This window comes from Misgurnus anguillicaudatus, chromosome 22, assembly GCF_027580225.2.
Source record: "Misgurnus anguillicaudatus chromosome 22, ASM2758022v2, whole genome shotgun sequence".
In the NCBI taxonomy this organism is placed as follows: domain Eukaryota; kingdom Metazoa; phylum Chordata; class Actinopteri; order Cypriniformes; family Cobitidae; genus Misgurnus; species Misgurnus anguillicaudatus.
The window spans coordinates 9,797,705-9,857,906 of NC_073358.2; the positions used below are offsets into that span (position 1 = coordinate 9,797,705).

A 60,202-nucleotide genomic window follows, 5' to 3' on the forward strand; every position below is an offset into this window, starting at 1 on the left:
TTAGTTTACAACATTATCTTGTTTTCTTTTCAAATTACAGATATTACCTGGCAACTAGAGTTGCCAGGTAATATCTGTAAATTCCTCACAATACAATATGTTATTGTAGAATCTTTTTTACAACAATATAATGTGTTTTGAAATAATTACATCTTTTTGCTGCCAACTCAAGTTGCCAGCAAAAATCTGTTAATATTTTACAATACATTGTGTTGTTGTAAAAAATAAATAGTTAATCTTTGCTGATGCCTATTGTAAAGTGTTTTAAATAAGACCAGGCTTGCTTTAAATCCAAACATCATTGGATAAGATTCTCTTCAACTGTTAAATAAAACCATACTCCAAGATGCAAAATCATGAAATTTTATTATTAAAACAAAATACAGTGTTACAATACTGTACATTTTCAGAATGTCTTTTTCTTAACAGCATATTCTATTCATTTTCTTAACATTCAGTGAAATTCAGAAAAGATTTAGAACAATGTCCATTCATATTGTGAGGAAGTCGCTTGAGACTTACAATTGAAGCCATTCAAAATCTATCAGCCGCTTAAGAAGAGAGGAGACGTGAGGGTTAATGCAGTTCTTCTTTTTCTCCTGTACCTTCCCTCTTCTTGGTCCCACTGGAGGGGTTCAGTCCAATGAAGCATCTGAAATCACAAAATCACATGAAAATAAACTTTATGAAAAAGTACCTTAACTGCTCTACAAGAGAGTGCAAAATACATCAGACTGTGCAAATCAAGCTGATTTGCCCTTTTCAGCTTAAGTGCAGAAAAACTGCAACAGAAAAATTCAGCGGGTAATTATTATTAATTTAATTTCAGTTGTGCTGTCCAGGCAAGCTAAACCAGGAAGTGTCTCTCCAATGCAATGACTATAGTGAAATATAGAGTCATAGCAGTTGAAGGGATGATTTGGATTTCTAGTCACAAAATTGCATGAGTTATGGTTAGGTTAGTTGCATTAACATAACCTCAAGCAGCAGGTCCTCTGGTTGAAAATTTCCCGACTATCCCCTGCTTCAAAGGACAACAAAACATAAAACCACAACAATATAACATTTTAGTATTCATAGCATAATACACCATATTAAGTGTATTAAGCGACTTTATAGTGCTTTCAGACTTGAAAAACATTCTAGATACGTAGATGCGAGGCTCCACTGCGTAGTTATACTGTCAGTCTGTAATGAACAAAATTGTTCCAATGTAGGGAGTGGTCAGAGGGCACCCTAAAGCAGGAAAATAAATGTATTCTGTTGAGGAACACAAGACATGTCTTTGGTAAAATGTTCTTTGGTTGTCTAAGTTTGCTGCTGTTGGGCTGGTCCATCCAAAGATCTACAATTAAAGGACTCATAGTACAGGGCTATGTCCATGCAACTACATCACTACAGTTGATAACATGTAGGCCTACAGCCTTGTGAAAAAACTCCAAAAGAACTACTCCTATGACTCCGAATCCTATGGTTTTCATAAGTCTCATTCATACCCCAATGAAACCATGAATAAATGAATGATCGTCAAAGGTCATGCAAATCTCATTTTTTTGTTAAAAAACATCTAGGTAGATTTGTAAGATATGTTTATGTATCAGTATATATATGTGGGTGTGTGTATACAGTATATGCATACAGATCCTTTTTTGTGTGTTTGCCTTGAGCATCACTGCCATAGTGGGGAGGGTGAGGGCTGGGTGGGCATATGAAATTATGCATAACTGTAAAATTAATGTTCATCTGGGATTTCTTGTGAATGCCATAAAAAAAACAAAGCAAGTTTGCAGTTTATTTACCTAAATGCTCAGTTACCCCAATGCAGAACTACTTTTCAAAATATATAATCAAATAAATCTTTATTGTCAATGTTTGAATGTTACAATGAATTTGTTCTGCAATGATAAAGCATTTGGGTAAATAACTTAACCCAATTTATCAACTAAAAACAATCATGTTAAAGGGATTTCCTGTAAGCACACTTAAAGCAAAATAAAATCTCTGTTACTCATAATAGCACACTTTACAAAATAATGATAAACTGCATTGTACTTCAAGCACATAGTTACCTTTGAATGAACTCCAGTGTGCAAGATGCTTGATACTGTTACACAAGATTGTGGTAGCCTTAAAACAAAGCTGCCATTCCAGCCACGAAGTTGGGATGTGGAGGCACAACCACCCGATGCTCAGCATCCAAACGCTGATTCGCCTAAGCATAAACAAATGGTTTACATGCAAAAAAATCTGTTGCTTTCCACATAAACATATTCACGTTAAACTAATTTGTGTCCTTCATAGCCCGTCTTTGCAATGCTTACAACTCATTACAAAAAATAGACTACCTAAGACAATTAGAGTCAGGAAACTGTAGTCTTTTTTCAATGTATGTTGCTGTTGCCAACACCTAAAAAACAAAGAAAAATAGATTCAAATGTACAGTAATTTTTCATAGCAATATCATTTTTGAAAGCGTGACTATTATTCATTGTTGATCATAAATTGTTGTAATATGCTTGACTTGCAAATGTATGAAAATAATAAACCAGGCTTGATGACATACAGCATGCGACCTCCGGAGACTGAAGCCTTCGGTTGAGGACGTTCTCTCTCATTCAAAGTTGCGAAAATATATCAATCTGCGCTACCAGTACACCATCAGAACGCGTTTTCAGCGCATGTGGAAACATTATAACCCCAAAAAGGTTTCTCACTTGTTGTTTTATGAGTGGAAGTGCTACAATAAACACGCAGATATGCCCTGATCCCCTGGGTCCTCCGGGGCTCGGCTCGAGCAGCCACCGAAATGGCCAACACATACGCACAGTTGCTTTACATTTACTTTACATGTCGCGTCTGAAACCACGCGGAAAACGTGACCGCGCCGCTTTTCTCCTCTTCAAATCGCGTGGGCACTTCAGAGCTTCTTTCGTTGCTAAGCAGCATTGCTTGACGCTGCCACCGGCGGAGAAAGAATTTGGCGCCTAACACGCACGTTTGTTAAAAACTCTCTATCTCATCCTATCAATATTTTAATATTTAAAAATATATGTATGCATGTATAAGACCTATGCATCAATGTGGACGTGCACATACGCGCATGCACGCACCCTTGCATGCCTGAGTGACGTTAAGCATTGAAGTCCAATATAAATATGAAAAGGGTTAACATGAAAGTTATACCATTTACTTTATTTTAACCACTAAACTGCTTCACCTGGGATTGCTTGTTCAAAATTTCTTTATTAACTTTATTGTGGGGCTTGACTGATACACGATAAACTTTATTTCAACCAACATTAACAATTATAATAGCTATTTATAATAGTACTTACATATTGTGGATGAGTGGCGTGGCAATGTCCCTGCTCCTCTGCAATCCGACATAAAATGGCGTCAAGCTGCCTCGTGCAACGCATTCAACAGTGAATAACTGTAATAATGCATCAGTTACAGGCAAGCGCAAATATACCTGTAATTTATTGTGGGGGAAAAGCTGTCAACTTCTGTAATAGTTTTTTGACCCACAATGCATTGCAATGTACAGCTAAACTTTGTAAAATGACAGAACAAGAAGTAACTGTAAAATTTTGCTGTAGAAATTACAGAAATTTGTTACAGTGCAGGTTGTAATAAAGAACAGGCTCAGACATGGGGTTTGTTTTAAACATCTTACCTTTTATTGCACTGTTCAGATGTTTTAAATAAATATATGCCTCATTTTGACATTTCAGACTGATCTCATGGAAAGTCGCGTTATAGTCACGAAAAATTTGATTAATATATCTGTGTCCATGGCACGAAATTCAGCCTTTTTTCGTGCTTTGAGCACAAATGTTTTTTTCGTGTCACTTTTCATCACAAATTTCTATAAATAGTTTTTCATGTCCGTTGCACGACTTTCTTTTTCGTGTCATTTTATGTATTGTTTTCTCGTTGTTTTTTCTTATTTTCTTACCATTGTCGGTTGGGGTTAGAATCACTGTTACATTTTTAGACATCCTAACCCCAACTCCAGGCAAGAATAGTTTTAAAAGTGGAAGAAAAACATGAAACCAATACAAAAAGTAGATCCTAACCCAAACCCCAAATCTAACACCAACCCCAAGCAACAATGATTTAAAAATAGGGGAAATAATGAGAAAACAATACATAAAGTGACACGAAAAATAAAGTCGTGCCACCGACATGAAAAACTATTTATAGAAATTCGTATAAAAAGCAAAATTTCATGCCATGGACACAAATGAATTAATTGATTATTTTGTGACTATAACACGAGTTTCCATAAGATCATGTTGCGTCATTTTTATGTTTCATGTGGCTGTATCATAGTGCAGTGATGATATCAAATATTAATACAGTAGTACATTGATATATTTTATTTTTAATTTAATTTTTATTTATTTATTTGGAATTTATGCAAAAAACATCCAACAAGAAAATAAATTCAAGTATACAAATCACACAAAACATAAAATCATAATAATTAACAGATGATTTACCATGGTACTGCAATCCATGTTTGTATTACTCCAATGTGGTTTTGTTTTTTATAATGCTCCAGAATACTAAAAATACATAGTTACAATACCATATCCAAACAAAATACGGTAGTACCATGATATTTTTAATAGTGTTATATATACAGCCCCTGGTCCACTATTCACAATCACAGATCCTTAATAGACTCCTACACAACACCATTTCCCATTACGTTTCATAATGTTCTTATCAAAATCCTCTCCGACACATCAGTGATCTGTTTTGTACCGTCATGGAAAATCATTATCCCCACCGGAAAATATTCACACACATAACTTTAGATTTTTCACACTTAATAGTATCACCCTGATCTGCATGGAAAGACGTGTTAAACATAAAATACATGTCACGGCGTGATTCCGCTTCTCTTTTTCCAATGGCTCATCTCTCAAAGGCCCTCACACCCTCAGCCTGCAAGCATTTCAGCTCTCACACTTCTCCTTCACGTCCTTCCTGCAGCAGCTAATGGTTTACAGTAAGAAGACAAGTGCTTGAATTAGCATGACAAGAATCCCAGTGAATGTGCAACTCTCGAGCCAAATAACACGGCAATCCACATAGGTGCGATGAAGGGGGCTCCAGAGATGCATTAGCATTGGAATTAAAGGGGGTGAAAAGCTCCCCATGTGTGGTTTCATCTTACTTTTTAAAGAAAAAGGGGGTTTTGACAGGCTATTTGAAGCTCTTGTCCACGGTTTTAAAGAAAGCGGTTGCTTTGCTCGAGATTTCAAGAGAAAATGCTGATGAAAGCGATGATAAGTCACCACTCCCTAACCAAAAAATACCATGGTGGTACAGCAATAGTATTATAGTACTACTATCTGACTTGTTATGTTGCAACCTGAGTAGATATGGATCAGATGAAGAAAAAAATTATATTTTACAATTTACTATTCTTCGCAAAAGCTTTAGATATGATGCACTTGCATTTTGTCCAGATAAAAAAAGTGCTGTTAATAGTTGAAATAAAGTGTTCACCAATCATTTAAGACACAGTAAACAATATAATATTCAGGGGTGGGAGTAAGTCACACATGTGCAAGTCACAAGTTAGTCACAAGTCAATTTTTAGTGAGAATCAAGTCAAGTCACTGCTTTATGTCAAACAATTAAAGTCAAGTCATAGCTTGGGTCAACCAAGTCAAGTCATACAAATGCTTGATGATTTAACTGAATTTATATATTAAAAAAAGTTCAATCTACAGTAGTTACGGACTATGGAAGTTTTATTTGCAACCAAAAAATGGCAATATGCATTTCTATTTACATACAGCTGAGGTAAATGAGGTGATCCATTCATATCTAAGCAATGATAGAAGCCAGAGCTGCTAGTTCAACCCAATTCAGCAATAGTAGAATATAACTGTGGGTTCACACCAGATGTGACTTCAACGATTTGCGTGGGTAGATTACATACAAAGTCAATGCAAAGACGCGATCAGACTCGTTCTCGCGTGGGGCGATGCGAATGACGCGTTATGGGCGGCGCGTTTGCCGCGAAAGCAAACGCTATTCGCCTTAAACGCGTCTGCGCCCAAGTTGAAAATATTCAACTACAGCGAAAATTTGCAAGACACGAAGTTAAATTCCACGAGTAATCTAGAGCGAGTAACGCGATGCCCTGAATTTGGTGTGTACGTAGCATAACCCCTCGTTCATACAGCCAGCGACAGTATCGCTGTGTGTCGCCCGTCTCTTTCAATGAGGCCTTTCTAAATCTGCTTGTCATAAACAAATGAGTACCATCCGCGCCAGTAACTGACAAGAGAAGGAGGATGTGAACTCCACTGCTTCGTTCTTATTAGTAGTCGCTCCCGAAATTCGCTTGAATTTTGCATAAAGTTAAAGTTTTCTTAACTTTCTCGCTTCACTGGACACGCCCATACGGTCGCCAATGGTCACTTTCGCTCAATACTAACCAACTGCAGAACCACACGTCATGACAGTCTGAGACTGACAGCCCCAGCCTGACAGTCTGAGGCCGGAAGTGGGCCTTATAAGGCATTCCGCTACTTCTGTGTCGTTGTAAATAATACGGTGATATGATTATGCAGGCATGGGGGTTTTCTGTCTTTTATGCTCCGTACGGACGCTAACTTTGTTAGAAAACCATACCCATTATGATCAAGACCCACGTCGATAAAAAAAATGCAGGGCTTGCACAGAGCGATTCACTCGACATCAAAGTACCGTGAGATCAGAGTGCGTGATGTGCTTGTTTTAAGAAATGTATTAAAAATATTTCATTTAAAAATATATATTTACGATATTTGAGATGCAACTGTATATTATTTATAAATATATAGGGCGATTTCAGAATGACTGAGGCACTTGCCATTTGAGATGAATTATATTTTATATATACACACACACATGTGTTTATGTATTTGTGTAAAATAAAATAAAACGTAAGAATTGTTATTTGCTACAGACAATTGTTAATAGTTTTTTTTTAAGTTAAATATATTTTTTAATGCATTTTTTATGTGTAATAAATGTATAAAAATAAATTAAACACAAATCTTAAAAAATAAAGCTTGAGCATTTGATTTGAATGAAAAAGCATTTTAATAGATTTTAACGTTTAAAAATTCTCCGTCCACATCCGGTCTGAGATTACACCTCCGCCACTTGGTTCTGCGCTTCTGCAGTTGGTCCTATCTCCTTTCGCTTGTGCCGCCGGAAGTCGCCCGGTTTTCATTGAAATGAATGAAATCGCATCGCTCTGCTACTGCTGGTCGCTGGCTGTCTGAATGGGGCGTAAGGGCTTCATACACTCTGGGTTACTTTCAACAATGTGTTAAAACAACCCAGCATTTTGGGTTAAAACAGCCCAGCATAGATTAAATTACAACCCAGCGGGTTTAACTTTATTACATATAATTTATTTGTTAAATATATTATCAGATCGCGCAAAGGATTAGGATCTTAACATAAACTTTTTGGAGCTGGTTCCAGGAAAGGGATTAGACTAGTCCTAGACTAAAATAAATGTAAGAGCTGTCCAAACTGAAAACATCTTGCACTGACATATCTTAAAATACATCAGTGCCCTTTGTTTTGCCTCAAATTGCACACATGTAAAGTTTTAATAAGGCATGTCTGTTAAAACTAGTTATATTTCATAATGAATGCAGAAGAAATAGTTTAGATGAGGGGATGACTAAGGTGACAGATGATGTTTATGACCTTGTACATCAGCTACCAAACACTGATAAATTTATATTTCATTTGATTTTAAACAACTTTGCTGTTTGTTAACTGTCAATGAACACTGCTGATATGTTGTTTTCAATTCATTGAATGTTTTATCAAATAAAAAGTTAATATTTGTTTTTTTTTATCATTTAAAGCAACACTATGAAGTTTTTTTACCTTTAAATAATGTCTCTAAAATTATTTCAGTGATAGAACAACTTTTAACTGTACAAATTGTACTGTTGCTGCAACCTGAGCAGCCTCCTAGCTGCTACAAGCACACTCTGAAAGTGGCGGTGGAGGGTAGAGCACACAGCCCAGTCCCTCCCCCTGCCTGCAGAAGAGTGTCTGATACCAGGCACTGTTGCGCTTTTCAACCACATGGGGGAGCTGTAAGTCATTTTTACATGGAAACTACATAGTGTTGCTTTAATTATTAAACATTAAAATATGTTGCATGTAAAATGTGTGGTTGAGGCACACTATGTGTGCATCAGGATAGTACCATCTTCACCTCATTTTAAGCCAGGATAAGAGCGCCACCTACTGCATAATAGTGGAAATATGGATTGACATATAATTTGGCTTCCTCGAAATTGCCATGACACCACTGATCAAATAAACGTATGAAAATTCCAGTTAACCGAGAACAGAGATATACAAATCAAGATCCACACATCAAAAATGCAAATAATATTGGGTGAGATACGTTCTCTTTGTATTATTTGAATACAGCATGACTAGGTTGCTCACACCCTGTACATGTTCAGTGAGTCATGACTGTTGATGCTTATTAGTTATCGCTCTACATCTGCTTGCCTGCTGTGTCACGTGGTTAGGTTGCGCCGTTGAGGTGCGTTCATAAACAAATAAAAAACAAATTGTTTTGAGTCAATTCAAGTCAGAGTAAAGTCTCAAGTCATAAATGTCAAGTTGAGTTTTTGATCAATATTTATATCTCAAGTCGTAAAATTTACAACTTAAGGGGACATATCATGAAAATCAGATTTTTTTTCCATGTTAAAGTGCTATAATTGGGTCCCCAGTGCTTCTATCAACATAGAAAACGTGATAAAGAACAACCCAGTAACTTAGTTTTGGTAAACCATTCTCTGCAAGCATGTGGAAAATAGGTCATTAAAATTTGGCTCCCCTTATGATGTCAAAAGGGGATTAATACCGCCCCTAATCTGCACTATCCAACCACAGCACTGAAATTTAATGCAGAGATTAGCTCATTTGCATTTTAAAGGACACACCCAAAACGGCACATTTTTGCACACACCTACAAAGTTGCACTTTTAAAATGCTATAATAAATGATCTATAATATATTTTGAGCTAGAACTTCACATACGTACTCTGGGGACAACAAAGACTTATTTTACAGCTTTAAAAAGTCTTGTTAAATGTCCTCTTTAAGACTGACTCGATTTAAGTCATATGACTCAAGTCCCCATTTCTGTAAATGACAGTAAGCACACGGTACCCAATTTCAAAGTATTTGTTTTTTCTACTATGGAAGTCAATGGGTACAATCAACCTCGTGTTTACCATAATTTATTAAAATATCTTTGTGTTCAACAAAATAAAGAAACTCGTCATGAGGTTTAAAAAATATGAGGATGAGTAAACGATGACATCATTTAAATTTTTATGTTAACCATCCCTTTAACTGCAGTTTCCTATATTTAATAAACTACAACCGTATTTTTTTGATCCATCTAAATGGAATCAAATACCGCGACAAAACATTCGCCGCGATTATCGCGAACACGGCGACCATGCAGTTAAATCAGATATTGTGTCAGACCTATTTAATCGCAATAGTTTTGTGGTGTTTTTTGATGAGCAGGCTGAATTGGCCTATAGTAAAGGGGCTATCTGTGGAGGAGGTGCTCCAGAGAGGAGGAGACTGACTGACTGCTCCTCAGCTCCTTCACATTACAGCGACCGGCTGCTGGGAGACTCAACGCCTCGTATATTAACTTCCAGGATTTCCCGAGATTTGTTTCATCTCGATGCGGTTTTCGTTCATATCCACACGAACGACTGCGCGATCTGCCGTCACCGGAGCAACACACGGGAACGCGTTGAGTTGACTGAAGATCGCGTTCACGCCTCGGCGTTATTTTGCAGGACATTCACATGTTTAAAGATACAAAGGACGAGGTGGATACACGGACTGAGATCAGACTTCAGTCGCTGGACGTCGATGTCATTTAAACCACCAGCCGAATAAAATCGGACGTCTCCGATGGGTCTCTAAACGAAGTGGCCTGCGGGACTTGTTTTAGTAGGTGGATTTTAAAAAGCATACGGTTTGGGAGTGTGAAAAATTGGGACAAGTCGACCTACTCCCCTCACAAAGAGGGTCCACGCAGCGGAGCTGAACAGCATGCTGTTGCACTGTGTGCTTTTGGCAAAACTGGCACATTTTTGCGGGTAGATAAAAGGCGAAGGATCGCGTGCTTGTTTTTTATAACGATACAGACCGCAATTAAATCAGCGCAGAAAGTTTAAAATAATTAACCCTAAACTTTTTTTATCAGACATTTATCTATATATGCTAACATATTGAAGCCTCGTTTCTCAAATAGTTGGTTTTCACCATTTATCACACTTCACTAGACAGTTTTCTTCATCATCCATTGAAAGTTAAGTTTCTGCCATGGCTTGTTAGCTGTTCGCTGTCCTGTGACGACTCCCACCGCGAGATTCTTCATTCCTGATGGGTACAAGTGCCAGCTGACGACTCCCAAACCCTACACAGTTTACCCAAATTTGTAAACATTTATCTAAAGTAAGGATGGAGTTCTTCTCCAGGAATGTGGCCACGCTCTGGATTATCCTACTGGAGTTTCTGTTCAAAACACTGGCGGAGGAAGGTAACTCAATACAGTGTTATTAAACTCAACTACCTGTTTGCTACCCATTTGTTTACATGAACAAATACTGTAGTGCACTTTATTTCTGTACTAAAATTCGTTGAACTTATAGAAGTATACTATTGTACTTACAACAGTTATCAATGCACTAGTCAATACTGCAGTATACATCAAAAGGGTAGTCATTACTATAACACACTACAACAGTATATTACAATACTGCACTATTCGTTCATGAAGATCTTAACTGGACATTAAGATCATCGCTCTTCTGTTTTTACAAGCTTATATGTTTCAATGGCCATTTCCGGTCAATTTCAACAATTTAATGTATTATATTTCATGATAGCAGTACTCAGGCTATGTCAAACCATGACTCAATTTAATACACCAGTTCAAGCCCATTATTTTGTTACCAGAGGCACTGCGAGAATAAGGGATTTAGTTGTTAAAACGCTTTTTCGGGTTCTGTGATGTTACGCCTGGAGTTTTGTTTGACGGAATTTGTTGAATTTTTCTTCACTAAATGTCTTCGTTTTACAGGTGTGCTTGAAAACGATTATCTCTATAAAAGAGGAAACAATGTAGAAATCTTTAAAAGTGCAGTCATTATGGTTGCCTCACCCAATTTAAAGCCTATTTAAAGTGCTCTTCAATAATCGATATAATTACAATGACTCTGAAATGACTATGGACTATACATTTAATAACATCGATTTACTTCGTTCTTAAGCCTCTTTGGTGTTTTCTCCTCTGAAAATCGCCGCTGGGCGGATCAAGCAGAGGCACAATAAGTGCATCTCAAATAACACCAAATGTTAACTTACAAAGAGAACTGCCGATATATGGACCTCTCTGGTCGATCGAAATTTGAGTCGTGTATTGTCACGGGATATTCCGTCCAGTAAGTTCAATAAGTGATCGATAGAATGATGAATGGCCTTGCACTGTGCTTAAGGTTTCCGTCAACTGAGGAAAGGCCAAGAAAAGTATGGATGAGTAAAGGGATGTTGTTACTACATACTTGTGGGTCTGTCGGTTTGCCGCAGGCTGCTTAATCGATGCAGGATTAGTTCTGCATTACATGGCGCGGCTCGCGCACACCTGCTTCCCGAAGACCGAAATCAATTAACCGACCTGTGTGTGACAGACACGCGCAGGTGATGCTCTTCCGACAGCAACACTGTCTCACATTAATGAGTTATTGACGCGTTTCTGTCGCAGTGTTTCGTTGATAAGTGTCCGAAATCTTGTAGCTGGTGTCATCTCAAGGGAGAAGATGATTTAAGCGGATAAATTCGGAACGGAAATGGTGTCTTGCCCCCCTGGTTTGCTGAGGGAACTGTTCGTTGACGTGTTGCACGACGGTTTACCGACGTAAATTTCGCGCCATGAAACAAAATCATTTAGATACTTAATACTTTTCGTCGAGTTTTGTTTTGGTAAACTAAATACGCAATTCTAAAATAATGGCTTTCTAGCTAATTATTTAAAACATTTAGTCGCCCTAGTGAAAAATTCAGCGAAGACCAGGTTTTAGATGGTTTAAGGTGATAGTAGCTGGTTTAAGATGGTCCTGCCAGCCTGGCAAAGCTTCCAGGCTGACCAGCTAAATCCAGCTAGACCAGCTTAAAAAGTGTCCAAAACACAACTAGAACACAGCTGCAAAACCATCTTAAACCAAGCTAGGAGACCAGCTAAAACCAACTTATGCTGGTCTTAAGTAGGGCAAGAAAGTTGTTAAAAGTTGTTTTGTCTGTTGGTATCTCTGTGATTTTGTTTGAGTAAAAATTTTATAGAGTATTTATTGTTTTTCACGACTGCCCAGTAGCCTACGTCTCTTTTTTTAAAGCGTTAATTTTCATCCTGTTTGTGTGGGCCTACATGCGACTTTTATTACCCACATTAAAAAACACATTAGCTTTGTTAATGTATATCCTACTATACTATTCTGTAGTAAACATTGTAGGAAACTTAAAGTTTTACGGTGTTAAGTTTAAAAAATCTATTTTACTACAGTTAACTGTCAAGTTTTCTACAATATTTTCACTTGTTATTTTTTCATAGTCAGATATGAAGCAATGCACATTTTTGTTACTGTATGAAATAGTACACTGGGAACATTGCACTTTGGGAGGAGTTGCGGTACCGGGGGTTTTGGCAGTTGTATCGACTAATATGGTAAAGTCAGAAACAGAAGCGGCAGGGGGGAGATTGGATTTGATTTTATAGTAACTCAAACCCCTGTGTGAGATTAAACTAATGCCAGATCTGTGAGGATCACCGCACTGATCTCTAATTCCCTTTGTGAGGAAATATCAGCTAAAGGAGAGAGAGGTAACAATGGCTTTCATGTGAGGTCAGAGCTCAGGAACTTCTCTGTCTTCCTGCTTCTGTTACCCCGAAGCAAAAAAAGAGCTTAGCTATCCCACCTTCTGTCACTTATTCACTTCTCTTTGCCTTCATCCCCAATCTGTGTCTCTTCTGTTTCATCTTTTCGGTCTTTCTCCTTAATGGACACATTGACCTTTTATAGTTAGGCTTTGTTCAAATTGAAATGCAATCATACTTCACGGCACGTTTTAAAAGTATAACGTTGCATGCTGCACGTTTGCTGTCATGTGATCACTCTGCATGCACATTTGAAATTATCATTCTAAAAAGTAAGTGAAAGCGAAGCGTAAAATTAACATGATGCAAAAGCTCAACCAGGCAATCGAGCATATCGGCAACACGTGTGTATTTTTACATGTGAATTGCATTGTTTGTTAACTTTTTGTCATTTAGCATTTCCTTTTGACTGGGGTGAAGTCTCCAACACTCTTCTCCCACTGCAGAAATGCACAACCCTCCCCAGAAATCCTATTAAATGGAACCGAATTTTATAAGACTGGGATTTGCATTTAAAACAGTCTTCTCTCTCCCACTCACTTCATTCTCTCTCTCTCTCTCTCTCTCTCTCTCTCTCTTTGGTTGTTAATCCTGTGATTAGCCGCTTGAAGATTTAAACTGCAGCTCTGCGTCTCATCTCTAATCATCAGTCCAGCACCTTTACTCTCTCCAGACTTACCACAGTATGCTTGTCTCAAAGGCCGCACGCTGGATCTCAAATGCGAAGAATCGTTTTCCGTGTTTCATGCTTTTATGTGTTTTTGTTGGACTGTGTGGTCTGCACGGCCCCGATTGCTGATCCAAACACTGCAGATTGATGGGATGATAACAGTGCTCGAGCAGCTCTTGTTGGGATTGGACTCTCTCTCTCTCGCTCATGTCTCTTCAGCCAGTGCATTGGTGTCAGTATGGTCCTGATGGATGAGGGGCTGACAGCCAAAGAGTCTTTATCTTTTCTCTTTCTGTCTCCATCGTTCTCTCTCTCTCTCCATCCACCTACACGCCTCTAAAAGCAATTGTGAGGCCCTATTTAGCATGAACCTTTGACCTTATATAGTCGGACACAATCGGTAAAGAGGGGACATGATCAGGATCCTGCAATGCAGTTGTGCGTGTTTACAAAATGGAGTTGCAAAGTTATCACACTTGTGTAATTCAACCAATCACAGAGCAAAGATATATAAACACCTGCATACCTCAGTAGTGTTTACAAAATTGTCGCAGCATTGATCTTGCACACCAATAGAGCAATTTGCCCTTGTATGGTTCAGATATGGTTCTCGTTTTTTTTACAATACTTGTTGATATTAATGTAATCCAAAGTTTATTGCGTCCACAAAGCATGTTATAAGTGAACCGTGGTGGTGCTGCGGTCATCTAAAACATCTGTCGAAGTGCTTAGCGCAGTTTACCATCAATCCGACATGTTCCAACATTCTTGTTGGTTCTGGAACAACATTCCTATTAACCAGAGATTTTGGGTTAGGTTTAAGCTTACTAGCGTTTGGGTTTACGGGGTTAAATTACATCCCAGTAATTTCCTCGTGTCCCACTTGGGCAAATCACATTTTGTCACTTGCCGGAGACAACACACTGTTTGACTTTGTACCAGTTTGGCCTTTCGCCAGCTTACAATAATTCCTCGGCTTCTGCTGTTTTCAGTCTCCTGGGAATACTTCACAGAAATGAATTGCTGGTTTCAGTAGGTTGGTTGGTTAGGTTTGTGCGATGTGCAATAATCTTCACAGTCCAGGGTGTACACCCCACAACATCATTTTATTGAGCACAGTTATAATGCACATAGACAGATTATGTGTTTTTTTTTCACAGAAACTACCGAAATATGTATTGTCCTAAACATTTTACGCTTACTTTAAATCCATAAAAATTTTGGGGTTTCCTAGACTCACTTTTTTCCTAAGATATGGCACACTCGATGTATTGATAAATGCAAAGGCATTTTCATGAGGAGATAAAAAGAGCTCTCTCTTGAATGTTTCATAGTCAAGAAAAAGTGTATGAACCTTCCCACTAATCTAGTTTGATCCCTTATTTTACATTTCAAATGTATTTGTAGGCCCTCCTATCGAAACACTGTGTTAGTTCTCTCATTAGTGCGCAGTGTGAGATTTTGGATAAATATTTTTTTTAATTCGCCTCGTCCAGTGTTCCTTCCAAGCTACCCGCAATACCCCATTTGCCCCCTGTTGGTAAGTGCACATTCGGCAGCATCCGTCTTGTCTGCAGTTCACAGCATGTTCTTGGTGTTCGTACACGGTTTCTTCCTCACCCCGTCCTGTCTACTTTTACAACCCTCTCTTGTTTCATTCCTGGTGAAATTTCGCTGGTCTCTATAGCACGGCTGCAATTACAGACGGATAGCACAAAGTCCAATTGCGGACAGCAAGCGAAGCCAGTTCATTTGTATTACTTTAGTTAAATCTTTTGGGGTTTCCCCAAGTAGGACATGTTCTTGGCTCAGGGCCTTTGTTGGCCCTATACCAACACTGCTATCAAACAATCATAGCCTGAACTTTAACTATTAACTACCATTAGAATTAGAGGAAAATGACTGGTTAATGAGGCTGTTAAAGTGCCACACACCACTCAAACCACAACTCGGATTCAGAGAGAAAAGATCATTTGATAGGAAAATAACTTCAATGCATTCAAGCCCTAAATCAAACCCACAAATCTGATTGGTTGATAGTAATCTTACAGGACCAAGAAGAATGCCGGTTCAGGAATACGTTTCATTTTAGTAAATCATGTTAAGCAGCAACGGGAATGTCCTGATGTGAACTACCATTATTGATTATTGCATTCACAGAAGACGCACTGTTAGAAGAGATAAGAAAAATTGAAAAGAATCAGATGTTACAAATGTGCACGCAGTTGTCTAAGAGCTCTTAAAATGGGTCAGATGTGTGTGGTGGGCCATTGACGAAAACATCAAATCTTGTGTTTCCATACAACTGTGGAGTCTGTGTTTATTACTAAGACGTGACTTAGACACTGGCACATTTAGGGGCCGTTTACGGAAAAACGTTTTCAACCATAAAGCCCGAAATATAGAACGCATGCACACAGTCAAATGCACAGCTTTGCAAAGCATAGTTTATCGTACGTGTACACAGACATTAAACGCTTGCACGTTGCAATGCATCTCCTGGGCTACAAACTACATTTTTCTCCAAGCGCATACGCAACCTGCGAGTACAAAGTATGCGCGGTTACAAACAAACGCACTGTACGCCAACCATCGCATATGTGCAAAACGCAACTATACTTCTAGTTTTATGCGGTTTGGTTGGTCGTTTACATGACAACGGGATTTCTGGGTCCTGGGGTCCATTCTTTGTATGTCACTTAATACATCCGAGATCAAATAACACATCCGAGATGTTCAGATCTGGCTAATTATGATCTCGCTTATTCGGTTCTTTGAACACCCCTGCTGTTGATGATAAGTATGGCAGGTTTGAATTATCTGAGATCATTGCGCGTTCGTGCACCGCATGAAGAGGCAATACATATCGATAGTAGAAACACTGATCAGCAACGCTATGATTGGCCGGCATTTTTTTAACCCCTGCAGTGTGGAAGCTATTGATGGAAGTTTATTGTGAACTTTTTATAATGCAGCATTTGTAAACCCAGCTAAAGCTATTTTTGTACATAACATCACCCTACATATGTAAAATATTATGTGAAAATGTGATGCTCCCAAAGTACTTTAAGTCTCTTTTAAAAACAGTTAAATGTTTTGTCTGTTTATAACAGCAACCCAAAAAGCAGAATATAAAAACAAGTGGTGGTCCTGCAACTTCATGTGATGTCCTGGCAGAAATGAATGATTGTACAGATCATCTCTGAAGGCAGTTGCCCTTTCTTAAACCCACAGCCAATGCAACACTTTCATTGCTGATAAATGAACTTGAAATGATTTACTTCTCTTTTTTTGTTGGTAGTTTATTATAAGATGGTGTTTCCCTTTCTTTTGTGCAGTTGTAGATAAAACACCAACACTTTCAGTAGTTCCCATATATATGAAGTATGCAAGTAACTAAATAAGTTTACTTTGCATTATTCTTGTATAACTGATTTCTGATTGCAGCAATATTAGGCAGGAGTCCACATTAACTGAAAGTCTTAAATCTGCTGAATCTGCACAGAAAAGTGTAGTAAAGCAGATAAAGATATGTGGCAATATGTGCAAAAAGCACATATTGCCACATATCAGTGAAGGGAAAGGGACAGAAAGGGACAGTGAAAAAAACGTCTTTGTAGACAGAGTTTTAAAGATAAAATAGATAAATTACCAAGCAAACCTTTCATGCATGACATTGTACTTAAGTTGGGAATCTAAAGACAAAACTAAAATTGGAGATGAGTTGATTCACGGGAAACTTATTTCACACTGAGCAATATTTTTTATTGTAGATGACATCTAGTATTGCTGGTTTTTATAAAGGAAAATTAAAATGAATATGGTCATAAGCATGTTTGTCTTGTCATAATCAAAATGCCTGCTCCACAAAAACATGTTGCACAAGCACAAAAAAATATATTTTCTATATAATATAATTTTTAAATAACATTGCTAAAAGATTAAATCTAATATTTTTATTACCTGTTGAATTCGAAAAGCTCTTTATATCAATCGTGCATTTTACGCAGATTGCTCTTGTATAGACTGTTTCGGCAGTAACAACATAAACAAGCGGCTGTCGTGGTCAGCACGTAACTTCCGGTAAACTCAGCTAAGAATAAATAACAACAAAGTACTTTAAATGTAGTTTATTTATATAACAAGCAAAAAACAACACATAGATTATTTTCGACGAGGCATTTGTTCAAGAGATCAGTTTAGCAACTAGTCAGACCATTAAAAAAAACGAAACAGGAAGTAATGTTCGGATCCAGACGTGTATCACGTCAGCGCACGTGCGTCCAATGAAACCGTCTATAATGGAGAATACATGACTGCGTCAGACTTTCCGTATCACTTCACTTCCGTTTTAAAAGGTGCGATCTAATCTTGTTTACATGCTCCCAACCAGGTTTAGGCTACAGACCTGTTGCTATGACAACAACTCTAGGATGAGCTTCGAAGAACCAAAAATCCAAGATCAAGCCAAGTCGTCAACAATCAAATCCACTAACTGAGTAATCCACGTACGAAGAACGCACGCCTGAAAATGCATTATTTTTAAAAACAACACCTTGTCGTCTCTGTGTAAGCTACATAAACGCAACTCCGTTATAACGGTGACATCATGCGCATGTGTTAATTCAATCTATAAGCATTTGCGAGTATAACCAAAGCAACAATGGTGATCTACAGGACTCAAGATACTGAGTTTATTAAAGCTTCTCCAACAAAAATTTTATTTTTTATTTAAAATTTGCGCAATTTATACTTACTTGTTGTAATAAACCTCGCTCGTCTTCTGTCTAAACAAAGCTGCGTGGTGTTTGCACCATCTCGATTGTTTGTATTTAACACTATGTAAAAGAATGCATACGTGCGCAGGCATGACATGCATCTTTATAAGTTAACGTCACCATCTACAGACCTGGCATGCGTAATATAGCACCGTTGATGATCTTCGCAGATATTTTTGAAATGCTTTTATGATATTTAACTCACTTCTTAAATAAGTGTGCCTGGGTTTCACTTTGGGTACAAATTGGGTACACACTAACACATGGTTGGGTTCTCACACTCCGATCAGCTGAGTGAAAAACAGAGGCGTAGAGAAAGAAAAGAGGTGGAGGAAACAAAAGATTGAAGGAGGAGAGTCATGCCGTGAGTGTATTATGTATTAGATATCAGCTGGGGTTATGGCGGGCCAGCGTGTATTTGTATGCGTGATGGATAGAAACGGTCTGCTTTCTTTATTCAAACACCAATCAAACCAGTACACCATATCCTTTCACTGACACTTATAAATGTGTGTCTTTGTGTGTGTGCGTCAGAGTGGATATGATTAAGGGTCAGTTATTGTGTGCGTGTGTTTTTTATAATGTAGCCATATGGAGACGTAATGATGACAAAGGCTGTTATGCTTCCTGACGGTCGTCATTCGCACATCAATAGAGCCCCAGAGTTCAACAGATTGCAAAGGCTGACCTTGACTATGTGTGGAATGAAAAATACTGCCTACTAAACTCTGTGCAGTATTTACTATAGTGTGCACTGCATACTCAAAACGGCATGCAACGGTAATCTTTTGCATTTCGACATTTTTTGTCATAAAATGCCATAAACGCATAGCAAATAATGAGTTGAGAGAGAAATTGCGATTGATGTCACTTATGCTACATTCATCTTGCTGAAAATTAAAGGTCAAGTTGAGCGCATTGCATTGTGGGGCCTTCGCACGGTGTGGTCTGATTTGTTTACTTCATGTATTGACTAATGTCTTTGGTCATTAGGACTTTTCATGCATACAGGTTGTCTGTATACTGTGTGCAATGAAATAGTGTGAACGGTATGTCTTTGTAGACGTGTGCTAGTTTGGATTAGGAAAAAAAGAGCATGAGAATAGTGGAAACTAGAAAGCAGTGGCGTGTGAAATGTGTTTTATTTGTAGATGTGCTACAAATCTGACAGCTATGGTGTGTGTGTGTTTGTTTTGTAAAGGGCCCGGCAGCATAAAAAATAGTCTGTGTGTGTGTAATATAAATGTCATATTAGAGTATTCTGAGCACAAGGCCAAGTCGACATGACTGAGCAAATTAAATCTGTGCCCACGATAGCAAGAAAAAGCCACACACATTGAGATTGAAATTCAATATTAGACAGGTAACTGCACGCTCGGTATAGACTATTGCTCATGGTGAGAAATTATTGCTCACTGTCTCTCTTTCTCTGTAGACTTCAAAAATTTTATCAGCATACGTAAATGTAATTTCTTGGACAAAATGTACTTTGTACAGGTATGAATGATTTTAGTGGTTTAAGGTTGTATGGCACACATGCAAGTACGTGTTGCGGAAGTGTAGCCGAAATGTCTAAACGGTCACTGTTTTTTCGTTCAACGTTTGTGATGGTGAAAAAAACAGTTAAATCGTCTACATTGATAGCTATGAGAATAGTAAAACAGTCCAGTTTAACGACACTTGAAAGCAAATCTCTTGTCCCCTCGAGCAATCCAGTTTGCTACCGTCATGGTAACACCGAAACCTTCGAAGCATTTGGCGTATATGTTTCTAGCTTTAGGCTTTCCGCATCCAAAAGCAAACAATGTCGATGCCTTTTAGTTTTTTTCTTTCCAAGTCAAATACAAGTATGCATGGAGACGCTATGTAAATGCTTTTACTCGTAGGTCGACTACCAGAACACAAATCTACGCTCAAAGATGCGTCGGATTATGTGAAGCATGTCAACAAGTTGAGACGAGAGAAGTATTCTTCATTTGTTTAACGTGGATTCAGAAACCATCCACTTTTCTTTCACGTGCTTCTGTCCGCCCAAACCATAGTAACAGAGACAAAACCTTTCTCATGGTGGCCCCTTAAGAGACAAAGTCGTGTTTTCATATGATTGGTGAAGAAGTACATGTTGTTTGTGGAGGTTGTACACATTTCATCTTTTTCATTGTCAGGCTTATCCACACTTGTTGTGTGTGTTTTACTTAGATTTTTTAAATAGTTTTATGAGGATTGATGTAAGGGATTGAGGTGAGCTACACTTACATGAGAGAAATTATATTGCGTTTCGATTGTGAGATGGTCGAGATATTGAAGAAATTTTTGCGATGGCATGCTATATATTAGGGGTGTAAATTGGATAATTTTTAATTGTAAATTCGATGTGGTTACGGTTCGATCTGATTAGATTAATTTGTCGTTACTTTAATATTACGTCTCTGTCCCAATTGGAACATTTACAAAAACAAACTAACAAAAATATACTTTTTTTAAATAGTGTTTTCGCTGCTACAACTGCTTTGTTGCTGCATCGCATTCACTTGCTGATGCTAGCAGATGAAAATAAAAAATGCACGCTTTGGCGGAAATGCGTAGATGGACGTTAAGTCAAGGAATGAGGGCGTGGAGCGTGTCATAATAAAGGTACCTCAAATCTATCGATCCTGGGTGTGCCTCATAATTCTTGTTAGGTGAAGCCGCTAGCTCTTTGATCGCCCCCTGGTGGCTGGCTGCAGTACAAGTCATAAACCCCGCCCTCTCCATTCAAACGAATGAGACTCTGCTCTAAATAAAAAAATATTTACACTTTCAGTAAAAGTTTTTGAAAGATGGTGTTTGTCCTTTCAGGTAGTTGATATTATGCTGATATATGTTCAATTGCTCTTTTTTGTGATGCGTTTTATTTTAGCTAGAAATTTGATGCTATAGAAATGGGGCGTGTCGTTATGATTGGTTGAATTGGGAGCGTTTGGGCAGAAGTTTGATACTACGGCTCCGCCTTTGGCTCCACGGATGATTCCTTCTGCGCATGCCTTGGCTCCAAACTGATGTTTTTACGTAACATAGCGGCGACCATGGTCGGACATTTTTGGCTTCAGTTCATTACAATACAGGAAGGCGACTTTGCGTCATCCTTTTTCTTTTACAATCGATGACCGATCCGTACCGATGTATTGTTACACCACTACTATATATATTGCGATATTCGATTTTGGCAGCTTTTTCTAAATTCAATAAAATTTTTATTAAAATATATTCAAAAAGTGTTATATAACCAAACATAAAACAAATCAGCCATATTAACAATGTAAACAAAAACTAAAATAAATGTCACCGCTATTATGCACACGCATATTGGCCTATATGCCAACTAACATCCACACGGCCGATAGATACTATATTATTCGCACCGACCTGAGACATTGACCACATGTTACTTTTAAAAGTATTAAAATTAAATCACTCACGTTTGCCATATTTCAGTAATTTCTATTAATTATTTAAAGGAATAATTAATAATAGGCTCACTCTTATGCTATCACAATATATATATTTTTTTTAGTTAAACACAAATAAATATTTTTATATTTTAATGCTGTTGCATTTCCTTATGAGGCTCAGCATGGCGAAGCTCCAAAGCACAAACATCCATCACTAAAGTAATCCAGATGACACCAGTGGCTTAAAACATTTCTTTTAAAGTGAAACGATACGTTTGTTAGAGAAAATTATTCATATTTTTGAGCTTATTCGGCGAACTTGAAATGTAAACAGTCAGATCCGATTGATGCATTCAAACTGGTGACTTCACTGAGAAAGTAAACACTGATTTCACATACAGTTTAACGGCAACTGGTCGACCAGTACGACAGCTCAACCATCAGGTTTTAAAAGTCTGTCATGTTGTACATTCCTAATGGAAGCATGTGTGTGTGTTGTCCAGGTGTTCTTTACTTATAAACCATTAGACAGACACACACTGTTGTCACGCTACAGCAGTCATGTTAAACGCTCGTCTCTCTTCACTATCTGTTCATCCCTCCATCCATCTCTTCCTAATCCCTCTTTTCTCTCTCGTGTCTCCTCTGCCAGTCTTTCACCTTGGCCTCTTTTTCACTAACTTTCCACCCACCCCACCACACACACACCCATTCACCTCATCTCTCTCTCCATCTATCTCTCTTTTTCAGTAATTGGCGCTGTCTCTTTTCTTTAATTAAAGTGAAAGAGTAATTGTAGGCCGTAGCTGGTCTTTAGTCATTTCCCCGTGTGTGTGCGTGTGAGAGAGAGTGAAGATGTGTGTGTAATTAAAGAGCTCACAGAAACACATTTGTGATATTTTGTTCAAGGTCACTGTGTAGTTTATCATCAAGACTCTTATAGGACAAATCTATTAAAGATGAAATCTCTTCGATATTGTTGAGATCTTTTGCTTACATTTTTAGGAAAGAAACTGTAATCTGACTGTATTTACTTAAGAGGTTCATTAGAGATGTCAGTAATGTCTGAGCTGTACTTTCCAGCAGTTTTTAGCTCTATACACTCAATGCCAATTGATACATTTGTGTCACCATTTTATTTGTACAAATTTAACATTCTTAAAGGATTAGTCCATTTTCTTAAAAAATTATAATTTACTCACCACCATGTCATCCAAAATGTTGATGTCTTTCTTTGTTCAGTGGAGAAGAAATTATGTTTTTTAAAGGAAAACATTCCAGGATTTCTCTCATTTTAATGGACTTTAATGGACCCCAACACTTAACAGCTTCAATGCAGTTTTAAAAATGGCAGTTTCAAAGGACTCCAAACGATCCCAAAAGAGGCATAAAGGTCTTATCTAGAGAAACGATTGTCATTTTTAACAAAAAAAATAAAAAAATATGCACTTTTAAACCACAACTTCTCGTCTATCTTCGTTCCTGTGACGCGCCAGCGCGACATCACGCAATTGCGTAATGACGTGGAAAGGTCACGTGTTACATATTTTATACCTAATGAGGACCATTTTAAACAATAAACTGACACAAAGACATTAATTTGTATCATTCGACAACATACAACAACGTCGGAACGGTCCTCTTTCTCCACACTTGTAAACACTGGGGTAGTTTTGCATACATCGTCCATAACCTCTTGACGTGATGACATATTGCATAAGGTCGCGCTGGCGCGTCGCGGGACCTGGGATGGACGAGAAGTTGTGGTTTAAAAGACCTTATGCCTCTTTGGGATCGTTTAGAGTCCTACGAAACTGCAATTTTTAACTACATTAAAACTGTTAAGTGTTGGGCTCCATTAAAGTCCATTAAAATGAGAAAAATCCTGGAATGTTTTCCTCAAAAAACATAATTTCTTATCGACTGAACAAAGAAAGACATCAACATTTTGAATGACATGGTGGTGAGTAAATTATCTGGATTTTTTTTTAAGAAAATGGACTAATCCTTTAAGCGAAAATATAGGTAAAGTTGATGCGTAAATTTAAAGGTCACCTATTATGGTCATTTTTAAAGATATAATATTAGTATAGGGTGTCCTCAGAATGTGCCAGGTCCAGATACACTATATAGAATTATTATGCCAATTTTTGGGTGTGCTGTTTTGTGAGAAGATTTGAAATAGGAAAACACCAACAGCTTGTCGCATGAGACTGTTGAGGTTTTACAGGTATTTAAAATAAAAGCTGGGCAGAAGGCGACACACAATTATGTTCAAACAACGCATAAAAGTGAATTTCCCGTGTTAGGTGACTTCGTAATAAACACTTCTGGTTTGGACGGAAACAGGAGTCATCAGGTGTCTGTGACAGTCTGCATAAGTGAATAATCGGAAATCTTAAAGTTTTCATTAGTAATAATAATGACAGACGTGAATCAGTGTTTATCTCTGTGTGAGTCTGTTTGCGTGTCACGGCCCGTTTGTGTGCATCTTGTTTGTTACTCATCTCTGCAGGCGTCTATGAATGTGCGTCTGCTCGTTTTTTTCTACATTATTTCAGCTGTTCTGTACAGAATGTGTGCGTTTCTGTACAAGTGTATGATTGAGTTTGTGTGTATACCACCCTCGTTGTGCCACAGGTCATTCACTCTTTATGTCCACTGCGCTTATCTGTAAAACCCATCCGGGTGAGTTCAGTGCGTCCGTATATACAGTAAGACGCAGGCATTAAACGGGTCAAAAGAAACGAGTTTGGACAGAAATTGCCCGCCGTGAGTCTAATCCATCAGAACAGAGGCTGGCGCCGGTGACATCGGGCCAAAGAGCCACTGACAGATGTGCAGGTGTGTGTGCGCTGCCAGGTGAATGATAATCCTTGTGTCAACTTCGAGCTTCACCGAGTCTAACCTATTTTTTGAGGTGAGCCGTAACACACTCGCGATGGCTTTTCCTGTCCCATTAAACCTAATGATAGAGTAGACAGCAGGATATAGACCACTGTAATTATATAAAGGGAAAGCACACACACACACACACACACACACACACAGAGAGATACCGTAACCGTACCGTAATATATCACATCACACACCATATGTCCTCAATAACCTTCATACGTATAAACTGTAATAAGTGTATCTCACAGAAATATGTCAGGGTTATTTTCACAGTCAAAATGAAAAAGAGGAAATGTTGGGGAAAGAAAATTGGGAAAAGTAATGTTTAAATTTTTTGTGCTGCCTCACGCTAGTCGCGACTAATCGTTTGCAAAATAAAAGATTTTGTTTACATAATATATATGTATGTACTGTGTATATTAATTATGTTTATATAAATACACACACATAAATGTGTAATTTTAAGAAAAAATATATTTATATAATAAATATTTATATTTATAAATACACACACACACATAAATGTGTAATTTTAAGAAAAAAAAAAAAATATATATATATATAAACAAGATAACCACCGTTTTTTTAATTGTTTTGACAAAAATGTAAAAAAAATTATTTATCTCGTTTTGCAACGAAACACTTCAAATATAAATATGTTTATACATGTTTCTTAATTATATACATGCGTGTGTGTATACGTATTTATGCATAATTATTATACACAGTACACCTACATATATTATGTAAACAAAAACTTTTATTCTGCAAATGATTAGTCGCGACTAATCGTGAGGCAGCACAAATTTTTTTTATATACGCTTATGAGTTTTACTTTAACTTTATGGCATTTAAACAAAAAATCTACGAAGCATAATGCAAATTTAATGGTGGAAAAACATAAGTAAAGTCGGCACACATATTTCGATATATGCAAATTTTTATTTATTTATTCTCTGTAGTTTTAGTCAGCCAGAAGTGTTTTTGACATGTGCCATCAGATTCTCCTTTATTTGTGTGTGTTTTAGTGCAGATGAGTCTGTAATTTGTTTTTCCTCTGAACTCCGAGCAAATCTCACAGTGGGAAATCACCGTCAGAAATCTGTCTTCTCTCTTTCGCCCTGTTTTCCAAACCTCCCTCGCCCTGCACTCTTCTCTTCTCATCCCTCTTTCATCCTCCCCTCCGGCCTCCCGGGCGTCCTGCGTTTTGATTCTCGGAGCTGGACGGCGTTTATCAGCTGGCCGCAGCCTCTCCACATCAGAGGGAAAGGGTGACATAAAGGGCCATGGATAGAGGGAAGCACGAAGAGATAAAAAGTGTGATGGGGACATATGGAGTTATCGAAAAGAGAAATGAAAACGGACAAGAAAGGGATGTGAAATTTGAAAGCAGGGAAAGCAAAAGTGATGGGTGAAATAATGAACGCGAGAGAGGGGGCGTCTGGAAGATGGATGGCGTATAGGAGAGAGTTTGGCGGTCGCACCGAACGAGAGACGTCAGTTTTTTTCCCGAGGCAGTGCACACTTAAATAACATTATTTTTAATATTGATGCGAATCTTAGGTGATACCAACGGCGGAAAGCCATTCAGTCCTCAAGAAAAGTGCCGACCCAGATACATACAGATAAAGAATCACTACTTGTAGTGTGTGCATTTAACACCCAGATGACTTATCGCAGTTGCCAACGTGTGCCGTGTACGTATTCGGCATCCCACAATGCCGTGCGCGCATCTTCATCTTCCAGTGTGACTAATGAAAAATATATGAATGCATTTTTCTCTTTAGTCATACTGGTAAAGATGAACCATTTACAACCAAAATATAATATATATATAAGAGAGATAAATGTTTTGGGATGGACACTCGAAAAAGCTGTAATGTGCGACACCGTGAGATAATAAATACAAAAATACAGCATGCTACTGTTTATCACATTTTTGTTGCATACTGTATAAAACAAATATAGATTCAATAGATGCTAAGCAGCAAGCAGTATCGCATTAAAAAGGCCATAGCAGACTTTTCCTCCCCGTTGATGCTTTTCGGCAGTCTCAGAGACATGTCCCGACCCAGATACATACAGACAGAAACACATTGATTCCATCTCGGTATGCTAAACTCCTACACTCCTGGGAACGGCAGCACAGAAAGAAAGAGCAATAGAGGTGTTTGTCCATGGAGACGCTGCGGCTAGGAAGGGAATCTGAAGAAATATTCCATGGTTGTATTTTTAGATCAAAGTGAGACTCTGGGATCGGAGCTTGGTTTGAACCTGGTGGCTTCGGGTGGTCACGTGACCAGCACACATCCCATAGGATGAACCGCGGGGTCAGGTGCATGCACGGAAACCTGGAGGGGGTGCCTGAACGAATGCCTGATTAAAACGCATCACCAGCATCAATATGTAATGACCGATGGCCGGTTCGAGTAAAACGCAGTCAAGTGAGGAAAGATAAAGAGATGGAAATGGGCATTTACTAGAAGTTCTGCACATACTGTAGTGGTTTTCTATTGTGTGAATTTAGGCTGTGTCCGTGTTCCCATATAAATCCCTGTGGAATATGAGAGCTATGTAAGGCACAGTATGACAACGATTGACCAAAGGTGTTTTGCATCCTTTGGGTGTGGTTTGAACACCGTCACATGAAATCTCAGGGATCTTGACCTAGCAATGTGTGCATATTTCACACATGATTTATCTTTAATTCTTTTGTCTCTATTCTTTGACAGAGGTCCTGATGAACACTAAAGCAGAGACGTCGGATCTGAAGTGGACGACGAGCTCTCAAATCAGACCTGAGGTGAGACCTAAATACCTTGAGCATTTAATTAAAACTATATATTGTAAATTAAATCAATGCGCACGTCAAACAAACCGTCGGCCAATCACCATCTGTTTTTTCCTCTGTCCCACCTCCACGTGCAGTGGGAGGAGATAAGCGGTCTGGATGAAGAAAACAACAGCGTTAGGACCTATCAGATATGTCAGAATGACGGCTCCACTAGTAACTGGCTGCGCAGTAAGCTGATCGATCGGCGAGGGGCGTCGCAGGTGTACGTGGAGCTGCGGTTCACCATGATCGAGTGCTCGTCGCGGAGCACGCCGCACCGAACCTGCAAAGAAACCTTCAACTTGTACTATTACCAAACTGACACGGATGACGCCACCCCTACTTACCCTGCATGGATGGAGAACCCTTACACCAAGGTGCAGATAGTTTATGTTTGCATTTAGCAGATGCTTTATCCAAAAATACTTGAATGCTTTTATCAGTATGCATGTTATCTGGAAAGCAAACCCATCGAGCATGACGCTCTACCAAATGAGAAACCACCACAGGCACAAATCTTAAAAATAAGGTCTTGTTCGAGAAATGAGCGCATAATGAGATCTGGCATTTTGAAACAACTGAGACATAACCAAGATTGTATATTTTCTCTTTTTTTTTCAGGTCGACACCGTGGCTGCCGACTTCCTTCTTCGTAAAGGCGGAGATAGGAAGTTTAACGTGAAAACGCTGCGTTTGGGCCCTCTGACCAAGCGTGGATTTTACTTAGCGTTCCAAGCCCAGGGCGCGTGCATGGCTCTTTTATCAGTGCGTGTCTTCTTTAAAAAGTGCCCCGCTCTCACGCGCTCACTATCCGTCTTCCCGGAGACCGTGCCACGATCGCTGGTCCAGGAGGCGGTGGGCCAATGTGTGCCAAATGCTGCTCAGCCTGGACCCAATCCCAGACCGCCCAAGATGTTCTGTGGAGAAGATGGACAGTGGGTAGACCAGCCCACCACCACCTGCACATGCCAGCCGGGATTTGAGGCCAACCGTGGAGAACTGGAGTGTAAAGGTGAGAGAAAAAACGTGGAGTGGAGTTGAAAGGAATGGAATGGTTTTGTGTGATGCTGAGATGAGCCAAATAAAATTAAGCTGAAAATAATTGTCAAATTAAACCGCTGAACTGGATAAACCTGTATTAAATCTAAATTAGACGGGAGATTGTGTGATAGGTTTGTCTGCATGAAAACGTTTTGCTCTTCTGCCCTGAAAATGAGCGTTGGGGTGCGAACGTATGTTTACACTGACAGCATCTGCGACACGGATGGGAGGTCATAGTCACACAGAGACAGAGAGAGAGAGAGAGTGACATTTAAAAAAACAGTGAAACAGTGAGTGAACAGTTAACCGAGACAAGAGATTGAGGAGTTGACCACAAAAACTAGAGAAGAAAAAAAGGAAGTGGAGACTTTTGCTGTAGAGAGAGAGAGAGAGAGAGTGAGCGAGAGAGAAATGGATTACTGTGTGTTTCATCAGTGTCCTGCGGCTGTGCTTTGCCACATTATCATTCCTTATTATATTACTGCCCAGTGCATTCTGGGTACATTTACATTACATTTATGCATTTGGCAGACACTTATATATCCAAAGTCACTTCGAGCTAATTCAAGTTATGCATTTTTATACGAGCGTGCGTGCGTTCCCTAACATCAAACCCTCAGCCATGGTATTGCCAGTGTCATAATCTGACTTAAATACATCTCAACACCGTCAGCATCTATTTCATGTTGCCGATTACCACCAAAAATAATTACTGTTGGAATCCCCGCGTTTTACAGGCGATGAAAAATTTTGCAATAAACAACGATCGCATTGTTTCGTCAATTTCTGCTAAAAACCCGGCATTATGAGCGCATTACCGCCGATGCAGTTTTTCCATTTTTACGAAAACAAACGTTGCTTTCAGCACATAATAGTTTTGACTTGTTGAACTCGAGATGGAGCTTGTACGTTTAACCCGAAATATTCCCCCTAAACACATGATTCATTATCAGCCGGTTCAAGTCATCACAGCGTCTCAATAGAGCGGATGGGATGAAATCCTCCCTGTTTAAATCTCTGACTTGAGCTCTTTAATGAAGGGTGGGGTGTGTGAGTATGTTAAGAGTGTCTGGTGTGTTTTCGACTCCTCTATTAAACACTGCAGCTGTGATTTCTGTGAGTGTACACACACACACACACTCAATGACTTACTCAGCATTCATTCACTCAAACACACTACATCTGCTATTCACCCCCCCCCATCTCCCACGTACGCACAAAGGCGGCACAAAGACACAATAGTGGCGCCTGTGGGCAGGGATGTGTCCGGCACAAAGCCATTCTAATGACATGACCAATTAGGCAGGGGCCGAGAGACAGAGAGAGACAATGGAGGAAGAGAAGAGAGAGAATAGTGGAGTTTATTGAGCAGGTGAAGAAGGAGTGTGTGGGTACAGAGGTCACAGGTGAAGGGCCAAACGGTCACAGAACACACTGGTGTGTGTGTATGCGTGTTACTAATGGATAATTAGCCACTTACAAATTCACTTATGCATGAGTACAGTGGTGGTATTGAACAGTGATACCATGGTACTGAATGATTATCATATTTGTATACTGTGTAGTATTGAAATGCTACGTGAAGGAACTTGACGGTTTCATTGATATTGATTATTGATATGTATAGTACTTGTCAAAAGTTTAGACACACTCATTTTTTAGTTTATATTTTTCCATATTTAAAATAATCATAAACTTAAAAAAAAATGGAATAACACAATTACTATAAAATTTGTGCTGTGACTAACAGCATCCAAAATAAATTAAAAGTCTTTTAATATTTTATTCTTCACCCTTTGCCAGAATTTACAAAGTCGTCCTTGTGATGTTTTATTAAGAAGCTTCTTGAGGTCCCAACCTGCGCTGATATATATTTTTAAACAATATCGAAAAAGCACTTATTCTGGGCTCTCTTTGCTGCTTTTTCTTAATTATTCAGTCCGAGTCATTCATTTAATAAAATTTAAAGTAATTCTTAAACAGCTGATTAAACGATTTTTATGATCATGACAAACAGTCATGTTTCAGTCAATTGTGCCGATAATTGGGAAGGGGTAATATCAGATTTTTTCACAAATTTTTTTATTTGGGTGATTCTCACAAAATCCAGATTTAGAAGGTGTCCAACATCAGAAAATGTTTAAAAAGCCCTTGAAGCCAATTTTCTTTGCACATATAAGATTAAGGTTTGAACGTACTATAACCATTATTTTTACAGGATTTAAAAAATATTTCTTATAGAACTATTTAATTTTTTTTTAGATTAATTTAAATTTAAAATTATCATTACCGCAACATGATATTACATTAAATATATGCATTTACAAACTCATGTTTCGGTAATGAGAACTAAAAACTTGTCTAGGTACTATGACAAACAAAATTTCAACTTTTATCTGGAGAGAAAAAATAAGAACTGCTTACCTGGAAGCCATCTTGAGTGTCACAGTCAATTTTGTCCCTTCCAGCAATTTTTTGTTGTTGAAAATGTTAGTTCCTTGAGGGCTTAAACAATGATTGAAAATTGTATATTCCTTATTATTCTCTCTACATTTACCAATGATCATCAAATACCACATGTTTCTTTACTGTAAATGTTTATAGTATAACACGCACTGAAGCTTTTTATTTTTTAGATTTTTTAATTATAAATATTTTCATGTCAAAGAACTCAAATCCATTTATGAACACGTTGCGGTAATGAAAAATCCCCCTTAAATGTGGAAAAGAACAAAATTGGTTTGTATGATGTCATTTGAAATCATGTGCAAAATAGTACATGAAGACATGTTTGAAACTGTATGCTTCTTATTTTGATAGCATTTACTTTCTTAATCAAAATGTTTCATGACACCTCATAAGTCTAATTTCGTGAGAGTCACCCATTTGCATTTGCATTTACGCATTTGGCAGATACTTTTATCGAGGGAGACTTATGCCTGAAGTATAGTTACGTTTTTACGCGTGAGTCTGTGTGGTGGAAATTTCGTCATCAGAATAATGTAAACACACTGACGAATTTTTGTAACTACGTGTACTTAAAGTAATTAAAGTATTATGTAGCCAAAGAGAGGTATTGCATTTTGTTGCAATGCGCATGCGTCGAACATCTGTGTATACGTACGAATCAAATAAACTATGATTTGCAAGGTGTAAACGTAAGAAACAAACTATACTCAAGGCTTTACAGTGCATCGGTGATCAAACCCCTGATTTTTTTTGCTAGCAATGCTAAAGTTTTGTTTTACAGTTATAAACATCTATCAAATCCATGTACAGATCTGGATGGGATTAAAATCTCTGTAGTTAGTATTAAGGTGAGAGTATCTGTTGTCATATAGGCATTTTTTCGGACGCACGCGAACTTATAACAATAACAAAATTTGGTTTCCTAGGTAATCTATGTTTGTTTGTATGTTTGTTTATGTTGTTACTGCTAAAACCGTCTATTTTTTCGAAATAATTATAATAATTACTTATTATTCATTTTATAATAATATGTAATTATATAATTACATTTAATTTAAAGTATTACATTGAAGATACTGTACTTGACTTTCTGTATACCAGAACCAAAGAACCAACTTTTTTATCTAGAAAGTTACCAAACACAAGTCTATAATAAAGTCGCTTGCTTCAGCTTCAGTGAAGGTCAAAATAAATGAAAAGAAGTGTTATAAAAACAGTAATGTACAGCAATCAGAGAGATTTCTATCCGGTTGAGATTAGGTTTCAACGAGGACCTTTAATTAGCTAAAATAAACAGATATTCATGTCAAGAGAAGGTAAATAATTGCAACTTTGTGTCTGCGAAGCCCATCAGAGCTCTAAAGTTAGAAACAAGTTTATCCATCAGCCTGTAAAATCACAGACATTCATTATTGAACCTTTTCAAACGTGCACTCGTGCCGGTGTAAAGCCCCCCAAACCATGGGAATAATTCAGACCGTATGTTGGGTCTGAGCGAAACCGATGTTAATCAACTCCAGATGTGTTTCCATGAAGAGAGAGCTTGTGGAGAACTGATTGTGAAATGAAACTAGTCAGGCAAAAAGCTCATCTTTTTTATACAGCGTTCGCTCGTACACACATGCACGTATTTTAGCCAAGCAATTGGAAAAGTAGGGTTGTCGTGTAATATGCTTGGGCGTGTGAGGTTTAGATGTGCTGAAAGTGTGTTTGTGTTAGCCGGCTTTAATAACCATGTTAGCCGTGGCAGTGATGGAGTAGCTAAACGTTTTGAAGAACATGATCGTATTTCATATTTTACTGGCCACACAGAGATTGCAAACTCGTCTAAACGTATTTAAATCAAACGAAAGAAGCCTAAACCGAAATGGACACGGACACTTTTTTGGTTTTGTTTTGCAAATGCTTGTTTAAATGATGACACACAAGGCCGAGTGATAGTAAGGTTTGTTAGTACTTGAGAGAGAAAAAAAGAGGGTGTGTTTGTATATGCGTGTGTATTGGCTGGAATTGTTTTTTATTTTGTTACAATTAAGGCAACTGAAGGAAATTAAATGCACGTTACTGAATGAAAAGTATTGCATCTTAAATATTTTCTTTTGTTGCGTGTAAACGGTGAAGTTTTTCAATGAAACAGATTTGATATCTTACTATTGTATTGTTTTGACACATTTCATCCTGTTCTTTTATTTATGTGCTACTGAATGTGTGTGTGTTTACGTGTTTTTATCCTTTTGTGTGTATGCTTTTGAACGCCATGTGTAACATTTGCATTTATTTTGTGTATTTTTGCATTTTGTTTTTTCTTCAAATAAAGACGACAATTAAATTCTCTCTCTTTCTCTCTCTGTGTGTGTGTCTAGCGTGTCCTGCGGGTCATTTTAAGATGGGTTCTGGTCCAGGCCCGTGTTCAGCGTGTCCTGATTCCAGTCACACAGGAGAGACGGGGTCTGCCTCGTGCATGTGTCGCCCTGGTTACCATCGCGCCCCCACCGACAGTCCGGATACACCCTGCACACGTGTGTACAAACACGCACCTTAACACAAACACACTTCATATGTTGGGTATCCTCCCTTCCTCTTCTCTATTCTTTTGTTTCCCTCTTTTTATTTTCTCCACTCCTTTCATTTTGTGGTCCACATTGTCTCTCGTCCTCTTTTGAATTTCTAGATATTAAAGAAATTTCACCCAATCAAGTTAAAGGAATATTTCAGGTTTTATTTAATGTGCGTGATCATTATCTGTTTGCACGTCGATTATCTCACTATAAAATAACCTACACTGATCCCTTAGCTTGTAAAAGAACAAAGGACACAGGTATTTAACCTGGAAAAGTAGTTCCCCTTCGAAAGAACAAATTTAGGCAACATCATTGTTAAAATAACAAGCAAAACAAACACAGAAACAATGCAATGCAAAAAACTGTTGTATTATTTAAATTCATTCTCTTTAAATACTATGATAAGGTTGTAAATATAAATGTATTTTGCCACGCAGGTCCACCCTCGTCTCCCCGCATCCTCGTCCCTCAGGTCAACGATACGTCTCTTACTCTGGAATGGAGCGAACCGCTAAACAGCGGGGGCCGTTCGGATCTCACATATAGGGTGGTGTGTCACATGTGCCCGATCCTCGGGAGCCCCTGCGTGCCCTGTGGGGACGGCGTAAACTATCGTCCGTCACAAAGCGGGATACAAACCCGACGTGTCAGCATTTGGGGTCTCCGACCTCACACCTCCTACAGCTTTACCGTGATGGCCCTCAACGGGGTCTCGTCGCTGAGTCAACAAGAGCCTGCAGGGGAAACCATCAATGTTACCACCAGCCCCAACGGTGAGGCGAAGAGAATAGTCGAATTGTAGTTCACATCATGTGTTTTGGTAACGGCGATGTCATTGATCACATGATTGTGTTGTTTTGCAGTTCCTGTGGTGGTGTCTGGATTAAGAAAGAGCACAGCCACAGAATCGAGTTTGACGCTACACTGGGCCACACCGACACAATCGCACTATAACATCCTGCAATACCAGATACGCTACTGTGAAAAGGTACATTACTAAAATGTAGCGATCTTTCTACATTATACTAGATCAATTACACTACTACACTGTACTGTACGATAGTATACCACACTTCAGCACGTATGGTAAATATTTTTGTCTGTTCTATAGGGCTGACTAATATTGTTTAGTTAACAATATTTTATTAAAAAGTTTAGTTTTGCAAACATAGGATTTATTTGGTGTACTGTCACTTTAAGACCTACATGAATTGTTCACACACAACATGGTACGTGTACAAGGATAATCGCGGCATATTTAAATTATTTTGAGGAATTAAACATGAACCCAACATTTGAGCGTTTTATTCCAGACTCAGTGAGGTTACGGTAAATAATAGCAGACGGCGTATATTCATGAAACTGTAACTGGTACTGCAATTCCAGGGTTTTCAAACTTTTTGTCAGCCGATCTTCATTGACCTAAATCATTTACTTGAGATTTTAAATAAATATTTTATATTTAATAAGACTACTAGACTGTACTGTACGATAGTATACCACACTTCAGCACGTATGGTAAATATTTTTGTCTGTTCTATAGACGGTTTCATAGGACGCACATGCGCTGACACGATACACGTCTGGATCCGAACTTTATTTCCGGTTTCTTTTTTTTAATGGTGTGACTAGTTGCTGAACTGATCTCTTAAACAAATGCCTCATCGAAAATAACTAATGTTTTGGTTTCCTAGGTAATCTATGTGTTGTTTTTTGCTTGTTATATAAATAAACTAAGTTTAAAGAACTTTGTAGTTATTTATTCTTAGCAGAGTTTACCGGAAGTTACGTGCGGACCACGACAGCCGTTGTTTATGTTTGTACTGCTGAAACCATCTATAGTGCTGACTAATATTGTTTAGTTAACAATATTTCATTAAAAAATTTTGTTTTGCAAACATAAAATTTATTTGGTGTACTGTCACTTTAAGACCTACTTGAATTGTTCATGTTCACACAACAGGGTACATGTACAAGGATAATTGCGGCATATTTTATTTATTTTGCGGAAGGAAACATGAACCCAACATTATTCCCGACTCAGTGAGGTTACGGTAAATAACAGCACACGTCGTATATTCATGAAACTGTGACTCGTACTGCAATTCCAGTTGTAAAATAATATTTTATTTTTATTTATTTAATAGCACATTTGCATATACTTCAAAAATGTTTTTTCATTCGCTTAAAAATTTTATCTGTAGTATTTTACTTAGTTATTATTATTATTACCTAATATTACCTCCATCTGGTGATATCTTTATTTGTACATAAAACGTATTTGTCCGTTTTGCACAAGTTCTCAGTTTTTGATATATCGTAGTGATGTGTAATGGTCACATGACATGCAGATTAAACAAATAAAATACATATTTTTGTTAGTGAGTGTTTTATTCCGACTTGTTACGTTTTATGATATTGTGGTAATTTATTGTTTTTCTTCAACTCACAAACTTCCTGCAATTCCCTTGCGAACCACCAGGGGTTCGAGAACCCTAGTTTGGAAACCCTGCTGTAATTTATTGTTTTCCCTTTTGTTTTTCATTGCTACATGTAGCTTATATTACAGTCTATTTTGATGACCATCCCTATCTCGCCTCTCCATTTTTCTCAACACTCGTGTTGTATCGATCGCTCTCCATGTCACAGCTCTTTATTGTTTACACCAAACAAACCTGCCAGACTAATTAACATCGAATGCATTCAGACAGCTTAGAATAGCTATTGAAGAATCAACTAAATGATATTAATGGAGATTTCTGATGTGTGTGTATGTTTTGTTTTTAAAGGAACGTAACTCTGAGGAGAACTCCTGTCATTACATGGAGAGCGATATCAATCAGGTCGTCTTGAGCAATCTGCGGAGGGCGACACAGTATGAGGTTCAAGTCCGCGCTCGCACCTTCGCCGGCTACGGCAGCTTCGGACAAGCCGTGGTCCTTCGAACGCTCCCTGACGGTAAGAGCGTTTGGGGTGGGGGTCAGCCTTGTGTTGAGGTCATTTATTAGCGGCCAACTTTTATGACCCTAGAGTTTTCTTTGCGAAAGCATTTTATTGATTTCTCTTCCCTTTCTGTGCAGATCGAAGGCAATTTTTTGAGATTGTATCATGCCTTTTTTTTCAAACTGTCTCTCTCTATTTCTCTCTAGAAGATGCTTCCTCGTCTCCTCTGCTTGTTACCGGGGTCCTCATAGCCATGGGCATGCTGCTGCTCATCATCGTCATCGCTGCGGCCATCTACTGTATCAGGTGAGACAGAGACAAACGAGAACCAAAAACTGTGTAGATGTTATAATTAGACCCACACACAATACCCAGCCACACAATCCCTCAAATATATTCCTGCAAAAACTGAAAGCGCTACTCATACAGCGGCCCCTCGCCTGTTTGTTTAGTCAATGTTTGTACTTTCTCAACTGCAATTAAGGTTGACCTGCTGAAAAGTGTAAACAGCGTGTTCCTGTGGCATTAACTTCAGGATAAACCAATGACTTGAGTATAGGGCGGGGCTGTTCGTTTCCGAACAATGGCTGATGGGAGGAGTATATTAGACATCATACATTTCCTCTTTAATTCTGTATATTTACCCTCGAACAATGTGGACCTGATAGTATATGGAGCGTATAAAAGTTATTTTTTTAGTATGCCTGTAACTTAAACTTGCACATATGAGTTTAAATGACTAAACGGGTCTGAATGGCTCAATCTGTGGAGTTATTTCAGCTGTATGAATCTGTGTGAACTTACTGGAGACAGGATGCAGTAGCCACAACCCAGTCTCTACAGACCAAACCAGAAGAACAATAGCTGTGACCCTGGGCTAACACACACACACACACACACACACACACACACACACACACACACACACACACACACACACACAAATGTATACATAGTGTATTAAGATGTATGTTTCTATAGTATTTACACATACAGTACTGTTCAACCGCCTTAGGTCACCACCTGGTTTATTGTTTAAACGGTTTTAATGACTGTCTGTATTTATTTTTAGTGTGTTTATTAAGGCAAAAACATGTTCACAACGTTAAACAAACGTAATTTTCAGAACAAAATGTCTTCTTTAGTGTGATCTCTTTTGACACTAAGCATGTCTTGACCTAAGACTTTTGTACACAGTACTGTATCTATTAATGAAGACATTTGATATGTCAGCAGTTATTGCATTGTTCTTCACACGCGAGTGTGTTCATACACAAACACTTTCATTCACAGTTAAACAGAAAGTCCCCACGCTTAAAGGGATAGTTCACCCAAAAATGAAAATTCTGTCATTTTCTCACTCTCATGTTGTTACAAACCTGCATACATTTATTTTTTATGATAAAAACAAAGGAAGTTATTTTGAGGAATATTTGTAACCAAAATGAGCCCCGTTCACTTTCATAGTAGAATAAAAATACGGTTTGGTTACGAACATTCCTCAAAATATCTTTCTATGTATTCATCAAAACAAAGATTTATATAGGTTTGTAATGACATAAGTGTGAGTAAACGATGACATAATTTTCGTTTTTGGGTGAACTATGTCTTTAATCACACAAACACACCAGGGGTCTCCGGTTCAGATCTGCTTTCACAGTTGGGTGGGACAAACGTGGCTATTTTTGTCCTGAGACAGCAGACGGATGGAGAAATTTAATGCTTAGAGGTTGAGCACGGATGACCTGTGAGGAGTTCACTTTTAAACTTTGTCCTCCAATTCTTCTCTCAAATCTCTCTCATATCTCAAATATCTTAACACACAATAAAACTCCTCCTACTTTGCACACTACATCCTCAATGAATGCGGCTAAAAATATTCTTCAAGCTCTTAAACGCATACGTTCATACATTTAACATCTAGATTTTTGCCAAATAGTGTTTATTATTTTTTATTAAGCATTTCACTACATTAATGCATCGCATGACTGTAATGTATGTGACAAATAAAAAAACTTGAATTAATGTATAGTTTACTGAGAAGGTAAATTGCAAAACAATATCGTCCGGCTGATGCTTTTATCCAAAGCAACCTAAAGTACAATGCAAACAATACAGTTTATCTGTACACAGCGAAGATATATATATATATATATATATATATATATATATATATATATATATATATATATATATATATATATATATATATATATATATATATATATATATATATATATATATATATATATATGAACTCATATATTATGCAAAAATTTACTTTTATTTTGTATGAGATTAATCTAGATTTATTTATTTATATATATATATATATATATATATATATATATATATATATATATATATATGTATATGTATATGTATATGTATATGTATATGTATATGTATATGTATATGTATATATATATATATATATATATATATATATATGTATATGTATATGTATGTATATATATATACATATACATATACATATACATATACATATATATATATGATTTCCTTTATAATTATCTAAAAAAAGTAATAATTGAGATACATTGAAATTAAGTCTTGTTTTCTGAAAATAAAAATTAGTTATGCATAAAACAAGTAAAAAAGTAAAAATATTAACATAAATTAAGTTTATTGAATTAACTTGATTTTTTTTACTTCACTAACAGATTTTTTACACTGTAAAAAGTTAAAAAGTTAACGTTGGATCTGCTTAAAGTTACTTCAATTTGTAAACTTTAAAAAAAACACCTATAATGATATACTTTTCTTTTTGACTTTTGTTAGTAACACCTAAAAAAATGAACTTCTTAAACTTACCAAGGTATTGTGCTACCAATTGAAGATTTTTTTAATACTTTTTAGCATAAACTCACTTTTTTCGGAGTATTTTAGTCTTTTTCATTTTTTATATATCTAAAAATAATAAAAAAAGACATTTTTTGCTATGTATTTGTTTATCCTGATGATCAAACCTATGGACTTTTTGTGCTGCTGATGCAGTGCTCTACACATTGAGCTACAGGAACACTACAGATCTTTCACCCCATTGGTTTAATTGACTAAATTTCAAAGAAAGTATGTTCAAATTATTGCCGGTGGGCTAAAAAATAAATTTAATTGGAGAGATGTTGTCTAAACACAAGTCTCATTATGTTACACAGTTTTGCTTGTTAAGTGAATGTATGTTGTTTTAAGGATGTTTAGATGTTTCCACTAAAATAACAAACAGCTCTGTCCTGATGAAGGAAATGAGGGTTTACACTGTTATGGCTTTGTTAGCCTCTGGAGAAAAATTCAAAAAGCAATAGTCTTAAAAAATTCCTCTGTATTAAATCTCAGTGGTGTCTGAGACACACTATTATAACAGATAAAACAACACTGGATAGGCCAATAAAGGTGAAAAATGTTTGAGCTACTAGCAAGTGTTGACAAGTAAATAGAAAAATGAGAAGGAAGAGATAAAAAAAGAGAAACGAGATTATCAAGGAGAACAAGAAAGAGCAGCTCAAGTCATTTAAGCCGTTCTCAAAGTATAATACAGATGAAAAGTGAATAAGGAATCAGAGCCCGAGGTCAATGACAGACAGAAGAGGAAGAAGAGGGTGGAGACACGTATGGATTTTCTCTTCATTCACTTCATACTTTGTTCAGTTTAATATGACAGCACAGGACAAAACTATGAACCGCGTCAATACAAACAGTTTCATCGTGACCCTATCAACAAACCTGTGTGAAATCGATCCTGATACGTGACCGGTTAGGAATGGGTGTTCACACAGTAAACCGTCAATATTTATTTAGACCAGATAACATTCATATGATACCAATGAAATCTAACACCTGTGAAAGAAAATGACACAGGATTTAACTTGCATTAGATCTCATACGTATCCTGTCAGAACAGGTGTGCCTCCACAGAAATATTGTTTTCAAATAACAAGACGTTGTCAGGAAAACATTTTTAAAGGGCTCATATTATGCCAATTTTTACAAAATGTAAAATAATTCTCAGGTGTACTCAGAATGTGATTGTGAAGTTTCAACTCAAAATACCCCACCGATTCTTTGTTATAGCATGTCCAAAATGCCCTTATTTAAGTGGAAGCAAATGTCTGTACCTTTAAATGCAAATGAGCTTCAGCTCCTAACTCCCTTGAACTGGTCGGCACTGATAGTCTTGTGGCTAATGTGCCGATATATATACAGGGTTCCCACAGGTCCTTGAAAGTTTGTGAATCTGGGGGGAAAAAAATTCAAGGCACTGGGAAGTTTTTGAAAATAAACATACATAGATACAGGTCATTGAAAGTGCTTTGGAAAGTTTTCTGAAAAAAAAAAAAATTATTCCCTGTGTAGTGTAGAATAATATCATAAAAAAAAAATTCCCTGAGAAGGGAACGAGACGCTGCGTCTCCCTTGCCATACTTCCTGCGTCACTGTAACGCCGTCTTTGGCAATATTTCAGATAGCGATATATTTCCTGGCTCCCGTGTCACCCTGTCTTTGTCGCTAACCCTCATCATTGGTTGAATTTGATGTACACATTAAAACGCACTTACCCCTGGAGGCGTCCCCAAAGTGTCACCGCAGTGACACAGCGCAAGTTCCCTCGAAAGGAAACTGTAACAATGTATCTTAAAAGGTAACCTTGCTCTCACTTGAAATGTGCCGTCACATTTAGTCCTTGAATTTGATGGTCTTGGACCTGGAAGGTCTTTGAAAGGTCCTGAATTTTGAAGTTAACTAAGGTGTGGGAACCCTGTATATAGCACCAGTGTTTACGGCAACCCGAGTTCGATTCCCGTCTCTGAAGAGGTCCTTTGCTGATCCTTCTCCCCTATCTCCACCCAACACTTTCCTGTCTACGTTCCACTATAGTGTCTAAATAAAGGCCAAAAACGTCTGAGATATTGGTATATTTAGCCACATTAGTGCTACAATGTGCTAACAAACACATTTAGAAAAGGTTTTGGGTAAAATTAACCAGTCAGTCAGTGGCTGTGGGTGGGGCTTTTTCAGTGTGACATCACATTAACAAGAGAATCAAATCAGTCTTCTTTGGTTTAATGGGGATTATAAAGGAGGAGTGGATGGATTTTTTTTTCATTTAAGGGTTGTTCACAGACTGCCAACATATATTTAAGTCCAAACACTTTGTAAAAATTTTGCGTTTCTGGGGCTGCAAATACACAAACGTTAACATCCAAACTCCTTTTTTTGTTCACAGGAAGCAAAATCTCTCCAAAGATCCAGAAATGATCGACAAAAATGGCCAATATATCATGGGTCAAGGTGAGCCATAAAACGCAAATCTTTTCTCATAATTGGAGCCGTGGACAAATAATAGACTTTAGTTATTGACATTTATTTTCTCTCAAAGGAGTGAAAGTCTACATCGATCCATTCACTTACGAAGACCCTAATGAGGCGGTGAGGGAATTTGCTAAAGAGATAGATGTCTCGTTTGTCAAAATCGAGGAGGTTATTGGGGCAGGTGAGTTTCCATTCGCAGATTCATTAAGTTCTGATGGGAATATTGAAATAGAACACACACATACTCATTAAAGTAATCTGAGAAATGCAACGAAACAGTCGCATGTTTAGTCATTTGTAAGAGGATAAGATGGCCCAATATCATAATTGAATTTTCCTTTTTAGGTGAGTTTGGCGAGGTTTGCCGGGGAAGGCTGAGGATTCCTGGTAAGAAAGAGAACTACGTTGCCATCAAGACCCTTAAAGGTGGATACACAGACAAGCAAAGGCGCGACTTCCTGTCCGAAGCGTCAATCATGGGTCAGTTCCAGCATCCGAACATCATCCACCTGGAGGGTATTATAACAGCCAGCTGCCCCGTCATGATCCTCACCGAGTTTATGGAGAACGGAGCTCTGGATTCCTTCCTCAGAGTAAGTATGCATAGTATGCAGAGCTGCCTATGATTGTTTACTGCGGTGTCCATCTTGTTGACTTCTACACCAGCACTCTCTAATACACAGTCGTTTTTGTTTATCTTTCCTCAGACTGAATGATGGCCAGTTCACGCCGATACAGCTAGTCGGTATGCTGCGTGGTATCGCATCGGGTATGAAATATCTGTCGGAGATGAGCTACGTACATCGCGATCTGGCGGCACGGAATATTCTAGTTAACAGTAACCTCGTGTGCAAGGTGTCCGATTTCGGCCTGTCGAGATTTTTGCAAGAGAATTCGTCGGATCCCACGTACACCAGCTCACTGGTGAATACACTCCCACTGCTTGCCGTACACAAATATGCAGTTTATCGTGCAAGGAGGAATGCATGACTAAAAGATGTGCCATGTATTTTTAGGGTGGTAAAATTCCAATCCGTTGGACTGCGCCAGAGGCGATCGCATTTCGCAAATTCACTTCTGCATCGGATGTATGGAGTTACGGAATTGTCATGTGGGAAGTGATGTCATTTGGGGAGAGGCCATACTGGGATATGAGCAACCAAGATGTAAGCGAATACACTTGTATTCAATGGGACCATTCATTTAGCAGAGCTTTCCCTTATTAACATAAATTGTGTTTTTACCCAATCAGGTGATTAATGCCATCGAGCAGGACTATCGACTGCCTCCGCCCCCTGACTGCCCCACCTACCTGCATCAGCTGATGTTAGATTGCTGGCAGAAGGAGAGGACGGCACGGCCGCGCTTCGCCAACATCGTCTCGGCGCTCGACAAGCTCATTCGCAATCCAGCTTCGCTTAAAATCACCGCCCAAGAGGGGGCAGGGTATGTAGTGTTGGGTTTTTCTAAATAAATATTTACTTGAGGCTGGACGAAACTGACCAAAAATCATATCTCAGTAATTTTGGGATAAATGGTGATTTAAGTGTAATAAATGGTTTTCTGGAAAAAAAGTTTTCTGGAAAAAAATCCATATTATTCCCTGTGTAGTGTAGGATATTATCATAAAAATTCTAAATTTTTTAAGCACACGTGCTAAACTGTTTGCTTAAAATGCTTATATCTTCTGTATGCGAATGTTGATTCATACCAAAATGCTTTTTTTGCATAGTTGTGTTTGACAAATGAAAACGTCTCTGGTTACAATGTATCTGTTGTTCCCTAAGAAGGGAACGAGACGCTGCTTCTCCCTTGCCATACTTCCTGCATCCCTGTAACGCCGTCTTTGGCAATATTTCAGATAGCGATATACTTTCTGGCTCCCGCGTCACCCTGTCTTTGTCGTTAAGCCTCACCATTGGTTGAATTTGATATACACATTTAGACGCACTTACCCCTGGAGGCGTCCCCAAAGTGTCACTGCAGTGATGCAGCGCGAGTTCCCTTAAAGGGAACTGTAAAAATGTATCTTTAAAGGTAACACAATGTAACCTTGCATGTGTCCCCACAATTAGTCATTGAATTTGAGGGTATTGGACCTGGAAGGTCCTTGAATTTGAAGTAAACTAAGGTGTGGGTACCTTGCTCAGTCTTCACATTAAACAGTTTAAATTTAAAAATTTTATTTTGCAAAACGGCAACTCAATGAAAGTGTTGGTAGATGTGTGTTTGTCCGCCAAATTTACATAAAGTGTGCAAGTTTTATGCCACTAATTGTTATACTACGGAAATACTCCTATAGATTACTTCATTACAGTAAAAGTGACAAATCCCAACAATGCTTGTCAATCACATGCATCACGGTTAATGTTTCACATTATTCACATCTCTTTCCGCCTATCATCATCAGAGCTCTACTCTTCCCTGCACAGTATGGTCTCTTGTATGTTAGTGTTGCCCCTCCCCTCTCAGCATGTTGGCCTGACAAGCTGTCAATCAAGATTCGGTACCACATATGTGCCTGTCGCATTCTTGCCTCTCCCCTCAACCCTGAAGGCATAGCTGTCATGCTCTTGTTCTCATTGGCTGGCGTTTTACAGCTGTGCTCCTTTAGGCCAACTTAGTATGGGTAATTACATGCATTTTAACACTCTCTCTCTCTATCTCTCTCTCTTTCTTCTGCAGCCCCTCTCACCCTCTGTTAGATCAGCGCTCACCCCTGACGCCCTCATCCTGTGGGACAGTGGGTGATTGGCTCAGGGCCATCAAGATGGAGCGTTACGAGGAAAGTTTTCTTCAGGCTGGATTCACATCCATGCAGCTGCTCGCCCACATCACCACAGAGTCAGTATTTATCAGATGTACAGGACATGAAATATAGCAAATAAGCAACTTTATTACAAGGAGTGATTGCTTATGAAATACATAGACATTATGTAAAATAATGTATTAAATAATGTAATGAGTATTTATGTGATTATATACATAGTGTATATATATATATACTTGGATTTGGTTTAAGTTAAAACTAAAGATTTATTTTCTTCCTCTTGCTTATATCTCTTTAGGGATCTGCTCCGTTTGGGAGTAACGCTGGCCGGCCATCAAAAGAAGATTCTTTCCAGCATTGAGGCTCTCGGGATTCGAAACAAAACTCCAGGGAACGTGCTGTACTGAGGGACCTGCGCATACTGAGTTTTCGTGTAAACTTCCCGTGCACAATCAGGAACAACCGTACTTCCTTTCATACTGGATCACTTAAGAATTAAGAAACTTTGCTTATCTGCTTCCAAAACTACCTGAAGGAAACCAGTTTGAGAGTTTGTCGGATCACTGTAATAGCGCTAACGTGGATGTTACCTAAACCATTTTGCCACTTCTGGAGCCACATGGCATAATCTTATCAGATGAGGACTGCGATGATGTCACGGTACGGGAGGGGTGATGTCACGATGTTACAAGTATTTCCAGAATATTTTTCTAACGGAGACTTTCATAGTGAAGAAACGAACACAACGTAAAGAAAAATCTTTATTACACACGAAATTTGGATATGAGTATCAGATTAATAACGATGACTTCATCATCCTTCGTATTAAGGATGTGCCATACGTGTACGTCGATGGACCAACTCATGTGCACACTTACTTATTGTGTGCCAAGGATCAAATATTTTGTTTTGAAACGATGCACTCGGTGTGTGTGAGCGTGTGAAATAAGCACAAGAGACTTTAGCACTTTTTTAAGAGAAAGACACGAATAAGGTGGACAAGAATGTGCTTATACAGATACACACATACATACACATATTAGACCTGCAACACTTGACTGGCACTAAAAGAGACCAAATAAATGAGTGTCTGTTGTTTTGTGAGTGACTGAAAGAGTCCAAATGTCCTTCGACTGCGTGACTGTTTTCATTTATTGTGCTGGTTTGAAATTTAAGCTAAATTAACCACAAGATTCACAAGAATCCATCCTTTCATACCACACAGGGGATTATGGGTAAGAGCATTTGGTCTTCACATTGGAGATTCACAAGAACAAACCAGGGACTTGATTTTTATTCAGTTGCCTATTTTTTGTATAAAATATATCTTATGTAAAAAATCTTTTTTTTTTGTTAGTGTAATCTGTGTTTCTGTTACAATAAAAATTTCACATTTATTCTTGTTTTTTAGTTTTTTATTATTTATTGTATCTCTTTAAAGAGATCATATCATGAAGAATCAATTTTAAACACAACACGTGCTGTAAATCAGAGCTCATATATCAAATAGCCATTCATTATGAATTTAATAAATACAAGGGATATAGGCAGGCGGTTGTATCACACTAAAGGGGAATTATTTTACGATAACAACCAGCTTTATGAACGTTATCCCACTTATTACACAGCTATTTACCGGTAAGGAACATTAAATGTTGGTTTGAAATTTTTTAATTAGCTAATTTTTAATGAATGCAGCCCTTCTGTGAGGAAAACATTTTTTTTTATTAAAGCTATGTGGGTATAGTCATTTGAAAATATAAGGTCATATGTTATTACGACATTTATTTTTTGTGTAATATTAAACTGTACCTGTCAAAATTATTTACAAAAAGAGCCGTTAATTGAAAATAATGTCTATTAAAAAAAATTAAAGTATAAAGTAATAAAATCTAGGTGGTGAAATGGGCTTGTGTCACACAAAATAAGGAATGAAGCTTCAATGTCTTCATGCGAAGTATAATTGTTTTCTATTGTGATTTTGGGATGAAATATGACCCAGTTTTTGTTTAGATTTACTCAATACCACTGCACGAGTCCCAGACTGTGGTGTTTGCTGATAAACAGACAAACAGGGAAATGGCAGAGCTGTGGCATGGGAACAGGTTGGAGAGACGGCAGCATTAGTCTGAAGAAGATGGAAGGTTTAACTAAGTCAAGGACATTTCGAGGACTCTTGGTGAAGAAACTGTTCTTTCTGCTGGAGGGATTGGGGACATGAGATCCGCTGGTGTGGAGACGCAGACCGGGGGAGGAAAAGTTTAAACCTTTTCCCAAATCTCACCCAGACCCCTGCTGATCAGAGAATGTCATTGTGTCTGCGGGGAGGAATGCTTAAAACAAGACTCTCCAAAGAAATCGGATCACCCCAAAACCATTATGGAAATATGCATCTGACAGACAGGTGTTTGTGCGTGCGCGTAGACACCAGCACAATCAGTGGATTCTTCTGAAATCGCATTTTGTCTTGAGTATACCTATTTGAGTCCGTAAATGCTTAATGCTTATGGATAAAATCCGGGCTGGATTCGAAAACTAAGGCAGCGAGCTGACTTTGCCTCCCTGCCAAAAGGCAATAGGCTTCGACTTCATGCGGTGCCGCAAGAACCGACAGCCGGATGACGTCAAAGTTCAGCAAGAACGATTTTGAAAGCAAACTCCGTATGATTTTCACGAATCGCTCTCGCGGTACTTTGACGTCATCCGGCTGTCGTTTCTCGCGAACATCGAAGTCGAACATGCCGCTTCGGCGGAAAGAAGGCAACTCAAGGAAACTCATTCAGACTTCAGGTAACACTGTTTGAAATATAAACAGATAGCGCCTTCGTGAAAACTAATACAGTGTTGGGGGTAACGCATTACAAGTAAGGTGCATTACGTAATAATATTACTTTTCTGAAGTAACAAGTAAAGTACGCATTATTTTATAAAAGTACACATTAATAATTGAGTTACTTTTTAAAAAAAGTAATGCAAGTGACTTTTCAGTTTAATTAATTAGATTTAAAAATAATTATGTACTATTATAAATATGCAATTTCTGAACGCAGAACTTCTCAGGCATAAAAACACCTGCACGGCCAGAGAGAGATCAAGCCTCAGCCAAGTAAGAAAATGTAACGCTAAAGGAACTTAAAAGTAACGTTAGTATTACTTTCATGAAATTAACTAAGTAACACAATTAGTTACTTTTTGGGGAGTAACTTAATATTGTAATGCATTACTTTTAAAAGTAACTTTCCCCAACACTGATCATATATTTGAAAACTACAATACTAATTCCTAGCTAGAAACGCAATCAAAAGATGGAAAAAGTGAAAATATAACCTTATTTACACTAAATATGTGCTCCAGCTGCTTTCTAGACGGCACTTTATTTTTTCGAGCTCTACCAGGCTCGACCAATCACATTCCCTGCGCACGCCCACACCTACAATTGTGGGACAAGATGATGAAGGTATCTCAGAAGACAGGAAGAAAACCAAACATTGGATTTGAAGGTGTCTTGATGCCTTCATGCACCAGAACATTACAAGCGACTATGTCGATGTGTGTTGATGAATGAGGTCGTTAGGGGCGTTTCTAATTCTGGTTGTCATAAACAAATGAGTACCATCCACTGCAGTAACTGAAGAGAGACGCTACGCTCTCATTGGTAGTCGCTCCCAAAAGACGCTAAACAGTTATACTTTTCTTAATTTTGTCACAGCGGTGGACATGCCCCATCCAGTCACCAATGGTCACTTTCGTTCATGTCGCTAGAAGTCGCCAAGCTTCCATTGAAATAAATGAGATCATGTCCAGTGAGGGCCGGTGACTTCTTTGTTTCGAGGACGCTCGATTCGAAGTTCGTCACAACATGTATGTAGCCCGTCGTCATGTGTGTGGTTCCTTTTTTCAAAATATGTGTTCTGTGCGCCGAGTGAACCTATGTGCATCACGTGTCTTGTCAAAATAAGTGCCTGCTCCAGACGGTCTAAAGGGTTTATGATAAAAGAGATGCTCGCGTTTGCCAGATACTCACATAATCTCATGCGTTATCAGAGTTTACTGTTAAGGGAGTGTCTTGTGTCTATTTTGTAAACTTGAGCGTCTCTTTTATTATAAACGGTTTTGACGGGTCTGCAGCAGGGACTTATTTTGACAAAACACGTGATGCACATGGATCACTTAACGCAACAAACACGTATTATGAAAACACAAGCAACACACATGACACTCCGAATACATATTTTGAATTTGCGCCTCTTGGATGAGCAGTCACAAGCCGTCACTGATCGTATTGCTCTGCTACTACTCACTGGCAGTCTAAATGGGGCGTTGAAGTTTCTTTAAATCCACGGGGTTGTTCAGTGCTTTATTCTGATTGGTTGAGAAATGCTCCATGGGTATGCATTATTTTTTGATAAACGCAAACCTGACCTGTCAAATGTCTTAAAAATAACCCCCAAAGCAATGTCTTAGCAAATTCGGTGGTACCTATGGTACCTATGGTATATACCTATGGAATTATTTTAAAATAATGCACACTTCTCTTCACGGCATGCTGCATTACCACCTTGGTTATGCATTATTTTTTTATAATTCAACAGCACGTCATCAATTATTCTTTCAGGCCTGTTGAATGGTTTAATTTCTGATTGGTTAGGAAATGTTCCACGGGGGTTTTTGAGTTATTTTCTGTAAAATGCACCACTAACCTGTCAATTGGCTTAAAATAAACCATCAGAGCAATGTTTGTGGTAACTGTGGTATAAGCGGAATACTTGACTCCGGTCCTTTGAATTATTTGAAAATAATGTGACACGATGCAAAACGTCGGGTGTACTTTATTTTCGAAAAGTTCAATGCCACATCATCAGTTATTCCTTAAATATAGTAGGAAAGTAAGTGGTTTAGTGGTAAGGAAGAGTTAAAAAGGTCTCATAATATATTTTATTATTTTAAAATTGCTTCAGGTTCTGTTTGCCAAAATCAGGCATAATTTAGTTCTCTTGACCATTTTCCAGATCTTTGAATTAAACAGCCTGTTTTCATCCGTTACGAATTTCATCTTTGCATAAAATAACCCACACAGAAATGTGCCATTTAAACTGAAGATCAGACTGAAATGATCAGAGATCTTGTTAAAAATAAACTACAGCTGCTCATTTCCAGCAGTGAGGATGTGTTGACTGTCGAGTGTCATTTTTTTTCAATCTCTCTCTGCACTATTTGATAATCATCCTGTCTAGACATTGACAGAAAAATTGACGGTCGAACCAATTTATTTATTTTAGTCAATATAGACTACCACTAAGCACCATTGATTTCTCCAAATGAATGCTTAACTATTCTGAACAAAGATGTAAATAAAATAGACTTTTTTTTTTTTTTTACTTTAAACTCAATACTATTTTGTTATCAGATGTTGAAAGTAATGCTATTTTTGTATTGTATGTGAGAGAGTAGTTTAGTTTTAAACTACTTTTAACTAAAACTGATATTAATGTTTTTCCCGTGTGAGAGGGGATAACAGATTGCAAGAAGCTTTTCTGAATGCCTGAGCAAATGATGGGTTACTCTGTTGGATTTTAGTTTTTTGGAGGGATTGTCCTGGTTGATTTCGAGTCTGTGGTTGTGTGTCTTTATCTGTATGAAAGAACACAAAGCACATTCCTGAAGTGTCCCACCCAACCCCCTCATACAATCTTTGTCTTTAAAACAATGACTCTCTGTAGCATCTCTTCTTACCATGCATCCCTGTGAAAGACAACAGACAAAGATTTTACCTTCCTTCCAGTCGTCACAACCCTCTCAGCATTCACATGTGGATTTATCATCGTCCTCAGTCACGACTCGCACCGAAATCTGCTCAGATGACTTTAGACACAGTTGACTGTGATTACAGATTTGCTTTATCACAAATCATAACCAAACTTACCATAAAAGTTAAATACTGTAAAACAAAATCAGATCAACATAGCTTTTTGATTTACTTTAACTTAACAAATTAAGTTACATAATTTCAACTTTTATATGTTATTTCAACATTTATATGTTATGTCAACTAGTCAAAAACTGTAAAAAGTAGGTTCAGTTGACTTGCAAAACAGTTTGATTAAACTTTTTTTTACAACTTTCACCTTAATTTGTTACACACAGTTACACACTTGATGCAACTTGCACTTGAAATGTAGATCTGATACTTATACTGTGCAAGTACCTGTACAAGAAAGAAAGTAATAATATAATACAGAAAAATAATAAAATGGTTAGGATAACAATAGGAAATCAAAAAGGTTCAAACTAGATCTAAAACTATGCACCTTGACACACACATTTTTAACTGTATTTCAAAAATGGATTCCGTAAAATTACAAGTTTTTACAGTTTAGTTAGAAATCTGAATAAAATGGTATTTAAATAAAACTACGAATAAAAAGTTTAAAAAGAGCGCAAGTAGATGTGAACAGAATGTTCTCCTGAGGTTCAGGTGAACTGATAAACTTCTGGTACCTTTTAAAAAATCTCCCAAAAAGCTTGCTGCACTATAAAGTCTATAGGTGTGTTCAACTCATAAGTGTGTCACATATGGACAAACCCAACCTTTGGCTTAAAATGAATCAATTTAATTCAAAGGTTGGCCCATGTCCATATTTGACCATCCATGGCTAGATACAACCCAGCGATTTTTTAGTGTACATATGCCGAACATATGTTCTTTCCATAATAAAAAAAATGTAACATGTTTAACATAATGACCTTGCCATATAGTATATACACTATATAAAGTGATAGTTGGATTACTTAAAACAATTACTTTAATTAGTAACACATAAAAAATAATTATTTTCAATTTAAATTTTCTCACTTTAAGTAAAAAATGTAAGTTGAAAAGCTTACATTTTTAGGTGTTAAAAACTTTTTAAAACCTGAAAAGTTTTTTAACTTTATTTCTTTTTTACTTAGCCCCTAAGGTGACATTGGAGTAAAAAAATCTAAAGTTTAGTTTCATGTGCTCACATGAAACCTTCATGTGCAGAATTTTTTTAAAATTTAGTTTCACATGTACACGCAATAGTTTCGCATGCGCATGCGAAACTAAACTTAATTTAATTTTTCATCCATTTCCCTAAAGTGGAATAAACTAAAAAGTAAAATTGGTATCTTCTTAAAAAAATTTACATTTTCTTACTTTAAGTTAAAAATTTAAATTGAAAAAGCTTACATTACTACGGAGCCCCTAAGGGGACATGGAGAAAAAATTAAAAAAAGTTTAGTTTCGTGTGCGCATGTAAAACTATCCGATTTAGTTTTGGGTGCGCACGTGAAACTATCCCGCGCCCATGTGAAACTATCGCGTGCGCACATGAAACTATTGCGTTATTTAGAAACTATGCGATAGTTGCACGTGCGCATGCGAAACTAAACTTAAAAAAAATTCTGCACATGAAGGTTTCGCGTGAGCACATGAAAATTTCACGTGAGCATGCGAAACTTTCACGTGAGCACATGAATCTAAACTTTAGATTTTTTTACTCCAATGTCACCCTAGGGGCTCGGTACATTTCTACACACTGAAGCTTTTTAAAACCTAAAAAAGTTTTCACTTAAAGTAAGAAAATAAATGTTGCATAAACTAAAAAGTGAAAGTTTGATCTCCTTAAAAAATAAAACAAATTCTACTTAATTTTCTCACTTTTAGTCACAGTTGAAAAAGCTTATACGTATATTAAGGTCTTACCAATGTAAGTAATTTTTCAAGTTTTTTTACAGTTCTCTAATTGTTTTTTCTCAAATATCTTAATTTCCAGTTGAAGGTCACTCATACACTCAAAGAAATTATGGGTTATTTCAACCTGTTGGGTCAAAAAAGGGATGAGCTCAATTGTGTTGTAATTTACAAAATGCTGAGTTGTTTAACCAATTGTTGGGTCAAATATAAAAAAAATTTGGGTTACTTTAACCCAACTACTGGGTTTGTCCCTTTTTGACCCAAAGCTGGGTTGAAAATCGTCCAACTCATTCAGAACTTAATGTGAGTAATGATGTATCATTTTTTTCTCTGAAAATGATTTAACACACAGTCGGAAGCATCAAGTAAAGACACATCATTTAGTTATTTGAAGTGTCTTTCATTGTCAGTTTGATAGGAGAAGGGTCTCTTGTGCTTTTAGTGTGTATTTAATGTGTGCGACACACTTGTCAGGGAGATGTCTCTGGTGCATGAGTGTTGACAGAGTGTGTATGTGACCTTTGTGTGAATAGCCATCCATTACAGAACGACAGGGGAGATAAGGACAACGGTCTGTCCTATTAGAGTTCTCTCTTTCTCTCTCTCTGTCTCTCTCTCTCTTTCTCTCTCTCGCTCTATCTGTGTGTGTGTGTGTGAACACTCTACTCTTTATGTCTTGTCTTCATTCTTGTGTGCATTGAAGCATATGGGTAGACCTGGCTTTAGAAAGAGATAGGAGAGATATAAAGCCAGACGCTTCACATAATGTGAGTGTGTATTTGAATGGTCTGTGCATTATTAACATTCCACACTTTAAGGGCATCTGGTGGTCATTGTAAAGGTTAAAGCGATGTTCCGGGTTCAATAGAAGTTAAGATCTGTGACATACTGTCAATTATAAAAAATTGAAAACTATAATATCAAAAACTCATGCATACAATAATTTACTTTAATTAAAGTGTAAATCGATAAGGTTACACTGGGTAAAAATTAAAATACATTGAAAATGCACCCTGTTGTAAAAGATTTTAAACATTACAAAAAATTAGATGAGACTGGTGTGCTTACTAATCTTGTTTGCATAAAGATTTTATTCAACTTCTGTCCAAACCGTAAACTTTCAAATAATACTTGCCAAGACACAAGTAAGGGATTGTTTATATGAATGAGATCATGCGGTCAACCAAAAGAAGTCCATATTAAAGTCTGTATGACTCTGGTGATCAGCTTTCTTTATAAAAACTTGTAAAAAAAACACATGACTTTTAAATTAGAATTATGAATATTTACAGAGTGACGTACAGTATGAGAAAACTGAAACTAGCATAGATGTGTAGAAAATATATAGCATACATCAATAATCAACTCAAGAGGTCTTTATATAAAAAAACATTTGCCCTGCTGAACGCCACAACTGACCAGTCAGAATCAAGCATTCCAAAAAGCAACGCGATTTAGATTAATCTCCACCTGTTATTACATTTAGGGCTGCAAAATGATTAATCGCAACTAATCGTTTGCAGAATAAAAGTTTTTGTTTACATCATATATGTGTGTGTACTAATAATAATAATTATGTATGTGTGTGTATTTATATATACATGTATAATTTTAAGGAAAAAAATCCATTTATATAGGTTGTTTCACCAGTAACAACATAAACAAGCGGCTATCGTGGTCAACACGTAACTTCCGGTAAACTCCGCTAAGAATAAATAACAACAAAGTACTTTAAACATAGTTTATTTATATAACAATAAACAACACATAGATTAGGAAACCAAAACATTTGTTATTTTCGATGAGGTATTTGTTCAAGAGTTCAGTTTAGCAACTAGTCAGACCAATAAAAAACCTAAACCGGAAGTAAAGTTCGGACCAACACGTGCGTCAGATGAAACCGTCTATATTAAGCATTTATAATTACACTGAATTTGTTTTTCATTCAATTTACTAAATTTCTTTAAGGTAAGTGGTCACAATCAATTTATTTAAGCTACATTAAAAAAAATAGAAAAAACCTTTTTGTTTAAATGTGGCTTAAATAAATTGATTGCAACTACTTACCTTTAAAAAATTAAGTAAATTGAATGAATCATTTATATATAAAAATTAATTATATATAACTATAAAAATTATATACACACGTAAATATTTCTTAAATATGTACATGCATGTGTGTGTATTTACATATACATAATTATTATACACAGTAGTACACACACATATATATGAGTAAACAAATTTTTTTATTTTGCAAACGATTAGTCGTGATTATTCGTTTTGCAGCCCTAAATTATATTCAATATCGAACAAGCTTAAATAACAGAAATACTATAACTTAAAAAAAAAACAAGATGGCAACTTAACATTATGAGGACTGTATACAAGCACTTTTTGACTAACCTAATGACATAAAATAATTAGTCGAGTCAACCTTAATTTATAAATCACATTTAAAAACAACAGAAGTTGACCTAAAGTGCTTAACAGAACATAATTTTAACAAAAAAACATTTAAATAAAACTTTTAAAACAACAGATGACTTAGAGGCAATAACAACAGCATAAATAAAGCAAGCACACATTAAACAGTTAACCATTTTAATAATATTAACTATTTTAATATGCTGCAATGCATGCTGGGAACTTTATTTACTTTTTTGCACTTAGCAGACGCCCTTTATCCAAAGAAGCTTACAGTGCATTATAAGGTCTACATATTTTTTTGAGTTTGAACCCATGACCTTCTGTGCTGCTAGAGCACTGTTTAACCTTCGGAATATGTGGCTAATTATATAAATGCATTACCGCAAATGCAAAATATGAGTGTAAAACTGATTTTGTGTGGAAATCAACAATACACAGATGTTGTTAAAGAGCTCACAGTAGCAGATGTAAGACATACAGGAAAAAACAGCGGGTATTACTGAAAAACAACAGGCTACGTTCAGCTGGTTTGCTTTAGTTTCAGCCTAAGGTTATCTATCCCTCTCTCCATCAATCTGTCTGTACCTCCCTCAGTCTGTGTACGGTTTAGTGTTTGCTGACCTCTATCATTCTTTCAATCACCCTGTCTTTGCTTTAAAGTCCAGTCTATTTGTCCCCTTTCATATCACTCCATTTGTTTTCACTTCCTCAATCCATCTCTCTCGTCCACACATCCACCTCATCAATCCGTCTCTCTGTCCTCCCTCCGTCCACCTGCGGTAATCCGGTCTGCTTCTCCTTCGCTTCCCACAGTCCAGCTTCTCTTCGGTAATTTCACCTGGCTGGGAGCCGTACGCTAATGAGGGGGTAATCAGAGGGATTTCATGCGCCCCGCTGTCTGAATCGGGCCCTTACATACACCCACTGTGGCCCAGGGCTTCTACAGGCCCTCGGGGATGCCGAGCATGCAGGAAAACTGCACGGTTAAGACCGACTTATTAAACTTACCTCGAGGGGCCGAACCCTTGCGCGCAGTTTCGATGCCCTAGTGAAGAATTCCATTGTGAGATGACCTCTGATCCGAACGTCTTTCCTGCGGATCAGCAAGTCTTAATGTGATTGTGTTGACTGCTCGGGCTCGGTGCAGACCTCGGCCTTAACCGGGTGGGGGTATGAAATCAGCTTCAGTTGCTTTACTTTTAATCCTTGTACAAAGTCAATTTAAGATACCAACATATGTCCGTGCTGTTGCAACTTGCAAGTCAAGCTACACTGGCTCCACAGATTCATGTACAACAGCTCTCTGAATAAACAGTAGTGACAAAGTTTACAAGCATTTTTACCACAGGCCTGTTGAAGGCTTTATTCTGATTGGTTGAGAGATGTTCCACAGGTATGCTTTATTTTTCTGTTAAACCTGACCGTACACTGCGTGTGTGCATTATTTTTAAATAATTCCGCTGGGCGTTTTCGGACATGTAAAAAAAGGCTTTGGTGTGCACGCCCCCTAAAGTATACTAATCCTGTTGGTATCTCAACCAATCAGTATTGAGCTTTCAACAGGCCCATGGTATAATTGAAAATAATGCACATGGCGGTGCATTACCACCTTGGGTGTGCATTATTTTCAAATAATTCAATGGCCCGTTATCAATTTCTTACACAGTTGAACAATTCCATCCAAATTTACCATAAACAGCTACCAAACTGATTTCTCAGATGTCAGTATTTAGTGGTTTACAGTAAATACAAAGTCTCAAAGTTTTTAAAAATGTTTAGGTAAGTGCAGCTTGATACATGCATGATGTCGTTTCTATCCCTTAAAATTGCTCACATGAATTTTAAATAGTTTTTTGAAGAGACATCTTCATTTATTTGCCATTATTGCTTCTGGTTTGTGAATTAATTTAAAGAATTCCAACAAACCATGTCAACACCCAAAAATGTGTCCTGGTCACACCACGTGCATGTTTCCCCTCATCGAAAATGAAATCAAAAGTATGGACCATAATCAGGACTTAATGAAAACAAACAGACGATTTACTATATTGTAACATGATCTCACGGAAAATGGTGTTATAGTAAAAAAAAATGTGGCACGACTTTTTCGTGTCATTTTATGTATATTTTTCCTTTTTTCCCTATTTTTACAACAGTGTCGCTTGGGGTTGGAATGTACTTTTATGTATTGGTTTCTACACGTTTTTCTTCCGCTTTTAAAACTATTCTCATTTGGAGTTGGGGTTAGGATGTCTAATAATGCAACACAGTGATTCGAACCCCAACCGACAACAGTAAGAAAATAGGAAAAAACATATAAAATAAAAAGTCATGCACTGACACGAAAACCACTTATAGAAATTTGTGCAGGTGACACAAAAAAGACATTCTTGCTCAAGGTGTGAAAAAAAAATGAATTTCGTGCAATGGACACAAATTAAAATTTTGCATGACTATAACACGACTTCCATAAGATCATATTGATAACGCACACGGTCCCTGAGAAAGTAAACTTGCCAAGTCACATCCATTTCACTAGAATTACACAGACGTACACATTAAAAGCACTTGAAACAGTTGTAGCTCAACTGGTAAAACATTAGAAATGCAAAGGTCATGTTTTTGAGTCACAGGGCACATACACAGGAAGACACTTGGATTAAATGTTTTACTATTAATGTTGGTTAAAGGGATAGTTCCCTTTAAAATGAAAATTGTCATTTAATCATCATGTTGTTCTAAACCTGTATGAATTTTCCCCCCGAAAAACACAAATGATATTTTGGAGAAATGGTAAACACAGCAGATAGTGATCATTGACTTCCATAGTAGGAAAAATATTTAAAGTGTGATAAAAGAAAACATTTTAATAAATGCAAGCGCACAGTTGACGGTACCCATTAAATTCCATCATTTTTTAATCCCTAATACGGAAGTCTATGGTCACTATCTGCTGTGCGTTTACCATCATTACCCAAAATATCTTGTGTTCAGAAAAAATTCACAGGTTTAGAACATGAGTAAATGACAGAATTTTTAAAGTGAACCATCCCTTTAATTGTCTTCCAAATGCATAACCAAGTAATCACTGATCATCCAAACACCATTCTTTACTGAAGGAATTCAAGACACCCTGCTACAGATTACAAAGTAAAATGTTTTATTCTGAAATACAAGTGCATGCATAAAATAACTATAGAGGATAAAAACAAGATCATAGTATCACTTTTTTCCTCTTTTCCCTGTGGCTTTAGTGGCTGCTGCATCTCCCTTCTCTCCTGCATCATCCTCTTGGCTTTTCGCTGCAGTTCTCTTTCCCTTCTTAGCAGCAGCTGGCAGCTCCTCAGCGCCCTCCTTTTTTGATGCCTTTGGTTTTTTAGCTTTGCTGGGTTTGGGCTCTGTTCCACCCTCCCCTGCAGCATTCTTTGCCTTGGGCTTCTTAGCAGGGGCCACCTTTGAGGCAGAGGCGTCCCGCTCCGGCGTTTTAGGCTTAGCATCCTAAGAGAAGGAGGGAGGAGAAACGGCAGCGGTGGGGAAGAAAGAGGTTTAGCCTTCTCAGCTGTAAAAATGTCTGCAGACCAAAGGAGAAAAAGAGAGACTATGCAGAACTTACATCTGTAGCTGCTTTCTTCTTTGTGGGCTTTTGGGTCTCTTTGCTCGTTCCTTGGAGGAAAAACAAGCGAATAGTTGCAGTATGACTCACAAGAGTTGTAATGCAAGTGGCCAGAAACCAGAAAAGATACAGATTTACTCTTGTCATTTTAACATGTGACATACCATCATCTTTGGCTTTAGGTGCCTTTGCTTTTTTAGGTTTGGATGCTTTAGGTACATTGGGATCAGCGTTTTCCTTAGTCTGCGCTTTAGCTTCTTTGGCTTTGGTCTTGGCAGCAATCTGAAGAAAGAGATCATTCATCAGGAGATGAAAAGCTTACATGGCACATATAGATAAATCAGCATTGTAAACAAATGGTGGCACGTAGACCATAACTATGGCTACAAGATGGGAGAACCAATGAGATTTGAGTCAGTTCCCATAGACCCCCAATTAAAATGCTCAAAATGCTCAAATGTTTACAGCCTACTTTTGGCTTAAAGAAGTCCTTGACACCATATGCTTCACACACCCATGGGTGATTTTTATTTTTTATAGTCTGACACTGGAATCAGGAATTTTTGTACTCCCGTTGTTGTACAAAAGGACACTATGCATTTAATATAAAAAATATCTGGGAAACAAGTGCAGCGTTACCCGGAAGCGTCCCTGCGCGCCCGTTGTGGTCGGCCCGGAGTTCGCGGGTCTCACGATCGCGCCAGTCTCGATCCCTTTATTCAGTGCTCGTCGCACCATGTACTTCAGTCGTGTCTCGTCCACGCTCGTGTGTTTCTCCATGATGTATCCACGGATAGCCTGCGCCGAAACTCCCTTCCTAGAGTCCAGTTCCTTCAGCGCCTCTTTCACCATCTCCATCGTGGTCGGGTGAGGGGAAACTTTCCGCCCGGCAGCTTTACTCTCAGCAGCACCTTAAACATTATTGAATGAGAAGCAAGTTTGGAACAACTTCTAATGGTACAATTACGTCACTTAACATCTGACAAGACGAAATACTAACCAGTTTTAGCGTTTTCAGCCTCTGAATCCTTAGGGAGGGTAGCGGTTGGCTCAGCAGCTGCTTTTTTAGGAGCCATTTCGACACAAAACTAAGAGGAGCAAGCTTAAAGCACACTAAAGTCACCGTAACGTTTGAAGTACTTAACGCAAGCGACTGTGCATCTATTTATGGAGCGCAAGGGAATTATGCAGATAAGATTCACCTGATCATAATTAGACTCATTAGCGTGATTGGTCCAGATGCGGGAGAAATAATGAACGTGAGTTCGACTTCTTGCAGTGCTGCGCAGACCGCTCGTCATATGACATCACAGAATCGCGAGAGTGGTGATGTGACGTCATACACCGAACGATCTGCGCAACGCTGCTCATAGATCGGTTGTTTACTTGAGGCTTAAATGTAACCGCCACTGAAGGAGAAAAGGCTTAAATTTATATCCTTTCCACGCGTGTTGGTTGTGTTTCCAGTTGTCTGAAAATTCCAAAAAATGTGTACAGAATAAGGATGTTAGTCTAAATGGTTCAAATGGGAATTTCACTGAAGACTTCAAATATATAACACAAAACAAAGACGTTTTCGAGCACACAGTTCCCAATAGGACTTTTATGGCACCCAGTTGGACTATGATTACCAATAGGATAAATCTCGCCTGTATGACATCAAAAGGAATTCCAAGAAACTCCTATGGCTCCCCTG

At 37.7% G+C, this 60,202-nt stretch overlaps 2 protein-coding genes and 1 long non-coding RNA gene across 6 annotated transcripts; 1 reads left to right on the top strand and 2 right to left on the bottom strand.

Annotated features, from left to right (window-relative positions):
* Positions 1-347: 347 nt before the first annotated feature.
* Positions 348-3,093, bottom strand: LOC141358962 (uncharacterized). The gene is made up of 3 exons (XR_012365534.1): positions 2,346-3,093; positions 2,070-2,212; positions 348-652 (listed from the first exon to the last, which is right to left on the bottom strand). It is a non-coding gene; the product is annotated as an uncharacterized lncRNA (long non-coding RNA).
* Positions 3,094-9,623: 6,530 nt separating this feature from the next.
* Positions 9,624-46,143, top strand: ephb4a (eph receptor B4a). 4 transcript variants are annotated; one of them, XM_073861064.1, is made up of 17 exons: positions 9,624-10,630; positions 27,531-27,601; positions 27,727-28,008; positions 28,253-28,643; positions 33,505-33,660; positions 34,140-34,475; positions 34,566-34,690; positions 36,492-36,660; positions 36,852-36,951; positions 41,891-41,955; positions 42,047-42,157; positions 42,322-42,560; positions 42,676-42,900; positions 42,993-43,142; positions 43,229-43,422; positions 44,662-44,820; positions 45,045-46,143. In XM_073861064.1, the coding sequence occupies exons 1-17, from the start codon at positions 10,552-10,554 to the stop codon at positions 45,151-45,153; spliced, it is 2,961 nt and encodes a 986-aa protein (XP_073717165.1). In that variant the 5' UTR covers positions 9,624-10,551; the 3' UTR covers positions 45,154-46,143. The 4 variants fall into 4 exon arrangements, with proteins under 4 accessions (XP_073717165.1, XP_073717164.1, XP_073717163.1 ...); XM_073861063.1 differs by having other exon boundaries at positions 36,855-36,951; positions 42,044-42,157; XM_073861062.1 differs by having other exon boundaries at positions 9,625-10,630; positions 42,044-42,157.
* An 11,893-nt stretch (positions 46,144-58,036) lies between these two features.
* Positions 58,037-59,665, bottom strand: h1m (linker histone H1M). Its single transcript, XM_055200814.2, has 5 exons — positions 59,507-59,665; positions 59,146-59,417; positions 58,671-58,788; positions 58,507-58,556; positions 58,037-58,391 (listed from the first exon to the last, which is right to left on the bottom strand). Exons 1-5 carry the CDS (start codon positions 59,580-59,582, stop codon positions 58,116-58,118), a joined length of 792 nt encoding a protein of 263 aa, XP_055056789.2. The 5' UTR covers positions 59,583-59,665; the 3' UTR covers positions 58,037-58,115.
* Positions 59,666-60,202: the final 537 nt, after the last annotated feature.

What these genes read in the sequence shown, in the direction of transcription:
- h1m (XM_055200814.2), bottom strand. Translation starts at nt 59,582, where the DNA reads ATGGCTCCTAAAAAAGCAGCTGCTGAGCCAACCGCTACCCTCCCTAAG. An exon ending in GCGCGCAGGGACGCTTCCGG is followed by an intron (nt 58,789 to 59,145) that starts GTAACGCTGCAC and finishes CTCTTTCTTCAG; the next exon opens with ATTGCTGCCAAGACCAAAGC. An exon ending in AGAAGAAAGCAGCTACAGAT is followed by an intron (nt 58,392 to 58,506) that starts GTAAGTTCTGCA and finishes TCCTTCTCTTAG; the next exon opens with GATGCTAAGCCTAAAACGCC.
- ephb4a (XM_073861062.1), top strand. Translation starts at nt 10,552, where the DNA reads ATGGAGTTCTTCTCCAGGAATGTGGCCACGCTCTGGATTATCCTACTG. An exon ending in TGGAGAACCCTTACACCAAG is followed by an intron (nt 28,009 to 28,252) that starts GTGCAGATAGTT and finishes TTTTTTTTTCAG; the next exon opens with GTCGACACCGTGGCTGCCGA. An exon ending in CCACGTACACCAGCTCACTG is followed by an intron (nt 42,901 to 42,992) that starts GTGAATACACTC and finishes ATGTATTTTTAG; the next exon opens with GGTGGTAAAATTCCAATCCG.